The sequence below is a fragment of the Juglans microcarpa x Juglans regia genome, chromosome 3D, assembly GCF_004785595.1.
Source record: "Juglans microcarpa x Juglans regia isolate MS1-56 chromosome 3D, Jm3101_v1.0, whole genome shotgun sequence".
NCBI lineage: Eukaryota > Viridiplantae > Streptophyta > Magnoliopsida > Fagales > Juglandaceae > Juglans > Juglans microcarpa x Juglans regia.
The window spans coordinates 8,737,643-8,808,720 of record NC_054598.1 but is presented as its reverse complement, the minus strand read 5'-3'; the positions used below and the strand labels follow the sequence as shown (position 1 = coordinate 8,808,720).

Below are 71,078 nucleotides of genomic sequence, written 5' to 3'. Positions count from 1 at the left end.
CTTCTCTCTAGAAAACTCAATCACTTCGAGTGCCTTCGTTAGTAGTGTTTTTTTTCTCCTCCCTCCACCGGTTTGGTTTTGGTCAGATCTATTGCATTCTGGCTATCATCAGTCGACACACGCCCCACCACGCCATCCTACAGCCGCCGATCTATTGGGAAGGAGCGGAATCGTGCCAAAAAGCTCGGAGCGTGGCCCTCACGCACGACTTGTTTCTGTGTATGGTCTTCATGCGTCGCCGAACCATGACACTTCTGCCGGTTACACGCGCCGTACCAACAGATTCTCCACGCTGAGATCTTCCAGATTTGCCCTACCTCGCCTCTTTACCACCGGTTGGTGGTTGCCACCCACCACCACAGATGCGCGGTAAGATAGATGACTGGTTGCAGATCAGTCCATCCGATCCGTGCTTTCGACTATGTTATCGCTTTCCTTAACCGATGATCTTGAAAAATGGACTATAAATCTCTCCAAAAAACATCTCAAGACAACAAACTGCAAGACACTCACAACTTTCACCACTTCCAGCAGAGGTTCCACCCCCATCAGCAGTGATTCCATAGTTCACATGACTTTGTGACCGCTAACTACCATCTTTTAAGATGGCGCCCTCTTTGTAGGGCATGGGTGAGGACCAAGAAATTGGTCCCAAAATCCTTTTTATTTTTCTTTTTTTTACCATTTTTGTACTGTAGTTATTGTACTGGGGCGTTTGTTGGGGAGCTACACCCCTTCCTCATATATCATCCTTTCCATTTCTATTTCTAATAGAAATTTTCTTGTTTAGAAAAAAAAAAAAGAAAAGAAAATATAACGGTATAAATGCTAGTCTAATCAATATCATGTTTTAACAGGGTCGTGTCAGGCAGAAAGTATCATCAAGAGGCAAATATGTATCTGTGAACATTGGACCCATTCAAGTCGTTTCTAGTGAGCAGGTATCTCTCTCTCTCTCTCTCTCTCTCTCTCAAACATGCAACCAGATACCAATGAAGTTTCTCAATATTTATTGTTTTTTAAATCCACATTGGCCAGAAAAATTGGTGACCTAATATTGTTTACAACTTGTCATAGTATTTTTTAACATGAAAATTTTTGTGCTTCAGGTCCAAGCTGTATACAACGCCATGAGGAGAGATGAACGGATGAAGTACTTTTTGTAGTGCGATTTTTGTATAGATTGCTGGTCGTATATGCTGTATGATTGGTTCCTTTCTGTCTACCACACTTTCTTTCGCTCTCTTTCTCGTCAACCTGGTATGTTCTAACCCATGATATCTATGTAGGTAAGGAAAATGATGGCGCAAAATTAATCTAGGGTATATGTAAAAGATCTATTTGTAATTGATGGTCTTCCATACGTAGAAAGATCACGGTTCTATTGTTTTATCATTGTATCAGAGCATTCTCATTGGATTATACAAATGCATATGCAAAATTTACATAATATCACATGATTTTGTATTTGGTTATTTCACTTAAAACTTATTCCCACGTTGGATTATCCATCTATTAATTAAAATAATAATAAAATATTATTTATTTAATAATAATATTTATTCTAAATTATTTTTCCTATTAAATTTTTTTCCTAAATTAAAAGCTACAAGGAAATATTGTTTTTCTTTCTTTTTTATTAATAGTAAATATAAACTATTTCTAGGTAAGGCTAGTAGTCAATAAATTACATCAACCCACAATTATATTCCCCCATAAAAACAAAGGATGAAATTAATAACAAACGTAACTTTCTTCGTCAAATGAGTTCGGAAAAATATTTTAGTCTCTAGTTCACTGAGAGAGAGAGAGAGAGAGAGAGAGGCCTGCAGGATTTCATTTCTAAAACATACCACTAGAGTCTAGAGCAGTTCGGTAGAGGATCATAGAGTATGTTCAAAGTCGAGAAAATATTTTTTATCCAAATTGGTCTAGCTACAGTGAAAACTAAATATGATCCACAATACTAATTTACTGTAGTTATAAGTAATCTTTTTTTACATTTGTATAATTCAATGCAGTATATTTTTTTTATCTTTATTAGTCAAACTCATTATTTTTTTTTTCGATTTGCGTAATCCAACGAGGATGCTCTCAAGCTCGCACTCTACTCATTCCAGGTTGCATTGGACCTGGTAGCATGTAGATTAAGATTATAATATTTTAACTCAAAAGGAATTCAATTGGAAAATTTCCCCGACATTCCATTTCAACCAAATTCCATGTAAGTAATATTGTGTGGTCCAAACTTTCACAAGTTCTATGCCTCAACAGTGCAGTAACAGATTCAAAATGATGCAATTGCATGTTGTAACTGATAACTGTGGTTAAATTCGAAAGAGTCATGCAGTGTAATACTCAGCTTGATATTATTGGCGTAGCATGCATTGATGTGTCTGTTACATCAATCAATGAAGAAAACAAACTTAGATGTGTTGCACTTTGAATATATTACAAATAGAATTCTCACCTTATTGGTGTTACACAGGTGTAAATCAGCATGTCATTTTAATCTTCGTTTCCAAGTATTCAGAAGATAGAATAATGTTGTTGTACTTGATTATGAACAAGTATTTTAGTATGGGATCATAACATTGGAGGGAATAGTGGTTGGAAATTGGCAAATTGCTCCCAAGATGCCTTCTCGTACAAAACTCCATATACATAATTATGGGTTCATGTCGATCGTAGTTAGTTGTCACCTGTCGGTATCTCTAATCCACGTTGATGCTACTTAGGACGACCATTTTCAACGGAGTAGAAGCAGTTTCCAAATGTTCTAATGCGGTAGACTGCCACTTTTGAAATTAACAATTATCAAGAACTGTACGAAACGTGAGAAAGTGATTTCTAAAACAAATACTCCAAAATAATGCATTTTATTTATATCTCATAATGGGGTGGATTTACATTGGAATGTATTTTTGTCTTCTCCGAATGATGTAGACTTTAAATTGTCGGTCTATGATTTTTTAAGTTGCTATGTATAATTTCTTTAATTTCATTTTCCTCTTCAAATCATTAATTTTCAGGCCCTTCTCCCCCTCTCAATCTTATTCATAGTTGAGGGGTAGAGCTCTTTGCCAAGACAAATGGGTCTATGGTTGAGAAGGAGAAGAAATATAAATCAATTGTCTACAAGACTTTTTTATTTCTTTTTTATTTTTTTTTAATATTTTTGTAATCATAATGGATGGGTCTCATCACTCATGAGATGTATGCCGGAAGGAAGGTTGAAGGACCATTCGATTCATGAGGAGACATAAATCATCTAGGCCTATTGGTTTGGTCAATCACCAAAGACGAAAAGGAAGTTAAATCATAAAGATGGAGAGTATACCAGCCAAATCAGCCTGAATGGTAGCTCATACACTTGATATTTCGGTCAAAGACCCAACTCCTTGATTCCCATTTCTCTCAGCGAACTATACTTATTTTTGTTCAATTTTTGCCTAAGATTTACGTATATAAAACACAATAATACTCATTTCAATGAGAATATTATTTAGTAAATAAGGTGAAATGGTCAGTAAGAGAGTGTCATCCCCTCCCCTCGGAACCCCATTCACCAAAACCAGTTAAGGCCGATTAACATATGAGTAATGTTATATACAGTCGTGAAATGCGCAAGGACCGTGCAGTTGTTTTGAAAAAAAGTAGGATCTAATATTAAAAAATTATTTTTTTTTTTTATGTGAATCTTGTATTTATTCATTTTTTTCAAAGTGATTACGTAGCGATAGCGCTTACACATTTACGACTGCGATTATAATTTTTCTTAACATATATATATATATTTATATATAGTTATTTCTCTCTTATAATATTTAATATAGTTAGGTTTGGGGTCTAATCAATGATTAATTATATTATATTGAATGAACATTTGTGTTGGCAGTCAAAGCTGACTCTCCATGACCAGCCTTCAGGACAAAATGATTCCCATTCCCACATTTTATTCCTTAACTGATACCACCTAAGCCGAACCTCTTCTTTGGTTTTTTGCAGACCTTTTGTATCTCAAACGTCAAATGTTGTAGCAGTCACCATCTCTTCAATATTTTCTATTCCCCCTGATGACTAACATAGCATCAGAAAACGTAATCGAAAATAGTAATCGTCTTGTTGCCATTCATATAGCTTTTGAATATTTCTGCAACTTGGATTGATCTTGAAGGAGCCTAACCGGAATATATTATAATTATTAATATTGCAGTAAATTATCAGCCAAGTGCTCATTTTAAGCACATAAACAATAGCACCTATATATATATATATATATATATATATATATATATATATTTCCTGGCTCCATCTGGTCTCATTAGGAATAGTACCATTCCAGTCAAATAAGTTATAAAAATGGGATTTTGGGGTCGATATTATCAGTGGAAAGCTATGAGAGGTTCTGCACACCAATCATGGCTCTGTAATCTGTACCAAATATGTTTTTCTAGTAGTAATGCGGCTTCATGTGATTCAAAGTCAATGAATTAGCTCACTTTTAGAAATCTAATTTCTTTATCTTTTCTATCTTTTTTTTTTCTTTTTGTTCATCATTTGTAGGATGCATTGTATATTTCCATCGTTTGGGCCTTTGCTGTCATCAGTTGTTGTTTAAGTTCTTTCATGTTTCAATTATAATCCATTACTTGAGCAACCCCTTCTTCGTGTGACGTTGGTCTTTCTTTACATCAATCTTTGTGGCTTTCTCCCATTTATTTCTTATTTGTCTCCTGGTTTTAAGTGTTCATGCCTGTAGTTTGGCTTGACTTCTAAGAAGCCGTGAGAAGACAACATGGGAGGGAACGTGGAAGAAAAGGTCATTCTTGATGGAGAGTCTAATAAGGTACTTATTTCCCACTTCTGTTCCTACCTTTGTTAGTATTGTTTCAGTTTTTATGAGATAATTTCCCACCTTGTTGATGCTTAGGATATGATACTAGAACATGAACTCGAGGAATCTCTTTTGGCTTCTTTACCCAAATCACAAACTAGCAGGCCAAGCAGCATGGTTTTCAAGGCAAGTTCAATTGCTTCTACTAATGACTTATTTGCTGTGTCCCCCTTCCAAATAAGATATAATTTGATCCAACTTTATTTTGACAACAGAAATCACATAGTGTGATACCTGCTCACTTGGTTGCCGAAGCCATTTCCACTCTGCATGGCCTCGACCTGAGGTGGTCAGGCCCGATAACGCCGAGTGAGATGCAATATGTTCAGCAGTATGTGTTTGCAAAGTACCCTCAATATTGCAATGGTCTTGTGGAAGAGGACACCAACAAAATTGATCACCTCGATAATCTCTCTATTAAGGAGGCATCTTCAGAGACCGGCCTACCCGACGAAAAACGCAAGTCCCCCAAGAGTGTTTGCACTAGTATTCTCTCCGACCTCGACAAAACCCAGTTGCACCCATCTAGACTTCTTGATATCCTCACGAAGAAATCTTCTTTTCAAGGGAGTTTCATTTCAATCCCGGAAATCCAGGCTAGGAACCGAGCCTTGGATCATTGTGGACTATCAGAGAAGGACTACTTGGTTCTTTTCATGCCCAACTACAAGGATGCTATGATGATGATTGGGGAGAGCTATCCCTTCTTAAGGGGCAATTTCTACATGACCATTATCAGCGAGGAGTTGGATCACATAAGGGAATTTGCAGCTCAAAAAGAATCAAAGGTGGTTGCAGCACCAGAAACTTGGTTGGACTTGAGGATCAAAGGGTCACAGTTAAGCCAGTACTTCAGGAGGAAGTGTAAGCACATTCCAAAGGGACTTTTCTCTTACCCAGTCTATTTGAGTGGGACCAGGTACTCTCTGCATTGGATCTCAGAGGCACACCGGAACTCATGGCATGTTCTGCTTGACGCAACAGGCCTGGATTTTGGCGAGGAGCGGCTGGCCCTTGCACTGCACCGGCCTGACTTTGTGTTGTGTTTACTTGATAACAAACACGGTCAGCCTTCCAAGATTACTAGCCTCCTGATCAGGAAAAAGTCATTTGATACTATGGCATCCTTGGCCTAGTTTCCTAACTAATTAGCAGGGCTTGTACTTGATAATTAAGGATATGAGTCTAGAACAGCTTCACCCCTTATACTTTTTATGCACCATGTTTTGTATTCCCTTTTGTTTCTGACAGATCCATAGAATAATAGCTCTTCAAGTTTTCCCACCGCAACCTTGAGAACCCTGGTGCTCTAACTGGATGCTATCAAAGGTTTTCATTGTTTATGCCTCTTTAACAATTTTTATTTAAGAAGCAATAGCCCGTCTGACATTTATTTTGATTCTTGAAGTGAGATATATTCTAAGAAGGAAAGATCGTCTTCGTGTGAAAATTGCAACTCAATGGGGTTGATTTCAGCTGTCAGCATGCTCCTGGTCAGTGATTATCCGGGCCGGGGCACGCCTATGACAAAAGAAACCAAAGCAGAAGTCCTGTGACTATGAGGCAGGTAAAAGGAAATTGATGGAACTAATTATTATATAACAACTTGACTAAATCTGCGTTTTGAAACAAGACTTCTAATGCACCAATTAGCATACATTCGTATGTCATATAGTGGTGTTAACCGTAATTTTCACACTTGGCAGAAAAGTACTGAGCTAACAGACTTCTTGTCAGTCATGATTCAAGAACAGCTTCTTTCGAGGCTTCTACAGTACATAGTTACGAATTTATAACATGAAATCAATACCTAATGTAAATAAATCCATCAATAAAGTGTATACAAACGCGCACAAGCAGGCCCATCTAAAGTTGTCTCAAGTGGGTCATGCAGTTTTATCACTATAACAATAAACAAATAATTGATAGGATCTATCGTTTTTTTAATTTTTTATAAAAAGTTAAACATATTTCAACTTACTTCATATATTCGAACACATCTCAAATATATTTCAATGAAACTCATATTCTTATACAAAATTTACTCAAACATTTTAACTCATTACTATTCACAATTATTCTCAAATAATTAGAAATCATCTCAACATCTAAATGAATTATGTCTTTATAACAATTAAATCATGATCGTTGTATAAATTAAAACACTTGCGATTCCTTACTGATTTACTAACCCCCTAAAAATACACATTCTATAAAGATAAATAGTAATTGCCAATAATAACTGTCAATTTCGCTAAACTGCACCAATTTTTGTATCAGCTCAAACTTTTGGCTAAGTGGTGACTGATGATTGAGTTTTACTGCTTATCATCCTCATACGTTATACTTATTTTTATTTTTTCATATTTTTATTTTGTTTTATTATTTCTAAACTAATTATGTTTTTCTACTCGTTATTCATATGCCACACATTTAGTGGTAAGAGAAAAAAAATTAAAAATTAAAAAATTATATATAGTGTATAATATAAGATGATGCATAGAATTTTTCATCGCCCTAATGGTATTTGCCCCTCCTCTCTGATGAAAAAAAAAAACGCCCATGGAATTAATGATTTTTCTTTTAATTTTAAGAATCAACACTTCTGGTTTAAGATCACTTGATTTGAGTCTTTTGAGAACCCAAGGAAGCAGTACCAAATAGAATACAATAATATATAGGAATGAGAACGCTGGATAAGTAAATGCATATATTAAAAATATAAGAAATGTCACAGATATAAAGAGATTCTATAAAAGTAAATTTATAAACTGACATAATTTCGTATAATACATTAGATATATTTTATAATAAAAATAATTTTATAATCTAACGTACCAATTATATCACTAAATTACATTAATTTATAAATTTACTTTTGTAAATGTGCTATAACATTTCTCTAAAAATATTCGCAACTAAAAGTAGTTTGTACGTTAAAAACTTGAAAAATACAGTCTTTGTATTGCAATGGCCTCAATATCAGAGTTTTAAATACCATGCGTACTGGCCAATACGGCCAATATTTACCGTGCCGAGAGAGTAATCGATACATGGAAGGTATGTGTTTTGTACTAGATCAATTACCGGTCGTACCGGTACGTTTTGATCTATACTGGCCAGTTTTCAATATACGGTTGAAATTAGTAGATTTTTGTATCTTTAGTGTATTTTCGTAATTTTCACTCTAATTCTCAAATTTGAAGATTATTTTCTTAACTTTTTTTAATCATTTTTTCTCGAGGACTGAAAATTAAATCCATACTCCATTTTCATGATGAAGATGAGTAATTATTTTTTTAATAGTTAGATTAAAAACTTAGAAGTATTATTGAATTTTTAAATATGTGTTTTAACTTTTTAAGATTTGTATTGATGTTATTTTGAAATATAATTTATACATATATAATTAATTTATCTATACATAAACTATCTCAAAATAGTATCGACATCAAAATATTTAGTTTCAATAACTTAACTAAAACTGTATTTAAAACTTTACCCAATACTCGAGCCTTCTCCAACGGAAAAAAGCAAATAATCCAAACCCCTAGACTATGAAATTTGGCTGATAGAATATACAGAAGATAATTATCCACCATAAAATAATTTTTTGTCGTCTTTTTGTTGCAGGATAATTCAAGCTTCACTTTGCACTGCAGGGTTGGATCTCACGTCATGGATTAAGGCCCATCCGAGTAGGTTGAGATATATATATATATATATATATATAGGGCTGTACAAAGAATCGAGAAACTGACCTAGATCGACTCAGACCAGCCGCCGGAGTTCAGAACCTGCCGAAACCAGTAGAGAACCAGTCAGCATGCGGCAACAAATAGAGAAAACCGATATCGGCCGGTTCGGCGTCGGTTCGAACCTGATTCAAACTGTTGAACCGGCCGAGTACATAAACTATTTTGTTTTTATATATATTCTGTACTTAAAACGACACCGTTCTACTTAAGTCTAAGTAGAACGGCATCGTTTTAAGCCTAAGTTGTGTTAAACAACAGCGTTTGGTATTAAATCAAACAGCGTCGTTTAATTCATAACGAATAAAAAAAAAGATTAAGTAGAACGACGCTGTTTGGTTTAAACCAAACGACGTCGTTTCAAAATAACTTCGTCTTCCTCCTCTCGTCTTCTTCCTCGCATTCTTCTCTGTTCTCATCCTCTCTCTCACTCTCTTCTCTGCAACACTCTCTCTCTCTACTCTCTCAGAGGAAGCTCGGTCTGGGAACCGACCGTGAACCGCCAGAGAAATGAAGCAACGGTTTCGGTCGGTGTTTCTCCCTCCCGTCGATCGGTTTCGGCTAGTGTTTCTTCTCCACAAATTAACTTTCGGTCGGCGTCGGTTTAGCCCAAAAACCGAACCGAAGGGGTCAGTTTTCACCCCTAATATATATGTAGTTTTGTGGTTTGGTTTGACAAACATTTTCAATCATCTCATCTAATTTTATTTTAGTATTCGAATATTATTTAAATATAAATATTTTTCAATTTTAAACTTTTAACTTTTTCATCTAATCATTACTTAATCATTATTATTTTTTCCAAACATCTAAAAAAAACAATTGAACTTTTTTAAATTCTAAAACAAAAATTATATTAAGAAATTATATTTTAACTCTCTTTTAATTTTATAATTTATTTATTTATTTTTTCCTCTACTTTTTCAAAACTCTACAAAAATTTTAACTCAAATTATTTTATTACTATTTATGAATTATTTTATTATTATTTATAAAATTTTCATCTCATCTGTATAACTAAACGAGACATCAGGCCCAACGAATGAATCTCTCATAATGTCCATGGACAAGTCAGACCGACTTTATATAAGGAAAAATATGTAATATATTCCATATCAATCTCTGATACCTTTTTTACCTATCAATTATAGAATTTATTATTTTAAAAAAATAAAAATTGATTTAATAATTGATGGACAATATATAAAAATTGTCATTATCGTGCAGCACAACTGCCCAAAAAATCTTGTAAATTTATTGGTAAGTAGCCTAACTCGGATAGAAAAGTCCAACCTCCGCCGTCCAAACTGGAGAGAGATCAGAAATTAGTTTGGCATCAACACTCGACAAAGAGACCCAAGAAATTTAAAGAAATAATATTTGAAAGCTTTCACTTTCATCGAAATTAAACCAACGAACAGCTGTCCAAGTATTGACAAAAGCTAATAGCGAGAGAGATGGAATGCACCAGTGCGCCTGATTAGGGTTTAAATATTGAGGGAAACCAAACAGCCAAGCAATAATTTGAGACTTTTGTGGAGTGGAGACCATTCAATCTTTAATTGCATAAACTACAAGACTATATATTATATATATATTAACTTATCCCCAGCCTCACCCACCAACACTACGACAATATCCATAGAAAATGATGCACATTTTCTAAGGTATGTGTGGTTTTTTTTCAAAATGTCTTTATCAGAAAAATAAAAAATGTTCAAAATTTCGTAAACAAACCTTCTTACAGAAAGAGTAATGTTACTTATCATCTTAACTTTCATGATCCTTCTATTATTTTATAATGTGATAATAGGTGATTAAAAATGATTTATTATATTTTACTTATAAATTTATTATTTAATATTATATCATAAGATGATGAAAAGATGATATGAATTAAGATGACGAATAAATTTTTTACTATAGAAAACACAATATTTTTCAAGAAAATGAAGAAAACTTGCGTAGGGAAAAGTTAAAACCCATTACCCAACAGTAGATGCTTCATTCGGATTCTCCCTTTCCGTAACATAAAATTATCACTTAATTAATTTCGGTAGTTATTTTTTTGTAAAATAATCATAGCCTCTCAGTTAAACAAAATAGATTGACAACAAGAAGGACCCAGGATCGTAGATCGGCCCACTCTAGCAAAAACGAGAACTGTTACTACCACCATCGCTCACGTTAGCTGCCGACGGTATTTCGAAGTGCCAGAGCCTCCCTACGGCCTTGACCAAGTTTTTCCTACACAGGAACTCCTCAGCGAACATCTTCTCCACCCTCCGATCAACATCGTGTAGGAAAATGTGCGTCACACCGGATCCCTTCCTGTTCCTCGCCATTACAGTCGCCGAGAAGATCGCGCCCATCCGACCCGGCGCCTCCGCAAAGTACCCGCGCGGCGCATCGATCATGATCAAGTCCCACTCCTTCTCGTAGACCTCATCCGGCAGGTTATCCAGCGCTAACCGGCACCGGGTGTTGCCGCGTAGGACAGCATTTCGCGGCGAACACTGCGGTTCGGACCGGTAAGAGGATAGCAGGTTGTCGGCCTGTGAGAGCTGCGTGCGGTACTTGACCGTGTGGGCCCGGAGTTCAGGGGCGTCTTTGAGAACGGTCTGGACCCATTTGGGGTCCTCCTCGAGGAATAGCGTCGTGCCGCGTGGGTTAAGCGAGGTCCACATGAGCGAGTCGTGACCGAGCCCGAAGACGAGGAAGTTGCAAGGCGCGCGTGACTTGAGGACATCAAAGGAGACAGAAATCTCCGCCAGCGACTGTTGTGGGACCACACTCGAGGTGGCGTAGTGGAGGATGGCTCGGAGCTGGGTCTCCGTGGGTGAGTAAGAGGCGACGGCGAGGCTTCTGGGGCCGCCGGTCAGCAAGCAGACTAGGTAGTTATCTCCTGATCCGATGAAGCTGGAGATGAGCACAGCACCGCCCATTAGACCGGCCAGAGCCATGCCGATGAACATTGTCTTTTCGGTAACTGAACGGCTTTTCTTCATTGCTTCTCGTTTCTCTTGTCAGTCCAATTTTCAAGCAGAATCTTATGTCTTAAAATTTTTAATGGGCAAAGTGAAGGTTGGGTCTTGATATCGAGAGAGAGAGAGAAAAAGAGAAAGAGATAGGTATTTTAGGATCTAGAACTACAGGTATGAATACATCAAAGTATGTTGTATAATATTTTATGATTGTTGGAATAAATTTTTTCTATAATATTAACTAGTTAATAAATATTAGTGACTTTTTCCAACAAGATTCAAAATTTAATAAATGCTGTGATACATACTTTACATGTCTATTTCATGGTAAAACTTAGGCTTAGTTTGGATTCATCTTATTACATCTCATATCAATATTAAAACATCACAAATATAAATATAAACACTTTTTAAATTTTGATTTTCATCTTTTTATTCAATCATTATCTAATTATTATAATTTTTCTAAAATTTCAAACAAAACACAAAAAAAAAATTTAATTTTTTTAAATTTCAAAATAAAAATTATATTATAATAATATTTTAACTTTATAATATTTTTATTCAATTTTTTCTCTCATAGTTTTCAAAATCCTATAAAACATTTTAGAGTAATGCAGCATGCTACACATCATCTCAATTCTCATCATCCTATAATGTGACATTAGATGATTGAAGACTATTTATTATATTTCACTTGTGAATCTATCATAATATTTTAGAGTAATGCTACACATCATCTCAATTCTCATCATCCTATAATGTGACATTAGATGACTAAAAACTATTTATTATATTTCACTTGTGAACCTATCATATGATAATGTCATATCATGAGATAATGAGATAATGATGAAAAAATAGATGATAAATAGATTTTTTCAACATCTTAACTCAAATCATTTCAGTATTATTCATAAATTTCTCATCTCATCTCAACATCCAAACGAGGCCGAAAGACAAGTTCCTTTCCAAGTTCAAAAGAATCTAAATTTATCTTTTTGCTTGTAAATTAGTGTCATATGTCTTATTAATTGATCTATAAAATTTGAATTTTTAAATTATTTTATGAATTGAATTATGTCATGATAAAGGGGTAAAAAATTTCTCACATAGTAACTTGCCAATAGAATTTTTCTATGAAATATGATTGTTCTAATTTAGGATTTGGGCTAGGGCTAGAAGTTTAAGCGGCGTACCCGACCTAGCCTGCATTTTTACTCGACCCGAATTAACTGATCCGAAACGAGAACGTGCAAGCGATTTCCGCTTCCACTTTTATTCCGTTAGAAACAATTTGGTACAGATTATTAGCTGATACACCCATATATTCCCTTACTGATGTAGTTATTAGGGGTGAAAACCGACTGATCGGTGTTTGTGGGGAAGAAAAACTAGCCGAAACTCGTTTGAAGGGTTGGAACTGGACGGACCAGGAATCAGTTGATTTCTCAGTACTAGCCGATTTGGGCCAGTCTTTTTGGGCCCTTTTTAGGCCTTCGCTTTTATCCAATTCAACATCTTTTTGCTTTTTTTTTTTTTTTAGCTTAATTCATTATTCAAGATCATTAACATTTTGGACTTTTTTTGCTAAATTCTTCAAATTCATTTTAAATATTCAATTTTATTTTAATTTTGATGTCATTTATACTATTACTAACTAGTAACTACTAAGTATATACTACTTATATACTAATTACTAGATAAGTAAAAAAAAAAACTTCACTAGATGTTTAATACACATTACAAACCAAAACAAATTGCCTTAAGCAAGTAAGCAATAATTGTTCTTAAATAAAATTGTGCTGAATTTTCAACACCCAAATAGATTCCCAAGCAATCTTTGGTCTTTAATAGTTGTGGCGCCTGATTACGCTCCCAATTTTATATAGAAACATTAATAAGATTAAAACATCAAATATTAATAAATTTGGATAATGAAAAATAAATTGAATTAATTTATAAAAGTAAATGAATATTGAGTGAGAAAAACATTACTAGATTCTACTACAAAACTCTCCACATTATTTATGGACTCTCGAATATCAATTGGTATTGACGGATGTCGCAATCAATTATTAGTACAAATAAGTGCCTCAACGGTTCTTGGAGCTAACGAACTCCAAAAAGGATCAAATATATGACCTCTCGTACTAAATGCTGACTCTGATGCAACTGTGGAAACAAGCATAGCTAATAAGTCTCGTGCAATCCTCGCAAGTATATGATAATTAAGCACATTAATTCTCCACCATATCAACAAGTCAAAGGATGGGCTGAGCATCTCACAACCATCTGATAAATCTCGGTCCACTGCTGTTTTGGCAATTGTAGATTTAGTGGCGGAAGATGCTATTAACCACTCATAAAACAATTGTGATTCATGATTGTTTTCATCATCTTTTGTGGATGTAGATGTTGGAGGGGGCCCATGTTCTCGGCTAATCGAAATAGAACCAAACGTAGCATTATGCTCCGCGTACAAGTTTGCTAATAACTATCTCACACTCGACACTTAACTCTTCAACCCAAGTCTCATCATGAATTTTTTTCAAAATGGAAAGCAAGAAACCCTAACTTACTACATGGATTAAGCACAACTGCAATCAACAACAACAAGTCCATCCTATCTAATGAACCTCAATACTTATCATATTTCATTCTCATGCTTATGGTCATGTTTATCAAACAACTATTGTCACTTTCACCTAGTCTAACCAACTCTTTTTGAAGCATACAAATCTCTAAAAAATTAGTGTTTGCCGTGACATATAAAGACCAAAAAAATCGACAAGTGGCATCATAAAATATCTTCAAAAATTTCACAAAAGCCCACAGTCTCCCACTCCTCAGTTCTATGAGGTCCCATGTGTCCATTATTAAAGTAAAAGAGAAAATTGTAGTCCCCACTCTCTATCCGCTGAAAGCTTTCTCAAATTTCTCAAGCACCTCCAATATCGTATAAGTTGAATTTCATTGGGTTTGCATATCAAGAGAAAACATATTTTTACAATCAATTTTTATTTCTCTGCACATTTCTTAAACTTTTCTAATCTTACAGGGGAGAAGTGTACATATCTAACCGCATTTTAACCATTGTGATGGTGTCATTACACTCCTTCAGATCCTCATTCACGATAATGTTCAAAATATGAGCACAACTAGGGTTGTACAAGAAACTGAGAAATCGACCTAGACCGACTCAGACAGGCAGCCGAAGCTCAGAACCGGCCGAAACTGGTGAAGAACCGGTTGGCATGCGGTTGAAAATAGAGAAAACTAATATCGGTTGGTTCGAACCTGGTTCAAACGATGTCATTCAACTAAATTTTAGATGGAACAACATCGTTTTAAACTTGTAGTTGTGTTTTAAACACATCTGAAATGGCGCCGTCATAATGTATTAAAAAAAAGTAAGTCGAACGATGCCAAACGGCATCATTTCGAAATTAGGTTGTCTTCTTCCTCAAGCTTTTTCTTCCCAGTTCCCCAATCTCATTTCTCATTCTCTCTCTCTCTCTCTCTCTCTCTCTCTCTCTCTCTCTCTCTCTCCTCTGCAACACACTCTCTCTCTACTCTCTCAGAAGAACCTCGCCGATGAACCTACCGTGAACCACCAGAGAACTATTGGTGTTGAGACGGCCGGTGTTTCTCCTCCCCCATCGACCGGTTTTGGCCAGTTTCCTCTCCCAAAAATGAAACATCAGTCGACGTCGATTTTGCCCCAAAACTGTGTCGATGGGGTCAGTTTTCACCCCTAAGCACAACATCTCATGTGCTTATACTTTCCCCCAACACATTCCTTGTAAAAAAAGCTTCAAATATGAAATTACAGTATCATTTGAGTTAGCATTATCAACAGTAACAACAGATATTTTATCAATGTCCCAATCAAGAAGGCACGATTCAATATATCTCCCAATAGTATTCCCTTGATGATTAGGGATTAAACAAAAATTAATAATTTTTTTTGCAATTTCTAATCACTATCAATGAAATGCGCAGTTAGGCACAAATCATTAAGATTTTGTACCGATGTCCATGTATTGGTAGTCAATAAAATTCTCATTCTCCCCAATTTAAACAATTTTTTAAGTTTGACATTTTTTTATGCAAACAGTTTCATACAATCTCTTACAACCGTGACACGACATGACACTTTAAATCGAGGTTCAAGCAACCAAACTATCTTCTTAAATCATTGCCCTTCAGCAATTCTAAATGGCAATTCATCGATGATTACCATCTCTACAATCGCCAACCTCACAACCTTTTTATTATATTTGTCGGTTACAATATTTCTTACCACATTACTATCACTCTCTCAAACCCCCTCCTTAGGTTTTGCCTCACCCTCCAATATTTTTTGTATCTATCTAAAGACTCACGTTTATGAGGATTTTTGGGATATGAAGGCAGATGGTTTTGCATGGTTGACATTTCGTTCCTCTTTGAGTAGCAAATGTGCATCTTATCAAAATTATTATACTTGACCTTAGGATCATCTACAGGACAACCCTCAACCTTTGTAAAATGGTTCAAAACCATTGATGCTTCCCCTTTCGTTTCTTAGGAAGTGGAAAACAATTACTATCAGGGGCACTAGGGGATCTTGGTGTTTGGGTCTCTCTCAAGTTAATTGTTTGTTCATTCAAATCAAGATCAATTGGGGTTGACAAAGAATTTATCTAACATGTGAAAAATTAAATACATAATTAATTACAAAACACAACAAATTAAAACAAATAAAGAACAAATATCAATACAATTACACAATAGCCAGTTTGCAACATGGCAAATATCACAAGTCTAAGATCTAACCTATATTTTAGTTCGCTCACAACCTCACAATTTATTTCAAGAATCAAAACAATTTTACAACACAATATTAAATCAACGCACAAGTTAATAATTTGATCTAACAAGAACACTCATAGTGGGAATTAGGTCTCAGATTATTATTATAGTCTAATAATTTGATCCAAAAATTTTCAATCCCTGTACATACACAAAAAACAATTTAAACAATAAATAATATGTAACATAAATTGATAATTGATATGATAATAAATTAAACACATCAAAACTGAATATATTAAAGTTTTTTTTTAACAAAATGACTTTGCCTCAACTCTCAAGACCGGCGTGAAAATATTGAAGTGAGTCAAGTGAGAACAAAATCCCACCTCAAAACCGGTGTGTGGTGGTGACAGTGGGCGTGGGGAGGTTTTCTTAACACACGGTGGGTTTTTTAAGAGGCGAGGAACGGAGGCAGGGGAACGACGGAAGGGCTCAGGGGACGAGCTCGACAGAGTCACAAAGGGGGTGAAATTCTAACCTCAACGTCACTACCGCTACATGCGTTGCGCCATAGCTGGAAGCTTGGAATGGGAGATTGGAGAGGGATCGCCGATGGAGTTTTAGGGATAGGGAACTGGGAAATCGAAGTCGAGAAGAAGAAGGAGGGAGGGGGTGTTTAAAGTTTAAATCCTAGGTCAAAACAACATTGTTTGGATTAAGCCAAATGGTGTCGTTTTATTTAGATTTTTTTTTTACAAACTGCAAACCTAAAACAACTTTGTTTCACTCATTTAAGTGAAATGATGTCTTTTTATATAGGTATAATTTAAATATATATATATATATAATCGGTCAGTTCAGCATTTTGAACCAAGTTCAAACTGGAACCGAACCTGCCAACGTCGATTTTGATAAATTTTTACCACCGACCGACCGCTTCCCTGCTGGTTTCGACCGATCCCGTACTCCGGCGGCTGGTTTGACTCAATTATGGTTGGTTTTGGCGGTTTAAGTACACCCCTCGTAATTATATTCCCTTCACGGGATATGACAACTTTCCCTTCATGGGGTCCACACATTACCTTCAAATTCAAAGCCAAACGGTTACTACTTGTTTCATGTTTAAGCATTATTTTTATTATTTGTCTTTTTTATTCTTGATATATATTTTTTTTTTTTTTGTTTATGATGGCTGGGAAAATGATAGTATGTTTAATGAGATTTTCTCTTCATTTTGATCGCCTATATATTTAATTTTTTATTTTTTATTTTTTTTTTTTTGCTTAATACTTAAAGAAGTGACATTTAGTATATTGATGCATTATTTTTCTTTTTTAAAAATATTTAAAGATATTAAAAAAATGTGAAAAAAGAAAAAAATTAAAATGTGCAATTTGTAGTGGGCACGACTAGCAGTCAAAGTTGGGCAACACACTAGCAGCACCCATGATCGCTGTAGGTGAAACAAAATTGTCATTTTCTGTTGTCTGGTCAATATGTGTATTAAGATTACCACTTCGCTCTATTGGACATAATGGAAATTCAACTATCATGTATGTTTATGTCCCTGAATTTGCTCTAGATGCATGCAGCAAAGTGATTTGTCTCCTGTAATGATTTTTTTCAGACAAAATGTTTTTTAATTTTCTGCCGATATTTACCAAAGTCAGTATTTGAGATATGAATGAATGGCTTTTGGCTAATGGATTATGGTCTTTTGGTACATTACATATGTTAGGCCATGTATTTAACCTGATCTCCAAGAAAGACTATCATCTGTTGCATAGGATAAAAGTCCTCCCATCCCACACCCAAAAAACAAATGGGGTCGAGATACCCGACTCTTCTGAAAGGATTTTTCTTATTAGCAAATCGATTAAACGGAATATCACTGAATCGGGTCGGGTCGAAACATGGATTTTCGGTCCTGGTCAAAACATGGGTTTTTCAGGTCGAGTCATGAACAATCTTAATTTGGGATATAAAATTAGCCAATTGATTAAGAATATGGTCTTTTATTAAATTTTTAATGATCGAAATAATATCAAAACATCCCCTCTTCAAAATTCCACAAGTAAACTTGTTGTGATCGTGTTTCGCAACTCGAGCAGTGCCAGAGTTGCCAATCCTACGCCACCTGCAAAAAGGAAGGAGAATGGGCTCCGGTGACTTCCGGGATTACTCCGATGCCAAAGTTAGTGAAGATTATGAGTTTTACAGGAAAATCTTAAGGAACTAGAGAGAATGGTAAAAAGTCTAGAGAGCCTTCTTGTGTGAGGGATGATTGTTATTTATACTTGATTCGGACTCTTTTGCTGAGGGAGGTCGGGGGGTGTCAGGTCGTACCTGACCTGCCACCACTCCTCCTTACTGTGACAATGTGTCAGTCTGTGGCTCAGACTGCCGCGGAAGGTCATGGCGTGTCAGGTTGTGCTCAGTCAGACTTGCTACCACCATCCTGCCAAGCCAAGGTGTCAGGTCGTAGCCGAGCCGTGCTGTGTACTTTGGCAGTGCATCATTGCATGCCGAGTCTTTTTACACGCGCATTAACTGCGATATGCCTTGGGTTTGACATGCCCACGATCGAGCATGTCTTGCTATTTGTATATCGTAGGGTAGTTTGCATGGTACCTCGAAGGAAGGTTCGGTAGGTCATCAAGCCCCGAGACGAGACTCTTGGCGTATCCGAGCCCCATGCCAAAGCTATCCAGATATGTTTATGGTTATGGGCCTGGTGCAAGGTCTCCCAGCCTGGGCTTTGAGCCCACGTCAAGGTCTCGTTCGAGGGCCTAGGATTCTTGTAACTCTTTGGGCCTGGGCTCTACTAAGATGGGCCCTTCCTCACAAAACTATTAGAAATGTTATATTAAAAATAATATGTACAGTTGACAAATAAGACGTGTGCCACTGCATGTGTGTGTGCATACAATGTCAATTATTAAAAATGGCAAAAAAATAAATAAAAGATTAAAAATTAAAATAAAATAAATTTAAAAGCAAAAAATAAAATAAAATATCAAACTAAACACCCTAAATTTTTTAAAACTAACAAGCACTTAAAAATAAAACATAAATATCATAATAAAAGTTCTGGTAAGAACATCCCACGGTGGCTTGACAACCATTAGTTTATGTATTTATTTATTTATTTAAACTTTCTTGTAACCTAATTTCTAACAATTTATGGCTTTGCTATTCTATTTTGAAGTTTTTTTTTTTCTTAAGTTTGTATCAAATATCACATGCCGAGCCATTATTAATGTTCAAGTGGCGTTTCCAAATGTTCACCGACGAAGTGACCAAATTTGGTTTTAAACAAGTTATATTAACTAATTATATGTAAACCATCATATTATTATTATTTTTTACATAGAAGATCATAATTGATATTAATCACAAATCTGGCCTTCAACTATTACAATAGTTTTGATACAATCAGCAACACAGTCAATGACTCAATATCGATCAATTCATGCTCCATAATCACAATTTTCCTTACCAATTGGTGAGCAACACCATTTAGTTTCCTCTTCACATGCTGAATTTTTCAAGTAGCATTGATCAATAAGTTTTTTATATCTGAAACAAGACAGTGAAACTTTCTTGTATTAGGCTCCTTCAATAGAATTGCTTTAATCATATGACTTGAATCACCCTCAAAGAGTATGTAATCCAATCCAAGATCTTTACAAAACACAACAGTCGTAAGTAGGCACCTAGCTTCTGCGATTGTTAGATCAACACAATAGGACATGGGCTGCATCAAGCTTGCAATAACAGAACCAGAGTCATCTCTAATAATTACTCCAATGCCAATCTTGTTATGTTCAGTTCTGATTGGCACATCTCAATTAACTTTAACCTAGTTGGGTGGAAGAGCTTCCCAATGAAATGTAACAGGTTGAGTAATAATTCTTGTCACTAATTATTATTGCAATGCATTTCTAAAATCCTCCAAAGCTTTGACAACTTGCACATAAATAAAAAAAGGTGATAGGAAATAGCCATCATGGATGAAAGTATTTCTTCTAAACCTTATAAATCGAGTCAATATAGCAAAGAACTCCAAATCTTGGTTGAGCAGCCTATCTAACATCTGTTCAAATACATTGAAAAAATCAGTTGCTATAATGGTAGCCTTTCAAATTGCTCGTGAGCCTACACATCCCTTGCTCATGGACATGTTCATAAGATATGACCTGGTGTCTCATCTTCAGTCAAACAAATAAGGCATATAGGTTCAGAAATCACATGCCTTTTGTACAAATTGACTCTAGTAGGCAAGGCATCATTGTATGCACGCCACATGAACATCTTGCTAGTATTTGTTGTTTGCAATGACCATAACCTCTTCCATAAATTATTATGTGCCCCTTGATTAGAAGATTCTCTAGTAGACCATGTTAAGAGTTGTCTATGCAAGTGGTAACCACTCCTAACATAAAAGAATCCAGTAGTAGTTCCCCTCCATATCAGATTGTCTACAGCAGGCATTGTACATGTAGGTATCTTTAGCATATCTTTGATGTCTACCTCATTAAAGATAGCATTAATTAATTCCAAGTTCCACCACCCTATATGAGAGTCAATTAATTCAGCGACTACAACATTTTCATTAAGCATAAACACTGAAGATTGGATTTTGCAAGAGGAATCCCTATTCAACCACCTATCCTTCCAAATTTTGATTTGAGTGCCATCACCCACACTCCATATAAGACCCTCATTTAATAAGGGAATGGATTGAAATATACTCCTCCATATGTAAGATGGCCTGGAGCCTAACTCAGCCTGCAAAAAGGTTTTGTTTGGAAAATATGTTGCCTTAAATATCCTACTTTGAAGTGAATTAGGATACATAAGAAATCTCCAAGCTTGCCAAAAGCGCAAGATTAAAGCTATTCGAATATTGAAAACCCAGTCCCCCACCTTCTTTACTAGCACTTATTGACTCCCAACTCCTATAAAGGATTTTGGACTGGTTTTCCTGATGACCCCCCCCCCCCCCCCCAAAATTTTGCAAAAAGTGAGTGAAGCTGTCTACAGAGAGACTTTAGCAGCAAGAGTATTGTTCCAATTTCCAAGCCTTTTGCCCACCCTCTCCATTATACCTCTTAAAGCACTTAGTCTGGATTTACCAATAAGTGATGGAAGGCTAGGTACTTATCCAAATCAGAATAAGCTTGTAATCCTGCCACCTCCACGATGTACTTTTTAGTTGTTGCCTTGGTGTTTCGACTGAAATACAATGAAGTCTTTTCTCTGTTGAGTTGTTGTCCAGATGCAGCTTCATAGACACTAAGAATCTGGTTTAAAGTGACCCATTAGATTGACAAAATAGGAGACTATCATCTGCAAAAAAACAGATAGTTCATTTTGATCCCGCCCCTAGCAATTGGTACTAGTATAAAAAGGTAAGGTGACAAAGGACAACCTTGCATCTAACCCATTTGTGGTTTAAAGCTTTGTTAAGGAATTTCATTCACCAAGACACTCATTCCACCCTATCATATGCATTACTTATATCCAATTTCAGTCATATACCCCTCGTTACCATAGAGCTGTGTATGTATAGTGTGAAGAGGTTCGTAGGCAACTAATATGTGATCTGTAATTAGTCTATTAGGGACAAAAGTACTTTGGTTTGGTGAAATAAGTGAAGGCAAAATCAATTTCAATCTGTTAGTGATCATCTTTGTAATGATTTTGTATAAAACATTACATAGACTTATCAGTCTGTATTCAGATACACATCTTGGATTTTTAGATTTTGGAATCAAAACCAAATATGTGAAGTTGATGGTTTCAATGTTAGCATTGGAGTTTAAGAAAGATAGAACAGCATGACAAACCTCACTGCCAACCACTAACCAATGATCTTAATAAAAGCAATCCTCATATCCATCTGGACCAGGTGTTTTGTAGGGTCCCATTTGGAAAACAACAACTCTGACTTCTTCCTCAATGAACTCTTGAAGTAAAGCTTCATTAATGTCTACAGTTACCTTTGGAGTCAGATCTTTTAACAATCATCAATCTGAGAAGGTTGAGTAGAGGTAAATAAAGACTGATATAACCATCATATTATTATTAGAGCAATGCTAATCTACAAATGGATATTACAAAAAAAAAAAAAAAAAAAGTTAACGTGGTTCATGTGAGAAACTTTATCTACTTTATAATAAATAAACTTTACAATCTTATGTACCTTATTATTTTGTAAGTCTTCATTTATATAATTTATTCGTTAAATAAGCATTTCTCTTATTACTAATAAGATATTACATAAACATATGACACTGTCACGTATGGCAATATGCTCCCGTCAAATTTTAAAATATTTAAAGCAAAGTATAGACAATTAATAAAAAATACGGGTGGCCAACAACTGGCCGTAATCGTATATGGTGGCTCGTAGTGGATCTTGTGCAAAACAAATTAATCAAGCCAACGTGCACATATGGCTCGATGGTTGAATTGTGAAATGAGCAAATTCATCGCATAACAATCATAGAAATATTTTAGTCACAAAAAAATTATATAAAATTAAATCTATAAATTGATGTGATTTAGTACAGTATGTCATATTATAAAGTAGATCTAACAAATCATATAAAACTACGTTTAATTTATAAATTTACTTTTATGTAATTTATTTGTGTTAATAGCACTTCTCATAAATATAACATTCATGACCACCCACTTTCTTATTATAAATTCAAAGTTGATCTATAATTATTTATTAATTGTTTTTTAGTTTTAAATATGAAATTCGTATGCCCTCGGGGGAGACCAATGTCACTTTACATATCTTAAAGTGTTTGTAATAGAGTTTGTAATATATCTAACAAAACTACTCATGCATGCAAATGAGAACACGGTGAAAGAAATGTATGTAACTTGTACTAATATTATATAGGACAATGCTATTATGTGCTCTGTTTTGACCGCAACGCGTGTTTCCTGATGCAAATTACTTTTTTTTTTCTTTTTTTTTTTTCAAACATTACATCAATACATTAATAGTTACTTCTTAAATTATTAAATAAAAATAAAATAAAAAATATATAAACAATCAAAATGAGAATACAATGGCATACTCTTATTTTCTTATTATATATGCGTTCGCTAGTTCCATACATAGAAGTTTCTACCAACTTTTTAAACGTTGGGATAATAGAAAATTGCCATCGCATCTTCGAAAACAATTTATTCTTGTATTTTGGATTTCAGTTTGTTTTAAATTTTAGATATTCTTGGTTTGCTTATTTCTATTTCATTTCTTTTTATGTAAAGGCTCGACTCGATCTGAGCCCTGAGGTTGCAGTAGAGATCCATGGGTGTAAGGTAAAATAGCTCCACATAATATTAAATAAAATAGAAGTTATACGCATGCATGATCCTCTTAATTATTATCTTTTTAATTGACATCTAATGATTGGATGATAAATAATAATTAATTTTGTAATCATTTAATATAACATTAGAGAATAATGAAATGACGATGACAAAAATGATGAAAAAAGTGTATCATGGATCCATATATACATTATAATAGGAAAGGCAAGGTGCATTGTTCGCCCAGCTGCTTCCTCTCGACTCGGAGCCCTACGAGCCCCCTTCATGCCGATTCCAGTTCCCCCTCTCGCCTCTCCAGGTCTCGTTTGAGTTTAGCACGCTCGTCCCTGAGACGCTTGCACTCCACGTTGACCTGGGCAAGCGCTTTCGTCGCCTTGCCCATCTCGCCCTCTACAAGTGTCTTCTCTTCCCGAAGCTGCCTCTCCCTTTCTTGCAAAAGGCTATTGTGCTCCCCCAATGCGTCCAAGTCTCCTGCCAGGGTGTCACGTTTGCGGGTCACGTCCTCCACCTCCTGGTTCGCCTTGCGAACCTCCAAGCGGACAAGCAATACCAAGGAGCAAAGCGCTCGGTTCTCCTCCTCAAGTTCACCTCGCTCCCCTATGATCATGGCAACCTGTTGATTCGCAGCCTACACTATGAATAATATTAAAAGAAAGGAAAGTTGGGAGAGTCGAACGGAATGCGAACAAAAGATATCTGGGCATAGAAAGGCCTTAACTTCTGGGTTTTCGGCTCAATCGCCTATGCCCAAGCCCTCTCAAAGTCGGGAATCATTGCCTCGGGCTCCTTGGCACTAGCATATGAGGACGGCCCGATGCCCCCTATTGCAATGAAGGCCCAGATGAGCCTGGAAGGAACTCAACAAAGGGGCCTGGGTCAGTGGCCTCCCGTCGCTTGCCTCTAGCGTCGACTTCCATTGGCTCGACTGTCGCCCCCTCAAAGACAGTGACCCTCGAGAGCGGCATGGAGGGTTCCTCGACTATCATGGGAACTTCAACCTGCATCGGTGCCCCCTCGGTCTTGATGGCGGCCTCCATTCTTGAGGGGGCAAGCTCTCCCGCAAAGGAGGACTGCGGCGCGGCACGGCGCTTACACACTTCATATAGTATTTCTCCTCCAAAATATAATTTAGATTTTAGAGAAGTGGTCCTTTCCACCCTCACATCTAGCTAAACAAATTAGTGTTTAGTTATGGTGATATTACGGGGATGCTACAATTAGGGGTGTCAAATCGTATTAACGGGTCGTGTTCGTGTCGTGTCAAAACATATATATTATACTATATAGGTCAATCCTAACCCGACCCGTTAAGCTTATCCTGTCAAGATCTCAAACCCTAACACGACCCATTAACACAACAGGTCGTGTCGTGTCAATCCGTTTTGACCCGTTTATGTAAATAGATTGAACAGATCCAAAATAAACCCCTTTGATCTAGTTAAGTTTAGCATAATTTTATATAAATGTTAAAATCACTATATCTATAAAAAATATAAAACTAACTACAAGTCCAAAATTACAATCCAAACAATAAAAATATCGAAATTAAAATCCCAAAAGTTTTATTTTTTAAGTATAAGGGTATAATTATAACTTCAACTTTCTTAACGGGTCATAACGGGTTGACTCGTTATCAACCCGTTAAGTTATCGTGTCTTAACGGGTCAACCCGTTTTGACCCAAACCCGTTAAGGTTAACCCTAACCTGCTTTTATTGTGTCGTGTTCGTGTTGGGCTAACGGGTCGTGTCACGTATTACCACTCCTAGCTACAATAAATCTCTCTATTTAAGGGGATCTAATTATTAGTTTATTATTATAATTTTTTCAAATTTTAAAATAAGAATAATATTAAAAAATTTTATTCAAACAAAATTTTAAATTTATAATATATTTATTTAAATTTTTCTCTCTCTTTTCCTAATATCTATAAACAATTTAATTTAAACTATTTCACTATTATTTATAAACCATTTTATTATTATACACAAATATTTTAAAATATTCTAAGTATACATGCGAATAGGTTAGGTCTGTATTGAGAAACACTCTCAATTCAATTCATCTCATCTCATCATTATAACTTTCACAAATTTCTACATAAAATATAATAAACAATTCAACTTTTTTAAATTTTAAAATAATAATAATATTGAAAACTAATATTCTTATAATATTTTATTTAATTTTTAACTTTTATCTCAACTCATCTCATCATAACTCACTATATAAATCTAACTTAAAAGTCTCTCATTTAAAAAAACAAAAACAAAAAATTGGAAAACACATTATAAATTACAGTTGCCACGTGTACGTAGCTTGACACGTGTTCGGCTAAAGCTGAACTTCATTTATGGCGAAGCTCTTCTCTCTACAGCCGGCAACAATTTAGTTGGCTAGTTGATATTAACAATGGGCATTTAATGGCAGCCCAACTACCCATATGGGCCTCCATTTAAACCTTGACTCAGGAATCAGCCACCCTGTTTCATTTACTGGACGAGTCCGTCTTTATCTGAACCGTCCAATAGGAATAGGAGATGACGTGTTCGGTCCAGATGCAATTATGATCCCTGCTTTACTCTGCTGTCATTGAATAGCCAGCCCATTAATACCCCGAGACCGAGTTCTCCTCCCTCAGTTTTCACTTTTCATATCCATCACCCATGCCCATTGTTATATAGCAAAGCTTTCTTTTAAAAAAAAAAATCATCTCATTTTCTACCGTGTGTTCAAACCTAACGCAAAGCAACCCCGAGAGGATTAGGGAAAAAAAAAAAAAAATGAAAGCTCAATCTCATATCGTCACCCTCTTCTCGTTTTTGTTTTTCTTGTTGTTCTGCGGTTTAGTTTGTAAGGTTGGAGCGGCGGATTTTGCCAACAAGTGTAGCCAGGATTTCGAGAAGGTGGTGCAGTGCCTGAACTACGTGACGGGAAAAGCACAGACGCCGACGAAGGAGTGCTGCTCTTCGGTGACGGAAATAAGGGACAGTAACCCGGTGTGCTTGTGTTACTTTATCCAGCAGACTCACAATGGTAGCGAGCAGATCAAGAATTTGGGCGTCCAAGAGACTAAGCTGCTTCAGCTTCCTACTGCATGCAACTTGAAAAACGCAAGCATTAGTAATTGCCCCAGTGAGTTCTCTCTCTCTCTCTCTCTCTCTCTCTCTCTGTGGTTCTGCAGTACATGAGATATATACTGTTATGGATAGTGTTATGTATAGCTTCTATGCATAGTCTCGTTTGCCTTTTCAACATCACGATCAGACTTGTTAATTACTGCCTCTTGCAGGCGGTTTTGTTAAGTTATTATCTTTTTGTTCTACTATAGATGCAACATATATTTGTCTGCAATTTAAAAATATGGAAGTAATCTTGTTGTAAAACCAATCTTAATTTCTCACTAAAATAGATGGGCTAGCTGATGTCAGATCGAGTTTTTTCCGCCGCCATGGCGGCAGCTAATCCTCTGTTCAAAACTAAAATGCCTAAGAACAGACTCGTGGAAATCTTTGGAGGAAAAAAAAAAAAAAAGATCTTTGGAGAAAATAGTAATGAATGGTAAGTTTGATCTTTGATCAGCCCATTCACTACTTGACTAGGCTATTTACCCCTTCAACTGCATGGCTGTGGTTATGCAGAGAGGTTCTTCTACTCTTGTTACTAGCAAATTTGAGGAAGTGGGAGCGGTTGATCTTCTACGATCATAATGTTCTCTACACATTTCGCTTCCCATTCTTGTGGGTCAAGATTAATCACTCTTGACAGCGGGGAGACGGCATTACTCGATCTAATTTATGAGCTGGGCCGTAATTCTTAAATGCCCACCAGCCCACCCTCTATGGAATACGGAAATGTCAGTAGAAAATTAGATACTAAAGTGAGGAAAATAATAGGGTCTTATTGAATGAGAATAAATGGTGACCCCACCATAAATCTAATGCATTTTTTTTTTTTTTTTTTCAAGAGAAGTTATATTTAGGTTTCGTTTGGAATATAAATTCATCTTAATTCATCATTATAATTTTTTCAAATCTCAACATAAAATATAATAAACAATTCAACTTTTTCAAATTCTAAAATAATAATAATATTAAAAAATAATATTTTAACAATATTTTTTTATTTCAACTCAACTTATTTTAACATCCAAACAACCTTACAGATGTGCAGGCGCAATAATTACACAATCAATCGCTTTGAAAAAGTGAGTAAATATGGTACCACATGACAAAATAAATAAATAAATAATAGACTCTATTTTGTTACAAAATAATTACGCGACGCTGGTATACTTTACGATTATACGTAACATTACTCTTTTTTAAAGAATGCATGGCCACCATATATAGAGAGAGACCCGTAACTTCATCTATTTAATTAGTTACCCATTACTTTATTTGAGCAAGAAAAAAAACATTGCTTGCTTGGTGTTTTTGGACTTCAGTGGCAGTTGCAATAACTTAATGCCTAAGTTAGAAGCAATTCCTTTACTTTCATTCACTTTTTAGGCCTTACATAAAACCACAAGTATTGGATCACAAAGTTCCAATGCCAACTTTGAGCTTTTGTTGTTGTTCATGCTTTTATCTTTATTAAAGCAATTAGAAAGAAGAAAGATGCTTTTTTGAGTTGCAATCCAGTCAATCGTCCACACTCGGCATTTAAGAGATCTGGAGACTTTCATGATAATTTCTCTCTTCCAAGTTTTAAACATGATGAAATAACTGTTGCTAATTATTTACAACTTTGCATGCTACCTTAATTGATTTGTACAGAGCTGCTTGGACTATCACCTACCTCCCCAGACGCTGCAATCTTTTCACCAAATGCTTCAACAGCGACGCCCATTACTAATCCATCGACAGGCACACCATCGTCGGCTGATGAGGCGAATGTTGGAGACAGGCTTGAACCCCACTTGGTTGGCTTGATGGCTATGGCTTTTATAACCATCTTTCTCTTTGCATTAATCCCAGTTGGGTCTGCCTCCTCCACTTATATTCACTCACAAGGATGAAAGGTTATGCTATCTAGCTAACACGAGCGACACTGAGCTTGCAATAAGCCCCATTGTCTCTGTTGTTTTGCTCCACGCTTTTAGAAATTGGGACCTTGACTTGTCTTTTGCATCTTCTTCTTGTGTTCTGCCTCGTAATCACCTTTATCTTAACTTTGCTGTGTGTACCGTTCCGTAATTATCAAACCTTTTTTTGTTGTCACTAGTAGCAACTGTTTGTGTCCTGTTGCAGTGTCGCTTATGTCTCTATTTTTATCTTCACTGCTTAATGGTGTTAGGCTTGCAAAAATCTATGTTGGAGATGAGTTCTGGCGCTCTGGCCCACAAATTTATACCAAGAATCGGGCCCTATCGCCCACGATCTTCCAATAAATTCAAGATCTTCAACATTGGTGGATGTTAAAGAATTACTTCTATGTCACAAATTTAATACTCGTGAAAATATTTCACTTTATTTTATCATTATAAATTTTTTAAATTTTTATATAAATATAATAAATAATTTAATTTTTTAAAATTAAAAAAAAATATATTTTATTCAACTATCATTTCATCTCAATGTATTGTCCAAACGACACTTAAATTAATCAAAAAAGAGAGTAATATTGTAATTCAATTTAGGTGGACCGGTTACTTTCGAAACACAGTTAATTAACACTAAGGACAATGTTATTATATCCTCTAATTTATATTATTCATTTTATAGTATCATGTAACTTTTTGTATTTTTTAGTGATATAAATTAGGAGGCATAACAACATTTTTCCTTAACACACTGTAAATAGATGCCAACCGGTTATGGGTGCTACCATTTCAGACACCCACCGCAGGGCATAGAAACTGAGGACGGGATGCTTGTCCAAATACTTTGTTCTGTTTGTGGCTATTGATGAAAACATGCAACTGGAGAAAGTTATTTCAGCTTTTCAACCTTTGTGAAATTGTAAGTTTTAGGTTACGTTTAGATGTTAAAGTGATTTCAATTGATCTGTAGATAATAATGAAAGAGTAATAAATAATAAATTAATTTAAGACTATTTCATTTACTAAACACAACCTAAGGCTAGTGATGTCTGGCTAGAGTCCTGCTTGATTCCAACAACGGCCAGCTAAAGTCGCCAGATTTCAATGGACTCCATTATGAACGACAATTATATTGATGGTGATTATTTTAGGTAATGCCAGGGTTATTGCTATAGATGGTGTTGATGCTGAAAAAATCGCACAACAGATCGAAAGGAGAAAAAGAGTCATTCTCGGCCCAATAGTCGACTTGGGCCCTTGATTGGTGTTGTTTGAAGCTCTCAGCAGTATTCCGATGTAGTTGTACGATATCAATGTGTACGTCTATGACAGTGAATGAAAAACAAGTGCAGAGAAAATAAGAGAAATAGTTACTAATTTACGTGGTTCGTCACGTTGTTTATGTCTACGAGCATTTAGGAATGAGAAATCCACTATAATATACTTGTTTACAGTATCTCATGATTTCTAATTTCTCACTGTATTAAGAAAGTTGGAGCTCTTCCTCGAGAGGTTGAATAAGAAGAAGATTTGATCCCCCTTTCGTCATTTGGTCCTTTGCTTTTATCTCATTCTATATTTCGCTTGCCTGCCTGCCTTGATGTGACTGGTCGCTTTGAGTGCTTGTCAGCGAAGGTGTGGTCTGACCCTTGACGTGTCTGGGCATCCATTCTTTTCCCCACTCTTTCCTGACACCATTCTCTTACTCTCCTGACATACTTCTCTTACTCTCCAGACCTATGATCTTCTCTTGTCTCCCACTCCCCTCCTTTTTATTTTGTCTTCTAGTGTGGCTTGTTGGGTTTGGCCTATCTTTCAACAGGCGGGTGTTTTATCCTCCACATGTGGTTTAGGGATTTTAGAGTTTATGTTTTTATATTCCAGTACTTTAATTTAGATTTAAATAATTACATACGATGTTTACGTTTTAAGAAATTGTGGATGTTTATAAGATTTGGAGATAACTTTTAAACGATGTAATGTTCAAAAGATGCACTATTTATTGTTACGCATTGGGCTTATTGGCTCTGCATTCTACGTTTTGACACTCTTAACACAGTTGATTAAGGAAAAATAAGGGGGAATGAAATTGGAGTTTTTGGACGAAAAATGTTGTATACAACCGCCCTTGGGAAACCTTTGGGGAACTGTTCTCACATGGAGATGAAACGCCCCGTTTCATTTGATGTCTCGAAACGCCCCGTTGCCCAACTTCTTCTTCATGAAGCCAACTCATTCCCTTCATCTTCTCCACTCCCAATTGTCTCTACCAACCTAGAAAGCCAGCAGAGTGCTCACAGAGACGGAAAATCGGCGAAAGGCTCGGTTGGTATTTTGGAGATGGGCTGGTTTTCATTCTATTGTAGTTTGTGAAGTTTGGCCTTGTGTAACTCGGAGTCAAGTGCCCAGGGCCGCCATATCTATCTTCCTATGCCTTTTTTTTTTTTTTTGGGCCGAAGATTCGTTTTATAATTAGTAGCATTGTCATAAAACAAGTTTCACAAGAGTGAAATAAGAGTAGAGTTCCCCATGTCCAAATGATTGTTATATTTATCCATTACAAAAATTCAAATTTTGTTTTCTGAAAAATTGAAGACAGAATAAGAGATACAACAGAACAAGGAAGTTAATTGGCTTTATGCTTTAAGAAAGAAAGTGAAGTAATGGCACTCGCAGCAGACATGGTCCCTTTTCTTTTTTTCTTTTTCTTTTAGTTTTCTGACTATTTTGGAGGCTGCAAGACAAGAAAGGAGAAAACTAGCTTTGAAGTAGACGACGGCAGATTCGTTCTTACCCGCAACGCGTGACGGCACCAAACACAGATGCAGATTCTGTCCTACCCATGATGCAGATTTGGCTACAAACGGAGATTTATCCGGAAAGAACAACAAGAAACAACATAAATGTGTTGTAAATGAGTTTTGAGAAAAATCTAAGAAATGATTTTGGCAAAAATCTGAAATGGGTTTGAAAGAAATATGTTAACGATGAAATCTAAAAGATGATTTTTTTTTTTTTCTTGATGGTACCAGCTCTGGTTTGCTACCGGCTTGGAGAAGAATAAAATCTCAAGATTTTGCTTTCCCGCATTCTTCTTTTCTGTTTTCTTTCTATACTTTTTCCGTTTGTATTTTTGCATTTTTTTTTTCTCTCTTCCACGCGGGTCAGCCGGTTACCCACGTTTACGGACTGTTGTACCTAGCAGTTTTGGACGGTATAAACTTTTTCATTTGTGTTGGAATTTACAAGTTGATCAGCGCAAGAAAGGGCATTCGCAGTGTGTTTTTAAGTATAAATATAATTTCACATACCCCTGTGGAGGCTGAGGTATGCATTTTTGTATCCGTTTTATTAGTATAGATATTGGCCCATTGGGTGTAAAATATACCAATTCACGTATTATTAGTCCCATTTATTAATGTATTAAAAGCCTGCAACAATATAAAAAGAGGATAGGAAGGGAGAAAAGGCAATCAACTGACAAGACATAAATATTTTTAAATATTTAAAAAATACATAAATTTATTAGTAGTTATATTAAAAAAATTTACAAATAAGATAAAATACACAAGCCATCAAAATAAAGAGACAAAATCATGAAAATAAATAGTATTATGCCAACAAAAAATGGCTTCTAAAAGACTACCAAGTTATCGTCATTTTCTCCATCATTGCCATCACGGTAATAGAGATCATAAAATGTTATTACAGTTTTTATAATCTCCATGAATCGTAGATTTCATCCTAAAAAAACACACACACTGCGTCACGGTCAAATCGCGTCATTCTCGCTGCCTTCCTATCTTTTTATATTGGGCAGTGATACTTTCCGAGTATCACTCAATAATTCAGATTTTATTTCATATACTTAATTTTATTTTATAATCTTACAATCAATTAATCACTCAATACTTCGAATCTTCAATATGTTTCATATAAAGTTGTGAAACATATGTGAAAAAAAAGTGTAAATGCTACAAAGAAATTTTATTAATTAAAGCCTTTAGAATTTCTCTAATTTCCCAATCGCTAAGTTCCTCCGGACGACACGGAAACGCACTAAACGGTGCGCCTCGTGTATCGGACTCGGACCCAAGTAATCACTTTTGCCCCCACCGTCTTGGCCTTGGCTTCCTAGGGCGAATTCTGTCGCGGTCGAATCCTGAGCAAGTTCTCGCCGTTCTTGAGCAAGATCTCACGTCTTCCTCACTATGTCTCAGGTTATTCTTGCCTAAATTCGTTCATTTCCTTTTCGTTCCTTCGTTTTATTTATATAATTCGAAGGATGAACAACTTGATACTTGATAGAATAATGAAAATTAGTATATTGTAATGAGATCGTATTTTTAAACCATTTGAACGCTTTGTGAGTAAAATTAAGATTGACATTTTCTTGGATGTCATAAAAATCTTAGGCTGGCGAATTCACTAGCAAACCATTTGCTCATCTCTTAGAATCGAATGGTATAAATAGTAATAAAATAGTTTATGAATAAGAATAAAATAATAGTGAATAGTTTGTGAATAGTAATTAAGTAGAAAACAATTGTGTTGACAAATAAACCCTAGAAGTTCCTAAGAAAATTGGAAAAAAAAAGGTACAAAGTCAAGCCAACCGATGGCCAAGCAGCTGTCGTCAAAAAAGGCTTTATAACGAGGTGACTTCTGTGGGAGAATGAACCTGTTATACTTTGGACGTGTAACCAAAGTCTCAGGGTTTGAGTACTGAACCGAGCTACCCTCTGCATTCTGCTGCATGTAAATAATTGATTTTTTGGGTGCTTCAGGTAGATAGCAGAAACTCTTCAGCAGCCAAGCGTGCCAGAACTGATGGTAGGCTTTGTTTTTATGTGGTTGTTCAACAGGTCAATTTTGGTGTTAAAATATGATGTTACCATTGAATTAGGCTAATGAGTTTTTGTTCATTGCATGCAATGTACTGCCTTTTCTATTTATATTATGGTATTCAATACTAATTAGAGTATAGGATTTGTAAGTAATGCATGGAATTTGCTGGATACATCTACCAAATGTGATTTGATGGGTCTACTATAGATCTTTGTCAAGTACAGTCCAAAAGCTCAAGTTGAAAGGCATGGCTTGTCACTAGGACGAAGACCACCACTCACAGTTATGGTTAAAATTATTGGAATTTGGATCGGGTCATATATCTAATTTCACATCTTAGATTGTAATTAAATCAGAGGAATGGTATATATCCTCAAAGAAATTATATATATATATATATATTTTATAAGTCCTCAAAGAAATTATATACTGCAACATAAGCATGTTCAGTATAGATGGGTTCACTGACCAGATCAATTGAATGAATGAAAAACACAAAACCTGGATGTATATGAGAATTGACTTTGACGTATGGGAATCGGCAAAAAAAAACCATTGGATTTTTTATATGGTACATATAGTATCATAAATGAATTATATTCATGCTTGGTAGCAATAAGCTGTACTGTTCTGTCAAACCGTAATTGAATATTTCTTTTCTTTTTTAATTTTGCTGTGCTAGGTATGCATCTTTGTTCACACACACCAATAGCAGCCACTATAAATCTGGTTTTGATGATATTTATTGTTTAGATGGATTTATAAAAAAAAAAAAAAATTCTCGGTTAAGCGGTTACTGATAAAATGTTACTCATGCTATTGTGAGAGCCATAACATTAACTTGCTTAGGTGATGATATTTCTTGCCTTTTGGTACTGATAATGGGATGCGTCCATTAATGTGTGTTTTTCAGGTAGTCGTAGGGAAGATGATTGGACCTGCCCTAGCTGTGGCAATGTCAATTTTTCATTCAGGACAACTTGCAATATGCGTAATTGCACTCAACCAAGGCCTGCTGATCATAACTCAGTAAGATATAAACTAAAGCTGCAAGATTTTATCTAGAGTGAATGGTTGCTTGATTTTGTCATTGCACTGATGATTTGCTGAGAGTCTGGCTTATTAGGTTAGAGCCACATAGTATTTCTTGTGTTAGTATGCATATTTTTCATACAGGATATGTTATTGTGTTTCTTAATTGTCTCCTTCAAGCTACATAGGTGCTGATTTTATTAAAATCATCACAAGCGTGCTATATACCATATATGTTTGATTGTGTGTGTATTTACTGTGCATTATACCTCATCAGATCATAAATTCAAATTAGTGGATTGTTTTTTGGTTCCTAGGTATCGTGATTTGGCTTTGGATTCAGGTTGTTTCTTTTAACAGTATTTGAGTTATAATTGATAGAGTTAATGCGAAATTTTGGTTTCAGATCATGTCGAAACACTTTATTTTTTGTCAAGATTTCGGAGATTGAAAGTAGCTGTGGCCGTTTCAGAAAGTGAAAATTTGAGAAAGTGACAAGTTAGATTCTTGGAAGTGCTCGTTTTTGTTCTTTTGAAGTGTTCATTTATGTATGACTTTTTATATGGATTTTAAGTATAGTGCTTGTAAAATTTTCTTTTCTTGTACTGCTTATGGCCTTCATTGTAATGTATGATATTTAAGGCACCTTATGATTTTGTTGATTAGGTTGCCATGAAGTGTTTCATGGTTGACTCTCTACGTGTCTCTTTTGTTTCACTTTTCCCACCTTGCTGTTTCCTGAATTGTGTTTAACCCAGTTCAATTGTCTTATATCCTAAAAGTTGCTTATAAAAAAATCTTATATATATTTTTGTAATAAATGCTCTCTCTTTCCAGAAATCTGCTGCCAAGCCTGTGCAAACCCTGCTGGGTTACTCTTCCTCAGCTCCTTACTTAGCTTCTGGTGCGCCCTCTTCAATGTATCTAGAGGTGCCTCCCTACGGTTCTTCTATTTTCAATGGATCGTCTATGCATCCGTATGATGTACCCTATTCTGGGGCTACAGCATATCACTACAACTACGGAAGCCGCCTTTCTGCTGGCAGCCCTTACAGACCGCTACATTTGTCTGGACCAACACCTTACTCAAGTGGATCTATGATGGGAAATGGTATCTTCTGCTACATATGTTCTGCCATGATTGTTCACAGTCACCCTTTCCCAAAAGAATAAATAAATTGAAGTTCTCTCTATATTATTGTTTATGACTCCTATTTTGCCCATGTTGCTATTGATTTACGTGCATTAATTTCTAATTATATCTGAGATACTGCCATTGCTCTTTTCTATAGTTAGTGATGTCTGTGTATGTGTAATTGTGGGAAGCTCTTGTATAAGCTATATTGAAACTGGTCTCAGAATTCCTGCACTCACTTTCAGGCAGACTACCATTAACAGAGAAGACTATAAGAAGGCATGTGTGCTATCCGTAGGACATCATCCATAAGAAGTTCCCTTTCCAGTTTGAGTCCGAGTGGACTTTAGAACTTCCTATCCAATTACACACTCTAGTCAGAATCACTCAGCGTAAAGTCCCATAAAATTATTTTCATATATATAAAATATATGACAAAATAATCATAGTTAAACTCAGAATAAAGCAAATATGAATGTTGTAAGCATAAATAAAAAGGAAAGCATGGTTTCCTCACATTGAACTCCAAGTATGTAGCTGTAACACCCCTTCCCGTAGGTTAGGTGTGTCACGTGTTTTTCATAAAATAAACCCGGCAATAGATCCCATAATTTCATAATTGAAAAACTGAAATTTATTAAGCGGAAAAACGTCTAATAAAACTGTCTTCCAAAACATTAATGAAATAAACTGAATAAATTCATGTCATAAAAACATGTTTTATTTTAGAAAGTCTGAACTTAAAAATAAATGCTCATTCTACTCCTGGCCTGCCTGCTCGTAATCATCATCTTCACCTGGGTGGTTAAAAACATGAAAACAAACTAAAATGAGTCGATGACTCAGTAAGAAATCTATCACAACGTAAACGTAATAAACATAAGATTTTCATAACAACTTTCATGCTGAGCTTAAAATTCATGACTGTTCATACTGATGCTTATGCTATGTATGACTGTTTTAACTGAATTAACTGACTGATCTGACTGATTTAACTGATTTATCTGACTGGCCAACACACTTAACCCTGTGTGCAAGGTTGTGCACCAGCCCCACATCCCGCTGCAGCAAGGGGAACTGCTGATAGTATTCTAGCATACTATGGTGGACCACGACTGAGTTCGTGGCTTGCACACCACCCTGAAACTGAACTGCATTGGTACCATGCATCTGAATGGCCATCTTATTAACTGATCTGATATTATCTTACACTTGAAATTAAGATGGCTTACGTGTCTTATACACATGAGATGCATGACATATTACATACATAAATCATAAATTCTGAATTTAAACATGATGCGGAATGACATGGTCGTATGCTATGCTAGATGACATGCTTGCATATGACATGAGCGGTTCATAAATAGTGGCTATCAATGAACTGGCTTGGTTGATACATACATATAAGCTAACTGTGATGATCCTAATTTATGATCAAATTTACTTACCTCGCTGTGCTTCTTCCTGAATATCACTTCGTAACTCGACACCTATACGCAATAATAACTATCACTAAATCTGTTTGGAAACAATATGTACTAATATCCTACTAAAACAAATTCACAATCTAATAGGCAGTCAAACAAATCTTTTGTTTAACCCTTTAATCAATAAATCATAATATTTAAAATACTAAAATACTAATCTATAATATAGTGGAATACTTGAGCTATTTTAAAATAATTCATAAAACTTAAATTCTTAACTAAGTTTTACTTAATTAAAAATTCACATCGTAGAACATAATCAAATAAATATTTTGTTTATCACTAAAACAATGAATACTGATATCTTAAATTATTTACAATACTAATAGCATATTCTTACTTTCAAAATATAACTTAGTATAATACTTGAGATATAATCAATTCTATTAAAGATAAGTCATAAAAACTTAAATTCTTAAAATAGGTTTCCTTTCTTATAATTAACATAATTAAACAAGAAATCGAATAAATAATAATATCATTTAAATATTCTTAGCATATTTCTTTATTCTTAAATTTACAACTCTAATAGCATAAAAATATCAAAATCTATTATAATAACATTAAAGATTTATTTCACACCATAGATTTAAAGTATTTAAAATAAAAGATTTAAACACTTACTATTTACTACTGAAATTTAATTGTAAAATTAATAATAACTAATATAGTTTAAAATTCCTTAATTTATTTTTAAAGTATAACATATAATAGGCTCCATAATATACTTTAAAACACATTTTAAATTCTTTAAACACTTTCTTATAAACAAAGAGCTTATGACTAATATCTTTATTTAATAAAATTAAACTCAATTTGAAATATTAAACTCAACTTCAAATAAAAATGACGTAATAGTCTCCGTACTTAACATATACTTAATTGTAAGTCTATAAATGTAATCGTACTTAAAAACACTGAAGATACTATGGGAAGGGGTTACAAAGGGTATAAAAGTAATCTCCTTTAAACACTTGCACTGAGTGAAAATAAACCTAAAAAGCAACTAATACATTATGTAGAGAAACAGAGGCAACGGGAGACGCGTGCGAGGCAGAGGACTCACCAAGAGAGAGGCTGACGTGCGGCGGTTCTGGGTTGCTGGCGGGGGTCACGGCGGCGCGACTGGGGGCTCGTCTGAGGTGGTGCGACGCCGAAGGAAGTGAACCATGCGGCAGTGCAACCGAGAGAGAGAGAGGGAGAGTGAGAGATGTTTACCGAGAGGAAAAGAGTGAGGCGAGGGTGGCGGACGGCGGTAGGCTACCCGGAAGGGAGTGGGTGCGACGGGACTAGTACGGCCGGCAGTTTCTGTCACCGTGGGTGGTGCTCCGATGTCCCTTGAAGTGGTTGGTGACGGCAGTAGAAGTATACGGCCAAAGAGCCACTGCCGATGTCTTCTGTGGTGGCTGGCGGCGTGCCCTGGTGGTTCTCGCGATCATGCATGGTCTGCGTAGTGGAGTCGCTGCGGTGGCTCCGTCGTCGAGTCGTGGCCTTTCATGGTTGTTGCTGACGATGCTCTGTTCGATGGGTGCAAAACAGGGCTGCTTTCGTGCATGAGGGGCATGTGCATGGCAGCGTGATGCATGGCAGTTTTCTGTGGGGTCTCGACGTGGAGGAACTGTCGGTGAGGGTGCTGTGTAGTGGCTGGGTGCGTGGATCTGGTTTGTGGTGTAGTTAATAAGAGGCTTCGTGAGCTTTTATAGAGGAAAAACTATGGTAGGGTTTTCTCATACGAGTTCGTCTCCTAATAGGATTCGAATTTATCAATTTAAGGGATAAGGATGAGTGTGAGGTTGTTGCTAACGGGTTGGGATAGGAAGAAATGATATTTAAAATTCAAACAAAACTCTAAAATATTATAAAATAACAATAATATCTATAACTATAAGAAAAAAATACATAAAATTTATCTCATATCCTACTTTTTGGGTCGGGTTGTTACAAACTTCCCTCCTTATAAAAATTCCGTCCTCGGAATTTGCTAGTACCTCAAGCAACCTATATACTTGCCCATCGCATTATTTCCATGTTTCTAATTTAGATCTTCGATCATTTAGTCGAACCTATCATTTCTAGACCTTTAGTCATTCAATACTTATTCTTAATCTTCACATATTCTCCTAAAAATGTAAACCTTAATAATGGGTTGGATTATAAGCCTAATAATAATAATTTCACTAGACGATTACCTTAACTTCTCATAAATATAATTAAAATTCTCAACATGCAATAGTAACCTCAAATAAATCATAACCTAAGATTCTCCAAAGTTCGGGTCTCTAAAATGTTTCGATTCTAAAATTCTAAAAAAAATGAAATACCACAATGATCATGTGCCTATATCTCCAATTATAAGCATAACAACATCAATTAAACTTCCAGATCAAACCTCGACATTTGGTGCTATTCTCTAATAATGCCGACCTAATCATTAAAACTTTAATGTGCATGTCTAAGTCATACGTATACTTAAATCATTTTCTACTCGTAAACCTTAAATTCTTGTACCTCAAAAAATATATATTGACTTCACAATTTCTTTCAATAGTTCTATTGTTATCTAACTCAGCGACACATGAGATTATCTTTTGTCCACTATTCATGCTAGGCAAAAGAATCATATCACCTATAATGTACCTTCCATCAGACATTGCAAAGTACCAAACACCATATATAAATCTACGTCATAACTCCAAAATCTACTAACAACATTCCCTAATTTCATTAAATAAGACTCCATCAAAAATAAGTCATCAACATCCATTCTTATGAACAAAATATACTATCAATCATAAAATAAAAGTTTCCCAACTTCACACTCCTTCAATCAATTACACTGTCATAACCAAATTGACATGTAACTCTAGTACACATAATTCTCATAAAATTTTAGATATCCATGCTACATGAAATTCCTCGAATAAGGTGCCATAATCTAATGTAACCAAGAATTAATATTTCGATATTCACATAAATAATAATAATGACTGTCATTACTACAATACTGCTAACTAGTAAGAGAAATATCTCAATAACTCTCGAGCAGGCCAGGAGCATCCTAGGTAACTTAACATTTTCTTCAGAAAAAAATTTATAAAAGTTATTTTCTTTAGAAAAATAACATTTTCTTTTTTTTTCAAAACAAAGTCTACAGAATCAACCTGTCTCTGATACCAAATTGTAACACCCCCTTCCCGTAGGTTAGGTGTGTCACGTGTTTTTCATAAAATAAACCCGGCAATAGATCCCATAATTTCATAATTGAAAAACTGAAATTTATTAAGCGGAAAAACGTCTAATAAAACTGTCTTCCAAAACATTAATGAAATAAACTGAATAAATTCATGTCATAAAAACATGTTTTATTTTAGAAAGTCTGAACTTAAAAATAAATGCTCATTCTACTCCTGGCCTGCCTGCTCGTAATCATCATCTTCACCTGGGTGGTTAAAAACATGAAAACAAACTAAAATGAGTCGATGACTCAGTAAGAAATCTATCACAACGTAAACGTAATAAACATAAGATTTTCATAACAACTTTCATGCTGAGCTTAAAATTCATGACTGTTCATACTGATGCTTATGCTATGTATGACTGTTTTAACTGAATTAACTGACTGATCTGACTGATTTAACTGATTTATCTGACTGGCCAACACACTTAACCCTGTGTGCAAGGTTGTGCACCAGCCCCACATCCCGCTGCAGCAAGGGGAACTGCTGATAGTATTCTAGCATACTATGGTGGACCACGACTGAGTTCGTGGCTTGCACACCACCCTGAAACTGAACTGCATTGGTACCATGCATCTGAATGGCCATCTTATTAACTGATCTGATATTATCTTACACTTGAAATTAAGATGGCTTACGTGTCTTATACACATGAGATGCATGACATATTACATACATAAATCATAAATTCTGAATTTAAACATGATGCGGAATGACATGGTCGTATGCTATGCTAGATGACATGCTTGCATATGACATGAGCGGTTCATAAATAGTGGCTATCAATGAACTGGCTTGGTTGATACATACATATAAGCTAACTGTGATGATCCTAATTTATGATCAAATTTACTTACCTCGCTGTGCTTCTTCCTGAATATCACTTCGTAACTCGACACCTATACGCAATAATAACTATCACTAAATCTGTTTGGAAACAATATGTACTAATATCCTACTAAAACAAATTCACAATCTAATAGGCAGTCAAACAAATCTTTTGTTTAACCCTTTAATCAATAAATCATAATATTTAAAATACTAAAATACTAATCTATAATATAGTGGAATACTTGAGCTATTTTAAAATAATTCATAAAACTTAAATTCTTAACTAAGTTTTACTTAATTAAAAATTCACATCGTAGAACATAATCAAATAAATATTTTGTTTATCACTAAAACAATGAATACTGATATCTTAAATTATTTACAATACTAATAGCATATTCTTACTTTCAAAATATAACTTAGTATAATACTTGAGATATAATCAATTCTATTAAAGATAAGTCATAAAAACTTAAATTCTTAAAATAGGTTTCCTTTCTTATAATTAACATAATTAAACAAGAAATCGAATAAATAATAATATCATTTAAATATTCTTAGCATATTTCTTTATTCTTAAATTTACAACTCTAATAGCATAAAAATATCAAAATCTATTATAATAACATTAAAGATTTATTTCACACCATAGATTTAAAGTATTTAAAATAAAAGATTTAAACACTTACTATTTACTACTGAAATTTAATTGTAAAATTAATAATAACTAATATAGTTTAAAATTCCTTAATTTATTTTTAAAGTATAACATATAATAGGCTCCATAATATACTTTAAAACACATTTTAAATTCTTTAAACACTTTCTTATAAACAAAGAGCTTATGACTAATATCTTTATTTAATAAAATTAAACTCAATTTGAAATATTAAACTCAACTTCAAATAAAAATGACGTAATAGTCTCCGTACTTAACATATACTTAATTGTAAGTCTATAAATGTAATCGTACTTAAAAACACTGAAGATACTATGGGAAGGGGTTACAAAGGGTATAAAAGTAATCTCCTTTAAACACTTGCACTGAGTGAAAATAAACCTAAAAAGCAACTAATACATTATGTAGAGAAACAGAGGCAACGGGAGACGCGTGCGAGGCAGAGGACTCACCAAGAGAGAGGCTGACGTGCGGCGGTTCTGGGTTGCTGGCGGGGGTCACGGCGGCGCGACTGGGGGCTCGTCTGAGGTGGTGCGACGCCGAAGGAAGTGAACCATGCGGCAGTGCAACCGAGAGAGAGAGAGGGAGAGTGAGAGATGTTTACCGAGAGGAAAAGAGTGAGGCGAGGGTGGCGGACGGCGGTAGGCTACCCGGAAGGGAGTGGGTGCGACGGGACTAGTACGGCCGGCAGTTTCTGTCACCGTGGGTGGTGCTCCGATGTCCCTTGAAGTGGTTGGTGACGGCAGTAGAAGTATACGGCCAAAGAGCCACTGCCGATGTCTTCTGTGGTGGCTGGCGGCGTGCCCTGGTGGTTCTCGCGATCATGCATGGTCTGCGTAGTGGAGTCGCTGCGGTGGCTCCGTCGTCGAGTCGTGGCCTTTCATGGTTGTTGCTGACGATGCTCTGTTCGATGGGTGCAAAACAGGGCTGCTTTCGTGCATGAGGGGCATGTGCATGGCAGCGTGATGCATGGCAGTTTTCTGTGGGGTCTCGACGTGGAGGAACTGTCGGTGAGGGTGCTGTGTAGTGGCTGGGTGCGTGGATCTGGTTTGTGGTGTATTTAATAAGAGGCTTCGTGAGCTTTTATAGAGGAAAAACTATGGTAGGGTTTTCTCATACGAGTTCGTCTCCTAATAGGATTCGAATTTATCAATTTAAGGGATAAGGATGAGTGTGAGGTTGTTGCTAACGGGTTGGGATAGGAAGAAATGATATTTAAAATTCAAACAAAACTCTAAAATATTATAAAATAACAATAATATCTATAACTATAAGAAAAAAATACATAAAATTTATCTCATATCCTAATTTTTGGGTCGGGTTGTTACAGTAGCATTTCTATCGAGCCATTGGTTGTCCATTAGTGTTTTAATCAACGTTTCTGTTCCTTTTAAATCCTGACTTCCCTTTCTTTCCATGTATTGACACAGGCAATGTATTTCATTTGTATGTTGGATGGTTTCATCTTTCAAAATTTGGAGGGCATGAAGTGAATATCATTTAGTTATTATTATGCACCGGTTTTTACTTAAAAAAAAAAAATGAAGAAGACCTCTAATATTTGATGATCTCTTTGCGTTTATGCCTTGTGTCTGTCCATAATCATGTCTATTTTATTTCTTTTCTTCATGACCTTTTTCAGGTGGGATGTATGGTATGCCCCCTCTGATGGATCGTTATGGCTTGGGTATGCCCATGGGCCTTGGTACTATGGTATGTTGCAAAGATTACTCAATTGTTAGGACTGGGAACTGAGGATACATATGCTACAGTTTTTCCCTATCTGATAAGTTCATTAGAATCTCATATCTTCTGCCATAATTTGTTTGCTTGTGCAATCAGTTAAATTTATGCTTGCTATGATAAATACTGCAATGCACTTTTGTGGTGCTTCTGATTAAGTGGCTTTCAAATCCATCTCCCTTTCTGTGTTTTGCTCACACTCTTTTGCTACAATAAGGCAACAAATCTCGTTCTATTTGCTTCTTTGATGGAGCATATTTGATTTGGCTGAAATTTGTGTGATTTTTTTTTTTTTTTTTTTTTTGAATATGACATTTGTGTGAATTGAATGTTATGGAGGTGTGGTTTAGAACTAATGAGCATCTTTGTTTGCCCAGGGGCCAAGGCCAGGATTTTTTCCAGTGGATAAATCTCCAAAGAAGGGTGCAGGTTAGTCAGCTTTAGACTGTTGATAATTAGTGTACCTTGGCGCTTCCCTGTGGACTAACTTTGTCTTTCTCCCCCACTTTAAATGCACCTCTAGATGCAACACGTGATAATGACTGGACATGCCCAAAATGTGGAAATGTTAACTTTTCATTCAGAACAGTTTGTAACATGAGAAAGTGCAACACACCAAAGCCTGGATCCCAGGTATATGCCAACATTACCATACCACGTCTTGGTTCTTATTTTAAGCCTTCATTGTCAATTGGCACCATAGTTCACATTTTTTGTGAGCATACATCTCTTTTTTAAAAATCTATTTTCTTCTCTATATATTTATAATTTATTTGATGTATAAATATGTTCTCTTGCATTTGCAGGCTGCAAAATCTGACAAGAATTCTAGTAAGTTGACAGGATGCATCTCGGCACCTCAAATATTATTACCTTCTTTTAGACCGACTAATGTTGGTGGTATCATGCTGTAAATTTGCTACTAATTTATGTTTTGTCTTTCAGAACAAAAAATGCCTGATGGAAGCTGGAAGTGTGAGAAATGTAATAACGTAAACTATCCATTCAGAACCAAGTGCAACAGACAGAATTGTGGGGCTGACAAACCAGTTGAGTCAAATAAGTCCCCTTCACCAACCCCAGATGAAAATAACCAGGTTTGTTTGACATTTTCTTTGCGTCTCACTCTTTTGACACTGTCACCAAGTTTGATAATATTTGTGTACACAACAAATGTGTTGAACTTACAATTCTACATTTTATTGGATCCCTTACATGGGCTACCTCTCTCTCTCTCTCTCTCTCTCGCTCTGAAAATTTTCAACTCATCTTCCATTTTTATTGCATTGGTTAATTTGCAATTGTCTAATGTTCCAGTGAGTACTAGTACATGTTTGGGTTGAGAAGGTCCACAGTTGTCGTCCAGCATTGCTCAATATGGGTGTCTGAAAGTCAGTCTTGTCGTCCTCGTGTTGCTGCGGTTGTTGAGTTACTCTACCTTCTCACGACCTGTGTCAAGTTGTATTAGCTGGAATGGTATCTATGGTCTCTATGAATGGTTCTGATTCATTATGTGTCAGCCAGCTTGATCTGGCAAGGATTTACAGGATGGTTCTGGTTTCTGTAGTTAGGATTTTATTCATGTGGATTCAGCTCATCTATCCCAGTGGGTATGACTAGATAGTTATTAGCGGTATAAGGTTACTGCAGGCTGTGATTTCTAGCTTTTATTTCGTTCTACATACTCTGTGTCGTTGAAGTAACTTTGGTTTTACAGATGCTTCTGTTTAGAAGCTTATGACATTCCCAAGTTCTAAAGATCATGTTGAAAATGGGAGACTAGAAAATGTGTCTTCTAACTTGTCTGTCGCTTTCTGATATTTACAAATTACGTATAGGCTGTTTCTTTCCCAGAGGTGGCACTGGCACCATGATGGTGCCTCCACGTGTTTTAGTCTCCAAAAGTCCTGGTGTCACGGCTTGGCTACCAAAGATTTGGTCTGTTTCCTTGGTATTTGCCATCAGACTCATATATGGAGTGGTTCAGAGTGACACTATCCTGTTATGACAGGATGGTCGGTAGAGTTTATTGCAAGTTACATTTTTCAGCTTTGTTGCCTCGCTGGGCCCTTGTGTTTTCCCATTGCCCGTCTCTTTCCTTCCATAACGTTAGGACTTCGTACCTGCATTTGCTTTTGGGTTTTTGTGGGTGAAAGTTGAAACCCCAGTACCCTACCTCCTTGACTCAAAAAGTTGACAGTTTGAAGTGTGAAATGCCTGCGTATTGATGTGCACCAGATTCTTGTTAAAGCCTTAGGTTTCCGGCTTGAAGTTGATCTTATCAGAAGGCAAATTACTGTTTCCTGACTTTTCGGTAGGATTATAATCAATGCATCATATATATATATATATATATATATATATATATATTTATAATGATACCCACACAATACATTTTACAACATATTTCACAACACATTGTAAAATAAGGGTATTTTGATAAAACGATAGTTACTTTTACACGTTAGTTTACAAAAATAACTTTCATTTTAAAATATTATTGTGTAAAATGTTGTGAAAAATGATGTGTATTTATCATATATATATATATATTTGGCTATTCCTCGAGTCCGCCTTTTCTAGAACATATCGGTTCGGGCGAGCAATTTTAACTTCTTGCGAGGAGTGGAACGATTGGATCTAAAGGCAACAAGATCTCCAGTTCATGTCACTGGTGGAGGTAAGCTGAATCCGAAAGGACGGTTTCCCCTGCCTGGACTGGCGCGGTTTCAGCAATTTAAATATGGTTTTAAAGTGACTTTTAAGATAGATGTCCTTGACATTTGCTGTCGGGTGGTTGTCTTGCCCCTGTATATAAATTAATTGACGAATAGAGTGGTGGATATAAAGCTGTAACCGGAGCCGACCTCAAAAAACAAGAAAAATAAATAAAAGATTAAAAAAAAATGTAGTACCGTTCGTAGCCACTCGTGTTATAGAGTTGGGGAGTGCGGGGCAAGAAGTTGACTTGTGGCTAGTTCAATAATTTATTCATTTCCGAGGACGAGTTTCACTATTACTGCAAGTATAACCCGAGAATGCTACCGAACCGAAGTCTTTCAACTTTCAAGTAACCAACCCTTTTCAAAAGAGAAATCCTAATTGTGGCTCTTTTTCCTTTTTTTTTTTTTTTTTTTATATATATATATTTATATATTTTTAAATGTAAGTGATGTACATGTGAAAAAATCACGTGGATATATAAATTTTTTGTACGTTTTTTGTGCATACAGTTAGCATTACTCTTTAAAAAATAAAATAAAAGGATTAACGTCTTATTTTGAAATAACGATTGTAGGAATTTGGTTGCACTTTGGGATAACGTCTTATCGTGTAACTCATTTGATTGAAATCATACCATTTTATTAGAAACAATTTTAGTTTTACATAATATCTTTCTCCAATAAAATCGTAAAAGAATCATAGAAAGGTTACAAGTTTATCATTTTTGGGTACTTTATTTTAAAGAGTTAATCTTGTAGTCGGTCTATCCATTATTCTCCAAATAACAACCTTCTAATGGAAGAGTGCCAAGTAGGCTTCTCAACTTGGCTCCCATGTGACCGTGGAGCTGAAGCTGCTGCTGTTGTCGAGGCGGAGCAAAGCAAAGTGGTTAGCCTCCAACGAGTCATGCAAATCATGATCGATATGAGGGATATGTAGCAAAGAGGGTGGTGGTTCTTGATGAATTAAAAGGTTACTGTCATTGGGATCACTCATTGTGGGGCAGGTGGGTGGTGATCTTTGTATCTTGGGATTTTGATCTCTCCTCTCAAAGCTTTCTTTCTTTGCCTATTGTTTCTGTAGAAATCTTTCTATTCTATCCAGTGTGATGCGCTTCTTATGTTTTATGTGGAATCACTGATGTGGCAAAATTCTATTGGAGGATGTTAAAGCCTCAACGATAGATGGACCGGTGCAAATTGGAATTGTAATTCAAAAGCACACTCGGAAACTTGTGTTCTGAGAACTCCCATCTTTCGGTGTTGCGATCGCTTATTTAAAGCTAAAAAAACTCGTAGGTAGTTAGAAACCCTCGCCACAACCGTGTTTTGCCCTGGCGGTCAAGCAGTAGCAGCATAAAACCATATAGTCAGCATTGTTATTTTTGCTACCTGGAAAATCCTTGCAGTTTAAGGGTTTTCTATAAATAACAATCCTTGCTACCTGGAATTCTGTTGTAAATATTCCCTGTTGTCGGAAGGTATGACATTCCATATATGCACTATTCGCTCTTTCTTGCAATGCTAATAGTCATGAGCAAATTTATTTGAGAAGATATGGAAATGTCATGTTGCAATATGTTTCCATACATATTCGTAATACCTGACAAAACTTTGGGTTTGAGAGAGTGAGAGAGAGAGAGAGAGAGTTGTTTTAGCTTTGGGAATCAAACTCCCAGTTGAATCGCATTAGCCTGTCTGCATATATGCATTTACAGGTCCGTTAGCCCGCTAGGTTTTCGAGTGGTTAATCCAACCGGTTGGGATAAAAGCTGAACTCGTCTGGTGATCTGAACAGCTGGAAGTCTTGAAAATGGATGCTGCCGTTATTAGGTGGAGTTAAGATATGTCCCCGTGAGTCAGTCGATGCTTGTTGGGTCTGCCAGTGGTCCGAAGAAACATGCAGCATACCTTGGGTCACCTGCATTGCAGGCTGCAGCATACCAGAATGAGTTGCATGGATGGCGTGTGGGTGTGGAGCTGGTTTTGACTCACGGGAACCCCAGGAATTGGTTGACAGAAGAGAGAGAGCACGTCGGAAATCTGGCTCAGCATCCTGCTGCGCAGAGATCATGGGTTCTTCTAAACCTGCAAAACGTAGTCACCGACTATGTTATATGGACATCTTCCAACAACAGGGAATGTTTACAACAGAATTCCTTTTCTATAAATTCGAATATGCAGCATTCGAATCTGTTCCAGAAACTTAAGAATTTGGGAAACTTAATTTCACTGACTTATTTGCCTCCAAAATCTTTTCTAAATTGCAGTCTATGGTTTCTCAATAGTTTATAGCCCTTCTTGGATGTGCCGGTAGAGTGTAGAGTCGGATTGACCTGTTTAAATTATTTTAATCAACTTCCTTAACACCAGAAGCTCTGTGTTTGCCACCAGACATTTTACAATGGTCGCCACTTTCCCATACATCTTATTTTCATAAATACTCCCATCAGTTTATTGTATGGCTTTCTTAACATGACTAGCATTTTCTTAAATTAAACCTTTGCCTTTAGCCGCAAATCCCTAGACTTTTAGAAACGCTATTACTATCAGGAATCTATCCATTAATGATCTTCAAAATTACTTCATCCAGCTTACAGTCTCACTTTTCTCAATTTCTGATCACCGGTCACTGTAAGAACTCTCTCAATCTATAGTGTATGCTACATTTGATCAATCAAACTTTTAGCTTTACTAGTGCCTAGATTTGGATGTGTTTCCAACAAAATTCAATTATGCTGAAAGCTGGTACATGTAGTAAGACTTTTTTGCAAAGTACATGAATGGGTTTCACAAGATCATCTATTTATCTAACAGATAATATTAATCCGCATCAATATTCTTACCTGGAGCAGCTCCCAAGGCAAGCTATAGTTAGTGTTTTGATTGTTCCTTCTATTGTGGCATATAAGATACTCAAGGCTATCTATCATATGGTAAAAGCATTTATTTTTCATTTTTCTAATTGCCATTCAAGCATGCATGATGGTTATCGCATAAACAAACGGGCAAATTTTGGCATGGCCAGATTTTAAGACCTCTATGACTGTGTAAGCAAAGTCTGCCAATCGAAAACCGCTTCTTACATTAATCTAAAATCAATTGAAATTTTCATAAAGGTAAAAGCCAAAAGAAAAAAAAACTTGGTTGAGAACCTCACCTACGGTGCCCTTGGATGGCAAGAGCCTACTAGAATCATTATGAAGCATAGTGATGGCACATGGCATGTCATTGCCGGGCAAATGCAGCTGTATATCAGTGTCTCTTGCTTTTGCAGGCTTCAGAGGATAGTCTTTCGTTTGGGTAAACTTGGAGCTGCACATGTCCTCCCACGTTAAACTATCAGCAGCGCTTGAGTAAACAGGTGGGACTCTGTCAAAGACAAGATTCATCTGCTGCTTCCCATCTGTGGAGGTAATCACAAATTATAACACACCCATTCTACTTAATTAATGATTAAGATTGCATTACCAAAGTGTTCTGATGTTAAACCTTGTATTAACTAACCATAATGTCTGGGCATGCATCACAAAGTGACACATTCGGCAGAATAACAATTGTGCTAGTAATTGGTAGTTAAAAATGGCATAACGTAGAGCAGCTCACTTACAGTTACACTACACAATACGACAAAGATGATGAATACAGATTAAAGACGACATAATAGCAACAAAAATGATTGGTCGTATCTAATCCCGAGGAACAAACCATATAACACTACTAAAATGTCGAAACAGATTACAGGGTAAGTGCAGCAGACATCAGACGTCCTAAACAATGCCTACCTTCAACTTTTGTCTGCATCATTATAAAACGTAGACCTACATGTTTTCATCTTTAGTCTACCCCCTTTAAATTCAGATTGCATGTGTATTCTAACAACTACTAAAACATCACAAAGCACGTCTTTCAAACAATGCCCCTACAAAGTAGAACCCCCCCCCCCCCCCCCCCCCCCCCCCCCCCCCCTCCCCTTCTTCTTTCTTCTCTCCTAGTAAAAAGAAAAAAAGAATACATTCAAGCGCGTGTTGCTAAAGTAAGTATAATTTTTGTTTTTGCAAGTATCATTCACAATCATTCTAGAAAACAGGCATGTTAAAATGTAAGAGCAGCAGATACTGTCCTGCCCACCCAATTCTGCATTCCGTATTAAAGTGTGGAGGATGCCAAAATTTCATTGTGGATAAAATTGCACTATCCAAGTAAATTGTAACACACTTGCCATGTCCTGCTTAAATTAGATGTAAATGAAAGCACTACATACCCAAAAACTCATCAATAGTTACAGTTGAACAACATATCACATAAAAGATGTTTGAGTTGAAATCATTTTATCACAAAGTGTTTAAGAAATCACCTTAATATACAACGTATGAACTCAAGAAAGTGGACAAGGAATCAATACTAATCCTAATTCATTTCGTAGTATGCTCATATGAGAACTTAGTCCAAAATAGAAAAGGAAAAAAAAAAAAAGGAAAAGTTTTCTTTTGCGTTTGAAACAAGTACCATAAAGTGATGAAGATAGCCTTGCTGGATTTAACCGGACTGCTTCGGGCTGTGGCTTGCGTCGCCTAGCATTATGATCAGAAAGACGCCTGCGACAGCTTCGCTTCTTTTCATCAAACTCGGAAAGACCATGGAATCTTCGGCAATAAAAACAATGTGGTCACTGAATCAAATTTGAAAAGTAGGACTTGAAGCTGATCTTGATTGATCAAATCTAAAATATTTTATGAATCAGTATAGGACTGGAATTATTATTATCCAAGGGACATTTGGATAAAAGAGGGACTACAGGTAGAAGATAAATTAATTAGTAACAAACTGTTGGTGGATTTCATTACCTTCTTACATATAACTACCACTTTATATTTATTCATTAAAAAAAAAAAAAAAAAAAAAAAAAAAAAAAAAAAAACCTACCACTTTTTAAGAAGCATTTACCTGCTACATTGCTGACAAAACCGACGTTCCAGACTACCTACAATGACCTTTGGGGATTTGGAATGACTTTCACAAACTCTATGTTTGCGATGGTAATCTTTAGCCAACGAGAGGTCAAGATTACAGCCTTCAACTTGGCAGTGTGGTACCTGTGTGCTCTGACAACTGGACTTGCATTTCTTTGCTGTGGTGGCTGACGTCATGGGAATCGTAGAAAATTTTGAGGTCTCTGTATTGCTGCCTACACAAGCATCTTCAAAGTACATTTGCTTACCAAGCTTTAGACTGAGCAATGGCTCACCAGAGCCAGATGAAGGCTCAAGTGTTGGAGAAACTCCATTTGTATCCACCCTGGCCAATTCTTTCTTACTGATGTAATCATCTGGAAAATCTCCAAAGGCCTCAAAAGTGAGCTTTGATGTCTTACTTTCACCAATTGAATAAGAATCTGCCGACGCTGATTTCGAGCTATTTGACAGAGAAGCATGTCTCAACACAGGGCCTGACCCACCACTACCCCCACCACCCCAAGATGAATAAAAAGAGCCAGAGTTTATCCCTTGATCTCCTTGCATAGCCCATTCTGTTGGTTGCAACTTAGAATTTTCAGCTGCTTTTGCACTGCACAAGAATAGGTTATCCCACTCCCACTGTGATGGGGATTTCTCATTCCACTCCATCAGCAACAAGGAGCTCATAAATTGGTATCACACACCCTTCCCTTATGACACATAAGCATTACTCAGGAACTAAATTTGATTTTGTTCAGATTCTACAGAACAAAATTAAAGAAGTCAATAATCAGAAAAGCAGTGCCAAGATACTCCTATAGTAATTGAAAAACTCACACCAAACTGAAAAAAAAAAGGAGACGGCACCAAGAAACAAGCGTCCAGATAAACCAAATCAAAAGCTCATATCTATCAAGAACAGGCATTAACTTCATAACTCAAACGATGAAAGAGATAACCATCTTTTCTACTCCAGACGATTGATATATCACAGAAAGCAACAATGGCCTGTTGAGAGAACAATTTCAAACTGCCTGTCTTGTTCCCTCCCTAAGTACACAGCTTAAAATATGCAGAGAGAAAATTCAAACTAGAAAAGGCGAGGAAACATCCCACTAGTAGGAAATTTAACTCTCTGGCTCATAAAACTACAGCAGAAAAAAAAAAAAAAAATCATCCCTACAGGCTAAACAATCCCGCCCGGATTTTTTAAGCAACCACAGAAGCAAGTTACAACCACAAGATAACCTGAAAATATTTGCTTTCTATTTTATACAAAATTTAACTCTTTGGCTCATGAGACTACCGCAGAAATTAAAATATTCATTCCTGTAGGCTAATAAATCCCACCGGATTTTAAGCCACCACAGAAGCAAGTTACAGCCTCGAGATAACCCCAAAAAAAAAAATTGACGTCTACTTTCTACTTTATCATGACAGAGAAAGAAGCAAACCACATAAGATCACACGTTATCTGCTACCTTTTGTGCTCTAGAGATCCCAGCCATGACTTCTGAGTCCGGTACTTAAAAGATGAGTTCGTCACCATTCAGAAAATACAGACACCTTTTAATTCCCAGTAAAGACGGTAAGAGTTCCCCAATTCCCTGAAACACATACGGTCCCTCTACTTCCAACAATTATTTTACAGTTACTGACCTTTACCACCCTTCATGCAACACAGCTCACTCTCTCACTCTCTCAAATAATTCATATAAAATACAACACGTTTATAAGCAATGAGAAACGGCACTGCCGACTTTCGCTGTCAACAATTCACATTCATACAAACACGGAACCTACCCTTCCAATAATTCACATTCAATATTATCACGGTATAATCACAAGTCGTTCGTTGAAGGAGACCCACAACATTTAGGAAAAAATAAAAAGGAATAACAACCACAACAAACCCATCAACAAAAAGCTACAAACCTGGATAGATCAGACAAACCCCACAGTGCATTGCCTTTCTTATGCGATACATTGGAGCCCTTCTCCCACCTAATCAAACATGCCAAATACTAATCAACAACTCGATTATGAAATAACCAAATACAAAATTAAATACTGCATCAATCATTGAGTTTTAGGTCCCAAAAATAACAATTTAATATATTTTTTTTCATATTCCTATATTTGCATAATGAAATGTCAGTGTTAGGTATAGGACCTGGTCCCAGTCCCGTGTTTTTGTAGCTTTGGGAAAAGTTTTGGTCCCCCTTCCTACAGCACCGTAGGTCCGTAGACTCTAACGAGTAAAGGAAACAGAAACAAAACGATTTTCCAATTGAGAATTTTTTAGATAGGAAAACGGCGTCGTACCGCTTTTCTCCGCAGCCCCCACTTTCCCGAGAAAATGGAGATCAAGAAGAAACGAAAGGAACCGCATCTTTTCCATTTCCAAGGCCCAAACTAACAGCCCGAAAGTTTCCAGGATATAACTAACAGATTACAGATGTTTGTCCAAATTTTGGGGAAAGAAAAAATATCGCCAACTCCACTCCTCCATTTATCATTATTACTATCACTCCTATTTCTAGTTATTTTCTCACCAGAAATAAAAAGGAAAAAGATCTCCAACGGATATTTCCGAACAGATCACTGCTTCTTTTTTCTTTTCTCTCGTCAGTCCCGAGAATAACAATGAAAAACGCGAAACGAAAATCGGAATCATAGGAAAACGGATTTCTTTTTTCTTTTCCTTTTTTTTTTTTGGTTTCAGATTGAAAGAAAAAACAACAAAAAAATAAACTTCTGAGAAGGAAAAAATAAATTAGAGGGAGAGAGAGAGCGCGCGCAGAGCTTACAAAGGTGCCAGAGATAGTGACTGATTCGGGATGGGGGATTGGGGAGGATTTCGGATTTATGCCATTCCGTTCCGAAGCGACATGTGGAGGAAACAGGAAACGTACCTCTATCGCTCACGCGAATCTTATGCAGCTGAGCTCTCTTTGCCTCTTCCCTGTTGTTTGTTTGTTTGTAAGTACTCTTTGTTGGAATCGAAGGCTTTAAAGAGAGTCAGAGAGACTGAGAGAGAGGTTTGGCGGGTCACCGCGAGTCGACTCAGCTCCGAAGTTGACCGCACAACCTCAACCTCTCGGTCAACCGAGGCTGTAAAAAGGAATAGTGATACGTGAACTTATAATTTTATTATATTTTTATTTACAAGATTTATTTTATACTTTTCTTTTCAAATTCAAAATTTAAATTTAATAATTTTTAGTATATCAATAATTGACATATAAAAAATTAAATTTTTTTAAATATATTTAACATTTTTTTTAAAATAATAATCTTTATGTGATGCGAAGAATTGTGAAAAAAAATAAATAATAATAATAATAATAATAATAGTAGGTTACTACTTTCTAACACTCATTTATTACTCTCTTTATCTTTTTTAATTTTTTTAATTATTTTCTTTTACTTAATGATTAAGAAATTGACTATTAGTGAAATTATATATATATTTTTAATTTTTTCTTAATAATTAAGGATATTAAAAAATTACTTTAAAAAATGATAAAAAAAAATAAAAATTTCAAATGAGCTTTGCTATTCATAAGTCTCATACACCACACACTACAATTTTTTAAAAAAGAAAAATTTAAATTTTTTTTGTTTTATTCTTTTTAAAATAATTGAATTCTTCTACTCATCATCTATATATCACACATTTGATAAGAGAAAAAAATTAAAAAAAAAATGGTAGTGTGTGGTGTATGAGACTTATGAATAGAATTTTTCATTTCAAATACATTATGAAATAATAAAGAGGTAGTAGGACGTATTAAGACTATCATTATAAAAAAAAAAAAAAAAAAAACTACCATGTTGTCTAAAAAAAATGACCATTCCATTTTTTTAAAAATTAAAGTCTTTATTAATTTTTCAAAATTATTAAAATTAAGGATTCGTATTCATAATTATTAAATTCTGATAAATTATACCAGCATAAATGTCAGTAATAATTCAATAATACGAAGTGTATATATTTTTCAAATGAAAAAAAGAGTGAAAAAGTGACAATTAGGCCTTGGAACTCTTGAACTTGACTACTGACTGGAATAATATTCACGTCCACGTTAAGAATAAAACCTTTTTGTAACATCTCTGTCCACTTATAATATAGATCTAAATTGTAAGCTCGTTATAATGGTCTATATTATAATCACCTGTTGAAGTTATTTAATGTCGCAAATGTTTCTGCACGACTACAACTTTAACAAGTTGGCATTATGATACTAAAAACGAAGAAGAAAAGACATCCAATTGGTGGGATAAATAACTCCAAGTGATCAACTTATAAGGAGATCAAAGGAAAGGCATGGATTATTTTAGTCATAAGGGGTGTGAGACTGAGGTGGTAGGGTTATGGGGATCATTTGAGTCACCATAGCTATAAATGTTTAAAATATAAGATGGATTCTGTTATAATAAAATTGTTTCAGTCGTGTCAAAAGTATATGACCTGATTGCATAATATCCAAACTTCTAAAATGGAGGTCTTGGATTTGACTCCCCTCCCCGAATAAAAAAAAAAAAAATTGTTTTAGTTATAGTAAAGAGATATCACAAAATAAATCTACAGATTGATATATTTTTCTATGATGTGTTAGATCTATTTTACAATTTAGCATATCATATAAAATCATATTAATTTATGAGTTTATTTTTATAAGATTTCTTTGTGACTAAATCATTTATCTTATTACAATTTTATTAATTTTTCAGAAACCCATTTATTTATGATTTTTTTTTTTTTTTTTTTTTTGGTACCAGGTCGATTCAGTCAGGTGAGAAAGATTGTTAATTAATTTGAGATTGCCAAGTTCTCTTTGTTTGAGGATCGAAGCAGGAGGAGGTCCACATGAGCACATTTTAATATTATTATAAGTTTGCTGCCTCTTAACATGTTTGAGATTTACCTGGGCTGATGCCGTACAACTGTCTGATAACCGACGGGAAATCGGAAGTTTTTTTTTTTCTTTTTTTTTTTCCCTTCAAAAATAAAAATTGTTTCACTGAATGATGGACCACATGTTAAGATCATGAGGAAATATTGAATATTTGATGAAAAGAAGCATATTTAATCTTTTAACTGATATTTTAAAATTGATATGGTGAAGGGTTTAGACTCTCTTTCATTTTAATAAATAAATAATGTCAAATACAAGTTTAAAATGCGTAAATTTCATATAATTCATTTAAAAAAGTGATATCCATTATAAAAAGTAAAATCAGTTTTTGCAAATGAGTTTCACTTTGCAAAGATTTGTATACACTTAATATAATAATTTTACGAGTGAAATTTAATAAAAAATTTCTAATCATTTACTGTCACATTGTGAAATGATAAGAAGATGATAACAAAATAAAAAATAAATAGCATTATTCATTTAATATTTAAAATCTATTACTTCAACTCAACCAGGTGATTAAGCTTTTTGAAAAATCAAAGGCATATTTTCCTAACCTTTGAACTTTATTTATTAAAGTTGAAATGCCAAACAATATCTTAGCCTGAACGTAAGATGTGGAAAGAATCCTTCCCATCCAGACCTGAGATCTTATAAGGAACACGGTTCTTTAGGATTAACCATTTATTTTCGATGAATGATTTTTGTTTTTTTCTTGACCTTTTCAATAAATGCTTTGAAGGAGCCTTTGGACAGCAACCGAGGATGGGTGGCTTTCTTGTTTTCGTCGTCTTCTTCTTTCCTGCTTATTATTCAGTTTATTTGGGCCTAGTTTTGTGTCTTGAGGTGCCTTATAAATTCATACGTCAGAACAACGCCACCATTCCAGAAATCTTACTGGATCTGGACGTCTGGACGTCTCGATCTCTCATTGATTCTTTTGTGGGCCCTTATTGATCAATGCTACGGGCTTTGCTCTTCCCAATGAGCATTTGACTTTTATTTTTTCTTTTTTAATTATTTGAAGCAAATAATAGTACTAACATCAAAAGTTACGAATCATTGGAATGCATCTTACCATCACAAGTGCGCCTGTAATCACACAAAAGTTTTATAAAATTAAATTTATAAATTGATATGATTTTATATGATATATTAGATATATTTTATAATAAAAATAATTTTATAATTTAATATTACACATTAAATCAAGTTAATTTATAAATTTATTTCTATAAAATCTCTTCTACAATCATCTTAACTTATTGTACGACTAATGGACGTGGATTTGCACGGATCTACTTTCCTACATCCCTACAAAACCAAGATAAATCATGAAATTTCATCAACCTTAGAAAATAATAGGAGAGATCGGATCTAGAAGAACTGGTCTCCCATGTGCCAGCAAGAGGGTGGAATTCCAATCCAAAGCTAGGCGTGAGCACAAAGTTGATAAAATTGTTTCATGTTGGATGATGTGCCCACAATCAATTAATTAGGAATATGAGTTAGAATTTTTTATATGTTATCCTAAAAATTCATGATACTTTTCACGACATATTTTACAATTATATTTTATAATTATATAAAATATTGTGAAAAGTATTGTGCGTTTATCTTTTTTCCAAAACTTTATAGGTGAACTGAGGAGAAATTTCATTGAACTTTAAAAACAAAGAAACAAAGATTATTTAGTAGAGCTCAACATAGCAATATATACCCAATTTGTCATAGCTAGACAAAAGTTATCTAGGATGGGTACATTTTATCAGTTAATCACGAACTCTTGGTTGAGTAGAAAACTCAAGCAAAATATGTTATTTCAATATTGGATTGAGTTTGGAGTTGGAGAGCTTTGCCCGCATCTCTTCTATCATCTTATCTTTAATAAGCCTTCTCATTATTTTTCCAGAAGGTGATTTTGGGATTGTGTCCACAAATTGCACCACTCTCACTTTCTTGTAATGTGCAACATTCGAGGCAACGTAATTCATGATATCTTCTTCACTCTCCTTTGCACTTTGGACCATCACAACGCTTGCACCTGGGATCTCCCCTGCCTCCTCATCAGGCAATCTTAAAAAATCCAAAATATGAGAAAGTATTGTGAATTTTCAATCTTCAAATTCTCAAAAAATATATAATTAGCTAGAAAGAAAGGACAAAAAAAGATGATGATGACTATGCTCACGGCACTACGGCTGCATCTTCAATTGAGGGATGAGTGAGAAGGATGGCCTCAAGCTCAGCAGGAGCCACCTGCAGATGGAAGAAGATGGCACATTAATTATGTCCACCAAATGTGAATTAGTCCAACTCTTCATTTAGACTTCTAATATTCTTGAGCTTGAATGTTATGATTCTGAATTAGCTACGTGAACCATCAATCAAGTATAACATGAACACGCAAACATGTCAAGGGGCAACTTACTTGGAAACCTTTGTACTTGATTAACTCCTTAATGCGATCCACAATGAAAACATCACCCTCATCATCTATGAATCCAATGTCACCTGTGTGAAGCCACCCTTTCTCGTCGATAGTCCGGGCAGTCTCCTCCTCATTATTGTAATAACCTAAAAAGTTTATAACTAGAGTAATGATACACCCATAAATATTTTACAACTCAAGATAGTTATTTGTCATTTTTCTTATAATTAACATGGAACTATACTTAAATATCAATATGACGTGCTACATGCAACTATATCTTCCTTACCTTGCATTACACATTGACTTCTAACACAAATTTCGCCTGGTGTATTCATGGGTAGGGATTGGCCAGTTTCTGGATTAATAAATTTTACTTCTAAATTTGGGAGAATGTAACCAACTGAGTTCTTCTTTGAGGGAGAGCTAACAGTTTCAAGGTCCACAAGAGTGAGAGTGATGCAGCTATGCTCGGTCAATCCATATGCCTGTTAGCAAAGAGGCAATTTAGCACAAACACTTATCAACTTATTTGAGCAACATGGTAAAAGGAGTTTATGCTAATCACCTCTTGGACCTGTACTCCAGGGAACTTGTTTTCAAAGGCATTAAGAAGCTCGGGTGCTAGTGGAGCGGCTGCAGACATAATGGCTCGGAGTTTAAGCATACTAAGATCAAATTCCTCCACTATTGGATTCTTGACCAACTGCAAGATAATTGGCGGCACAATTGGTGCAAATGTGACCTCCTGAGTGATCAAAGCATTCATAAATGTTCGAAGTTCGAACCTTTCCATCACCACCACTTTTCCCTTGTTTCTAAGGGTGGCACAACATATTCCAGTGATCCCATAAATATGAAAGAAAGGAATTAGACCTAGTGTAGTGACCTGACCCACCATTTCTGGTCTTACACTAAAGAGTGTGGAACACAGATTAGCTACCAGATTTCGATGAGTTAGCATGACACCTTTCGATAACCCTGTAGTGCCTGATGAGAAGGGAAGGGCACATAGATCATTTTGGTGAACATCCTTATTATGAGGACTAGTGCCAGCTCGGTCTGCTGCTTCGAGCAATTTGTTCCAATTCATAGCACCTTCAATGACTTCTTCTCCCTGTATGATTACCGGTATCCCTAAACCTTTAACCTGTGATTTTCAACATAATATATATCTTAGATTCACTATTCTCATTATACCTAAATTGCCATCTCTTAAGACTCAAAATGATTAATATTTAGTACCATTACCTTCTCGTAGTTTGGCCCATTTGTGACAATTAACTTGGCCTTAGCAGCTTGCACTTGCTTCTTGATTTCTGATACATGTGAAGAGGGGTTTGCACCAGAAAACACACCCCCAGCAGTCATGATTCCCAAAGCAACAATGGCATACTCTGCAACATTTGGAAGTACAACAATCACCACTTGCCCCTTTGAAAGGCCGAGAGACCGCAAGGCTTTACCAAACCTCATTGTCCCTCTAACCACATCACTGTAGGTGATTTGTTTTCCAGTCACAGCCTCCACAAATGCAACCTTGTCAGCATATAATTCAGCATTTTGAAGCACGAATTGTGGTAATGTCATGTCATCAGGCACCGTAACAGCTGGAAATCGGCTTTTGAAAACATGTTCTTCATCTTGTTTCAAATTTTGTGCATAAGTTCCCATAATGAGTATGTGGATATGCAAACAAAGGGAGGATTGAACGGTGCTTTATAAGGAGGATGAAAGAGTTGTAAATTTGTAGTCATGTTTTGTACATGGGAGTATTTGGTTATTAAGAGGTAAGTGGAGATGAGTTTATCGATGGCCCTGGTTGGTGAGACTTTGTTGAATCATGCCACTGTCACGAGGTAACAACATTCTTTCTATATTTTGCTTTGCAACAACTTGTAGTGTATAGATGATAAATAAAGCAGAGATATATTCTTCTATCTTTAAACTAGAGAACAAAGAGGCATAATGGTTCCATGTCTTTACACGTGAACTAAATTTGTTTCACAAATGTTTGGTCTAGACATAAATATTACGTAATAAAGTTTACACAAACGTAATTTAATGCGATCCATTATATTGTAACAATATTTTTATTATAAAGTAAATTTGACATGTAACATTAAATCATATCAGTATGTAAACTTCTACTCATAAATATTACATAATAAAATTTATATAGTTACGTGATTTAATATGATCCATCATATTGTAAAAATGTTTATATTGTAATATAAATCTAAAATATTACATCAAACTCTCGTTATATATAATTTATGTGGAGATCTAACACTTCTTCAAAACTTGAAAAAAAAAAAAATTCACACACCTTACCCGTTAAAAAATTCGGAAGTTGGGTAACGAAAAAGACTTTCTATTTTTCTTTTTCGAGGAACAAGAAAGTTAGTTAAATGTCGAAAAAAAAGGGGGTTCAAATTACTGGCTCGTACAAGTCCCAATATTGCCTAGCTGTCGATACACTGCCGAATCAACCAAAACTGTAAAATGCATTCCAAATGAAGTCAAGAGGCCACATCCTTTTTTAATGGAAAATGCTAAATTAATTGATAAAAATGACGGTTTGAATTTTTAATTTTTTTTATTTAATGATTAAGGAAATGGATATTAGTGAATTGATATTTTTATATTTTTTTAAAAATATTTAAAACTGTGTAAAAAATAAAAAATAAAAAAATGCATATACACTTATCAGTACATTTCCTTTGGTTAAATATCCATCCCAATAGCACTATTCTTTTTTGATACTCTTTTTTATTTTATTTCTAATACTCTTTTTTTATTAATTCCAGAACAATAGCAAATAATTCAACGGCACACGAGCTCATATGGATTAAAATAATAAATAAACTCGTGAAATCTGACAAACATAAGCACTTTGGTACAGTAGTAAAAACAAACACAAAATTAATTAACTAATTCAGCTCCCTCGCTAAACATATTCCTGGCATATGCAGGCGTGGAACTTTGGAACTACACCCATGGTTCCCAAAAATTTTAATTCTTTTAAGGCTTTTTCTAAGATGAATAGTGTAATAGTAAATTTCTAATTGTTTTTTTTTTTTTTTTTTTTTCAATTTGCCTCCGAGCTCTAGTTTCTGGTTGCGCTACTGAGCATGCGTAGGACCCGTTGATGTGTTACACCAACACGTGATATACTACTTTGCACTTCCTCCTGTGCACGGTCTTGGTGATCATGTGGACGTAGCCCCACATCTTTGACACGTGGGGCCAATGAGCCTTTTTGGGCTTTTGAAGAACAAAACTATATGTTCGGTCCATTTTGCGGACCCCTTTAGGCACGAACAGATCTGTCATGCCTCGGAGAAAATAAAACAAAATTACTACCCATATGTTTATTCAAGTGCATTTTAAGTTTTTTTTATTTTATTTTATTTTCTTTTAAATATTTTTTAACATCTTTTTTTTTTTTTTAATGGAAATCCATAACTATATTCATCATCTTAACTGGAAAAAACAAAATTACATAGCTACACATCCAACGCCTATGTAACAGAAAATAGAAGAATAGACTACATCATTTCAGACTCAACAATTAGAGCAATAGGATCAGGAATATGATCCCCCCAAACTGCTAAAGTTTCCTGAAACCGTGCATATTTAGCCAAGCCATCTGCAGCTCCATTTGACACTCTATTAGCATGCTGTACTGAGACCTTAGGAAGAAGTTTCATTAGATCATTGATCGCATATATCAGGTTGCCCTGCATTAACATAGGTTCCTCCATACTTTGAATTACTTGAACACTTAGCAAAGAATCAGATTCCACAATTAACTCTGGAATTCCCATTGGAATGCATAGCTGCAGACCCCTCAATATGGCAAGTAGTTCGACTTGTACAGCACACTCTCTACCACTTGCTGACAGTAAAACTTTTCCTTGATAATCTCGTAGGATCACACCAATACCTAAAGAAGATAGGTCTGCAAAAATAGCACCATCAATATTTAATTTAAAAGTTACAACTGGAGGAGGGTGCCATCTATAGTTCATATCCAGAGCTTGAGCAAAGATTTTATAGGATTCTTCATATTCTTTGTATTGGAGTAAAGCATATTCCATAGAAATAGCAGGATTTTGAACAGTTTCTTCATATAAGAGTAGATTCCTTCTGTGCCAAAATGCCCAAGCCATGAGAAAAAACTTTTCTAAACCACCAGCAAAACCATTTTGTAAAATCTTCTGAGAGATCGGCAAAACATCCTCTTGGTCACCATCAAGATCCAGGAAACTAAATTGCTTCTTCCAATAAGGCTTCTACTGTGCACAGAACACAAGTGCATAACTTGTATCCTCAATTTTATTCTGACAGAACTTGCATACATCTTTTGATATCACCTTCCTTTTTTTTAGATTGTATAAAGTGGGCAGCCCATTTTTAAGAGCCCTCCAAGAAAATACTCTCACTTTATTTGGAACCTGTAATTTCCACAACTTCTTCAAGAGGGAATAATGAACTTGAGCATTGGAACTTTCACCCTCATTGCTGCTATGATTTAGAGAGTAAATAAATTTATATGCACTTTTCACAGTAAACATTCCATTTTTCTCATGATTCCATTTCAGTCTATCCTCTTGAGGATAAGACCCTAAATTTATTTGAAAAACCTCAGATGCTTCTTTGGGAGGCAGCAACCATCTAACAAAATCAATATTCCACCCATGAGTAGTATCATCAATTAGAGAATCCACTATTTCAACTTCCAAATTACTCAGAGAAAATAAAGGCCTGGGAATCGAATCCTGATTGGGCAACCATGGATCAGACCAGATATTAATGGACTTCCTATCACCTACTCTCCACTTGCAACCTCTCAACAGATAAGCTCTTGCTTCCCAAATACCTCTCCAAGCAAAAGAAGGGTTAGAACCAAGACTGGCCTCCTTAAAATCACATGAGGGAAAGTATTTAGACTTATACATCCGATGCAACAGAGAATCTGGTTCATTCATAATGCGCCAACCTTGTTTAGCAAGTAAAGCAAGGTTAAAAGTTTGTAGATCTTTAAAACCAAGCCCCCCTTTTGTTTTAGCAATTTTCATTTTTTTCCAACTCACCCACCTGATTTTATTTTCTTCATTTTTCTGACTCCACCAAAATTTAGCCATCATATTCTCAAGTTCCATACACAAACTAGCAGGTAGTTTAAAACAACTCATAGAGAAAGAGGGGATAGCTAAAGCAACAGCTTTTATAAGAATTTCTTTACCTTATTGAGATAGAAGCCTTCTTTCCACCCTTTAAGTTTCTACCAAACTTTGGTTTTAATATCAACAAATGATTGTTTCTTTGTTTTTGCCAAACATTGGTGGCAAACCAAGATATTTCTCATAATGTTGAAACTGATGAATCCCCAAAAACGATAAGATCTCAGCTTGCTGTGTAGGCTCCACATTTTTTCTAAAAACCATGGCAGTTTTAGCTTTATTCACTTTTTGTCCAGATGCTTGTTCATAAACCTCTAGAATATGCTGAATATTGAGATCAGCTTGCAAAGTAGCCCTACAAAATAATAAACTATCATCTACAAAGAGCAAATGATTCAGCCTTGGAGAATCTTTACAAATCTGAATTCCTTCCACCCCTCTGACAGCTTCTGCTTGCTTCAATAGAGAAATAAGACCCTTAGTGAAAAGAAGAAAAAGATAAGGGGAAAGATGATCCCCTTGCCTTAATCCCCTAGTTGAAAAAATAGGGCCTTTTGGGACCCCATTTACTAAGACTGAAAAAGAGACTAACTTCACACACACATAATCAACCTCCTCCATTTATCAGCAAAGCCCATCTTAGTCATTATACAGTCCAAAAACCTCCACTTTACTCGATCATAAGCTTTACTCATATCAAACTTTAGAGACATGTACCCCTTCTTACCTTGTCTTTTCTGCTTAAGGAAATGAACCACTTCATGAGCCACTAAAATATTATCAATAATCAGCCTTTTTGGCACAAAAGCTGACTGAGTCATGGAGATAAACCTTGGTAACACAACTTTAAGTCGATTTGTCAGGACTTTCGAAATCAATTTGTAAACTACATTACACAGACTGATGGGTCTATAATCAGATACCATTTCAGGTTTATTCTTATTAGGAATTAGAGAAATAAAAGTATGATTAAGATTACTAACCATTTCCCCACTGCTAAGAACATGTAGAACAGCCTGAGTAACATCTCCTCTTACCACCTCCCAATATTTCTAATAAAAAAGGGAAAGCATGCCATCTGGTCCAGGGGCAGTAGCAGGATTCATTTGTAGCAGTGCTTCTCTAACATCTGTAGCTGTAAATTCTCTTAGAAGTTAAGAATTCATATCATCTGAAACTCTTCATTGTAAATCGTCTAAAAAATCCATATGGCCATATAGGGATGATGCAGTAAAGAGAGATTGAAAATAGTTGGCAATTTCTGAATCTCTAGCAACACCTGTTAGCCAAACTTCGTTATCATTTTTGATCCCTGAGATAAAATTTCTTCTTCCTCTTTGCGAAACTTTTTGATGAAAAAACTTGGTATTTTTATCTCCTTCCTTCAGCCATAAGGCTTTGGCTCTTTGCCTCCACATGATTTCATCTCTTTCCAGCCATTTATTCATTTATGTTCTTGCTTCTTTATGCAAAAAAGCATGAACATATTCAGGATCTGAGGCTAGAAGTGTGTGCATTTTGCTCCACGCAGCCTCAATTTTTCTTTTGACATTCCCAAAGCTTCTCTTGTTCCAACTCTTCAACCTTTCCCCACATGACTTGATTTTCCTCATTAATAATGGCAAACCTGAAGATCCAGATTCACTCTGCCATGCTTCCTCAATCACTTGTTTACATTCATCAGTTCTAGTCCACATTGCTTCAAAACGAAAAAATTTCTAAGTAAATTGAGCTGAGCAGTCCACTAGTTGTTTCATAGAAATTGCTAAGTGATCAGAGTATGCAACAGGTACATGTTCCACCCCCGCCACCAAGGAAAGGCTTCCCTCCATTCCATATTTGATAAAAAACGATCCAATCTTTCTGATATGCTATATTGGTTTTCCCTCCCATTCCACCATGTGAATTGAGGCCCTTTAAAACCCAAATCAGTGAGTTCACAATCCTGGATTACTGCTCTGAAACCTTCAATTTGCCTTCCTTCTCTATATCTCCCACCTCTCTTTTCTCCATCATGAAGAATCTCATTGAAATCTCCTGCAATAAGCCAAGATTGACTTGTATCCACTCTAAGGGATCTTAGCAAATCTCAAGTTTCAACTCTTCTAGCAGCAACAGGCTGTCCATATATCCAGTAAAAAACCAACAAATATTTCTATTGTCATCAGAGTTGCTCCTTATTTCTACATGAATATGAGACTTTGAATACTGCAAGATCGTGAGATCAATATGAGACTTCCATAATAAGGCCAAACCACCCCCTCTACCTTTATTACTAACAGCCAAACAATTTGCAAAATTCAAAATAAACTTTATTCTTTCCATTCTACTAACATTTAAATGGGTCTCTTGTAAAAATAAGAGATCACGATCTTCTCTTCGTACTAAATCACGAAGGGTACGAATTTCCTGTGGCTGTGGGTTCCCAAGCCCATGGGAATTCCAGTTCCCAAGCCCATGGGAATTCCAGCTTACAATATTCATGGTGCCCGGCAGGGCTGTGAGCTAGCCTCTGCCGATCCCAATGTATTAGCATGGAGATTCAAACTTGTCTCAACAGGTAAGGGATCACCCACCTTTTTAGCAACCTCATGTAATTTAATTCTTTTTCCTCCATTAAGTAACATTTCTTCTAAATCGAGCATGACAACCGCACGCTTTCTGCTTTTAATGGAAGGTCCTATAACATGCAAAGTAGCAGAAGAGCGAGCTATCACCTTCCATCGTTTTACTTGCTTAGTACTCATTTGAGACATGTCCTGCAAAGACTCTGTAGAGACATGCGTAGCATGAGACTGGGCCAACACCACATCACCCTTAAGCCCAGACTGACTTTGGCCCATAAGTTCTACTATTGGGTTAATACCCATATTACCCTCAATGATTTTAACTACCATGGGATCACTCTCAATAACAACATCATCACCACCTGAAAAGCTAGGGTGGCTATTATCCACCACATCTTCACATTTCTGGTAAGAGGAGGCCTCTGAAAGAGGCTTTTTTGAATTTTGAAATCGTCCATGATTGCCTCCTGAAAATTCTCCGCAGTTTTTTCCATATAACGGTTTGGAACTACTTGGCTGAAACTGCTCCGAAGGACCCTCTCCACCTTCTGCCGTCGCTTGTTGGTACTTATCTCGGCGGCGCTGAGAGTCTCCTGAGAACTGACTACCACCCAGGCTTTCCCCTCGACGTCGACTAAGGATGTTTGCGCGTAGCCACGATCCATATTGCTCCCCATGCGAGTTCTGAGTAGCAGATGCAGTGCAACCTTGACTTCCATGCAAGATACGTCCACATTGAAAGCAAACCTTCGGAAGACGCTCATATTTGATTGGGATCCAATACTTCTTCTCAAAAATCTTCACTGTATGTCCTCTCGCAAGTGGCTTATACAAATCCAGCAAAATTTTCACTCGTAAAAAAGGACCCCAAGCCACTTCATCCTCATCAACGACATCTTCCTCCACCACCCCTAGCTTATTCCCAATTTGAAGTCCACCTCCCTTGACATACTTGTTGGTGGTAAATTGTGCAGTTGCACCCATAACAGAGCCTTATCGAACTATAGATTACTGGGTTGTATAAGCGCATCAAATTGGTTAATAACAAACAAAGAGTTATCAAAGAACCATGGGCGACCCTCCTCAATTCTCTTTTTATCTGCGTGAGTCGCAAAGGAAAACACAAAAGTGTCGTCACCCATTTCTTTAAACATTGCTGGCTTGCTCAATCTCCAAACCCTCGACATAGTTGATTCTAGGACAACTTTTGTAATCGTACGATCATATCATATATTTCCAACCAGACAAAGATCAGCCTTTTGTTGCACTACCCTTGTGGCTGTTTCCTCTATAGCAATTGCAACTCCTTCCTCTTCAGTTAACTTCAACCTCCCCCATAACTCCTCAAGACGATCCATGATGAGAGACTGGAACAAACAGCACCATACCAGAGTGATCAGACTGGGAAAGAAGAAAACTTTGACTCTCACTCGACTGTTTACACCACTCTTTTCCTAGAGAGAAGAGGAGACTCCGAAAATGTTCACTAAGAAAAAATTAAAAAAATATATAACTTTACTAATATTCACTTCTTTAATTATTAAATAAAATAAAAAATTAAATAAAAAAAAGTAATAAATAGATAGTAGGAGGATAGTAACCCTAACATTATTCTAAAATAAAACGTGACGTTGAAGTGAAATGAAGAAGAAGTGAAATGAAGAAAAAGAGAAAAGTATTATTTGCAGTTCTCATTTAGAGACTGTATGTGTAAACCTTTCATTAAATGGAAAAATATATCATTTTGATAAGATTATTATTATAATTTTAAAAAAATTTAAAAAAATTGACTATATTTACAATGATTTAGAGACTGTAGTAGCATCGCTCATGAAGAGAAATGGGCTGAACACAAGCGGAAATTTTGGTACTACCTCCCTCTGCAACCGCAACAGTAGGAAAAGTTGTTAGTGGGCCTGTGAAAGTAGACCTTTGAAATTCGAAGATGAGCAAGCTTCAGAGTGATCCCGTACGAGAGGCCATCTCTACTCTCTTTATTGGACTAAAAAATTATGATCCCCACAAGGATCAGCGATTCAATGGTTCTGTAAAGTTGCTACATATTCCTCGTCCAAAGATGAAAGTTGCACGCTTGGAGATGCTCAACATGTTGAAGAGGCGGAGAAGATTGGTTTAGATTATATGGATGTTGAAGCATTGAAAAAGCTTCAACAAAAACAAGAAATTGGTTAAGAAGCATGCCAAGAAAAACGATATGCCAGGGTGATGTCTGAATTTGTTTTCCTCTTTTCCTAAAGTGTTTTTCTTTACACATTTTCTGTGTTTGCAGTGTTTTTATTTTCCTCCTTTATTCTCTGTTTGTTTTATTTTTTTAATCTAATGTCTTTTCAATCTTTCCGCCCTGGAACACAGGGGCTTAGCATTCTGAGTGTTGTTAGGTACAGGCGAGTTCGCGCATTAAATCACATACCGATGTTTGCATAACTTTTTTATTGAAAAAATAAATATAAAAAAAAAATTTAAGAAAAAAGAAGATTTTTTATCTCATAAAAATATTTTTTATCTTCGATTCTCACCGTTCTGTTGAACATATACCTTATATATTAACATCAGTACGCGGTTTTGTACGCATTTATAAGAAGACTTTTCCAAAAAAAAGATTGACGTCAGCTATACCAGTTTCGTCCGCAATTTCATGCACAAAGTAGACTGATATTTGCCCCCAATTCTCCATGCACCCTGCACAACCTTCTCAGAGCCCTAAACAATGAAGTGCTCGCACCCACTGTTAACAGCCCAGCTATTTATCGTTTGGATCAAAGAATATGGAAAGAAATTTTCTAAAGAATTGAACAATTTTGAGGATGGTTTACCTTACCTCCAAAAGAGAGGAGTAAAGAAGTGACTATTTCTCCAGTGCGTTGACGTGTAATGGGCCTAATATCAAGATGCAAATGGGCCAAATGATCCAATGATAATAAGTGGCCACTTGGACTGTTGAGTAGATAGTTGAGCTCTAGAAATGGCCGAAATATACATATATATATATATATATATATATATATAGAATAAATAATATGTCCAACAAGTTAAGATATTTACAAATATCGTTTAGTGTAAGATTAATAAACTTTTTGTAAGAGCATTCTCAATAGATGTTGTGAAATATATTTTTCTTTAAAACGTGAAGAATGCTGATAAAAAAAAAAGATCCAATAGATGTCATAAATGATCTTTATTTTTCAGGTAGATACAATTACCGGCTTCATCTAAAGACTATTGTTCATATATATATAAAATATTTTTAATTATTTCTCTTTCTTCTGAATTCTTTTTTATCCTTTATCTTAATTTCGTTTCAGCCCCCGTGTGGCATTGGTCATGGTCATATTTGCTTATCTATTTGCATTTTTCTGCTAGAGAATTCTCAAAAGTGTATTGAAAAATAGAACTGGGTTTCTCAAAATTTTCTTTATTTTTTTATAAGTAATTTAAATAGGACAATATTTTTTTTTTATATTTTGAATCAATGTCAATTTTAGTTTGATTTATAAATTTGAATTAATCTAAAATAAGATATAATTATATGGCATTAATATATGTAGAAATATTGTAAATATCTAAAGATATAAGGATATTATTGATAATTAGAAAAAATATTTGAAATTTAAAAAAATAATATTTAAATAATATATATATATATAAACAGATGCATAGTATATTTTAAAAGTATAAAATGAAAAAAAAAAAAGAATTTTAATGATATATTTTTAAAAAATAGGATAAAGAATCCCATGTGAATACTCATAGCCGAAGTACATGAGATGAATGGGAAGAAGGAAAGTGAAACCCAGATTCAAAAAAGTGAGCAAAAGAGTAAACAAATGCACACGTAAAAGAAGGGAATCCATGATGATGATCATCATCATGAGCTATCATACCCACCAAGGACCGAAACCTCTCTTCCCTAGACACAAGAAATCATTACCCACCGCTTCCCTCCCTCTCCCCTCTCTTGGTTTGACAAACCTAATCATTCAATTCAAAACCTTCCTTCCCCCAATTACCTTCCCTTTTGGCCTCTCTCCATCATCATTACTCTCTCTGTCCACTTTTCTCCCTCCAAATTACTCTCCCATACCATTTCTTCCCTTTAATTTTTCTCTCACCCATGCTTCTTCATGATTTTGTGCATCCCTTAGATTCAACTTCCCCCGAATAGTTACGGGAGAGGAATTTCATAGTCAACAAAACGAGCCTACCTTCTTTTACTTTGGTTCCTTGAGCGCCCTTTACCATCATCGTCGGCATAATAAGCTTAAATTTCGTTTCAATCCACCAACTTCATTGCGCCAAACCCATCCATCCAAACAATTACAATTGAGAAATAGGGAAAAGAAAGAAAACCCAGTTCATAACAATTTCTTGTATTGTGTTTAACCTAACATTAAAGGCATGTAGACAATGCCCCAAGTGCTACGTTGAAGCAACATTC

The 71,078-nt window shown here is 35.6% G+C and overlaps 7 protein-coding genes and 1 long non-coding RNA gene across 13 annotated transcripts in view; 4 read left to right on the top strand and 4 right to left on the bottom strand.

Annotated features, from left to right (window-relative positions):
- LOC121254374 overlaps nucleotides 1-1,392 on the top strand; it is a 3,825-nt gene extending 2,433 nt beyond the window's left edge. Inside the window, exons 4-5 of the mRNA XM_041154382.1 lie at nucleotides 858-941; nucleotides 1,110-1,392. Of these exons, the coding sequence (XP_041010316.1) occupies nucleotides 858-941; nucleotides 1,110-1,166 (141 nt within the window). The 3' untranslated portion in view covers nucleotides 1,167-1,392. The remainder of the gene's footprint in view (nucleotides 1-857; nucleotides 942-1,109) is intronic.
- A 2,438-nt stretch (nucleotides 1,393-3,830) lies between these two features.
- LOC121254371 (molybdenum cofactor sulfurase-like) lies at nucleotides 3,831-6,290 on the top strand. Its single transcript, XM_041154377.1, has 3 exons — nucleotides 3,831-4,849; nucleotides 4,934-5,023; nucleotides 5,113-6,290. The coding sequence occupies exons 1-3, from the start codon at nucleotides 4,799-4,801 to the stop codon at nucleotides 6,031-6,033; spliced, it is 1,062 nt and encodes a 353-aa protein (XP_041010311.1). The 5' UTR covers nucleotides 3,831-4,798; the 3' UTR covers nucleotides 6,034-6,290.
- Nucleotides 6,291-10,678: 4,388 nt separating this feature from the next.
- LOC121254372 (probable methyltransferase At1g27930) lies at nucleotides 10,679-11,896 on the bottom strand. The gene has a single exon (XM_041154378.1). It carries the CDS (start codon nucleotides 11,658-11,660, stop codon nucleotides 10,800-10,802), a length of 861 nt encoding a protein of 286 aa, XP_041010312.1. The 5' UTR covers nucleotides 11,661-11,896; the 3' UTR covers nucleotides 10,679-10,799.
- Nucleotides 11,897-26,397: 14,501 nt separating this feature from the next.
- LOC121256235 (non-specific lipid transfer protein GPI-anchored 1-like) lies at nucleotides 26,398-29,016 on the top strand. The gene is made up of 2 exons (XM_041156930.1): nucleotides 26,398-26,929; nucleotides 28,573-29,016. The coding sequence occupies exons 1-2, from the start codon at nucleotides 26,578-26,580 to the stop codon at nucleotides 28,812-28,814; spliced, it is 594 nt and encodes a 197-aa protein (XP_041012864.1). The 5' UTR covers nucleotides 26,398-26,577; the 3' UTR covers nucleotides 28,815-29,016.
- On the bottom strand, nucleotides 26,816-45,087 carry LOC121256236. Its single transcript, XR_005938946.1, has 2 exons — nucleotides 45,057-45,087; nucleotides 26,816-26,964 (listed from the first exon to the last, which is right to left on the bottom strand). It is a non-coding gene; the product is annotated as an uncharacterized LOC121256236 (long non-coding RNA).
- On the top strand, nucleotides 32,939-45,590 carry LOC121256234 (ranBP2-type zinc finger protein At1g67325-like). The gene is made up of 10 exons (XM_041156929.1): nucleotides 32,939-33,058; nucleotides 33,626-33,671; nucleotides 34,600-34,715; nucleotides 35,556-35,829; nucleotides 43,732-43,802; nucleotides 44,210-44,261; nucleotides 44,356-44,465; nucleotides 44,639-44,663; nucleotides 44,778-44,929; nucleotides 45,150-45,590. The coding sequence occupies exons 1-10, from the start codon at nucleotides 33,050-33,052 to the stop codon at nucleotides 45,150-45,152; spliced, it is 858 nt and encodes a 285-aa protein (XP_041012863.1). The 5' UTR covers nucleotides 32,939-33,049; the 3' UTR covers nucleotides 45,153-45,590.
- Nucleotides 45,591-48,067: 2,477 nt separating this feature from the next.
- On the bottom strand, nucleotides 48,068-54,581 carry LOC121256232 (squamosa promoter-binding-like protein 2). 6 transcript variants are annotated; one of them, XM_041156928.1, is made up of 6 exons: nucleotides 54,429-54,581; nucleotides 53,449-53,517; nucleotides 51,503-52,223; nucleotides 51,065-51,201; nucleotides 49,716-49,961; nucleotides 48,068-48,643 (listed from the first exon to the last, which is right to left on the bottom strand). In XM_041156928.1, the coding sequence occupies exons 3-6, from the start codon at nucleotides 52,198-52,200 to the stop codon at nucleotides 48,303-48,305; spliced, it is 1,422 nt and encodes a 473-aa protein (XP_041012862.1). In that variant the 5' UTR covers nucleotides 52,201-52,223; nucleotides 53,449-53,517; nucleotides 54,429-54,581; the 3' UTR covers nucleotides 48,068-48,302. The 6 variants fall into 6 exon arrangements, with proteins under 6 accessions (XP_041012862.1, XP_041012857.1, XP_041012858.1 ...); XM_041156923.1 differs by having other exon boundaries at nucleotides 54,324-54,500; XM_041156924.1 differs by lacking the exons at nucleotides 53,449-53,517; nucleotides 54,429-54,581 and adding an exon at nucleotides 52,995-53,404.
- Nucleotides 54,582-58,146: 3,565 nt separating this feature from the next.
- LOC121254009 (4-coumarate--CoA ligase-like 1) lies at nucleotides 58,147-60,671 on the bottom strand. Its single transcript, XM_041153968.1, has 6 exons — nucleotides 60,118-60,671; nucleotides 59,435-60,016; nucleotides 59,156-59,354; nucleotides 58,867-59,012; nucleotides 58,627-58,694; nucleotides 58,147-58,511 (listed from the first exon to the last, which is right to left on the bottom strand). Exons 1-6 carry the CDS (start codon nucleotides 60,538-60,540, stop codon nucleotides 58,253-58,255), a joined length of 1,677 nt encoding a protein of 558 aa, XP_041009902.1. The 5' UTR covers nucleotides 60,541-60,671; the 3' UTR covers nucleotides 58,147-58,252.
- Between the last annotated feature and the right edge of the window lie 10,407 nt (nucleotides 60,672-71,078).

What these genes read in the sequence shown, in the direction of transcription:
- LOC121254372 (XM_041154378.1), bottom strand. Translation starts at nt 11,660, where the DNA reads ATGAAGAAAAGCCGTTCAGTTACCGAAAAGACAATGTTCATCGGCATG.
- LOC121256234 (XM_041156929.1), top strand. An exon ending in GGCCTGCTGATCATAACTCA is followed by an intron (nt 34,716 to 35,555) that starts GTAAGATATAAA and finishes CTCTCTTTCCAG; the next exon opens with AAATCTGCTGCCAAGCCTGT. An exon ending in CCATGGGCCTTGGTACTATG is followed by an intron (nt 43,803 to 44,209) that starts GTATGTTGCAAA and finishes TTGTTTGCCCAG; the next exon opens with GGGCCAAGGCCAGGATTTTT.
- LOC121256232 (XM_041156928.1), bottom strand. Translation starts at nt 52,200, where the DNA reads ATGAGCTCCTTGTTGCTGATGGAGTGGAATGAGAAATCCCCATCACAG. An exon ending in GCTATCTTCATCACTTTATG is followed by an intron (nt 49,962 to 51,064) that starts GTACTTGTTTCA and finishes TTACCTCCACAG; the next exon opens with ATGGGAAGCAGCAGATGAAT. An exon ending in GCCATCCAAGGGCACCGTAG is followed by an intron (nt 48,644 to 49,715) that starts GTGAGGTTCTCA and finishes TACGTTTTGCAG; the next exon opens with GTTTAGAAGAACCCATGATC.
- LOC121256235 (XM_041156930.1), top strand. Translation starts at nt 26,578, where the DNA reads ATGAAAGCTCAATCTCATATCGTCACCCTCTTCTCGTTTTTGTTTTTC. An exon ending in AAGCATTAGTAATTGCCCCA is followed by an intron (nt 26,930 to 28,572) that starts GTGAGTTCTCTC and finishes TGATTTGTACAG; the next exon opens with AGCTGCTTGGACTATCACCT.
- LOC121254009 (XM_041153968.1), bottom strand. Translation starts at nt 60,540, where the DNA reads ATGGGAACTTATGCACAAAATTTGAAACAAGATGAAGAACATGTTTTC. An exon ending in CTGGAGTACAGGTCCAAGAG is followed by an intron (nt 59,355 to 59,434) that starts GTGATTAGCATA and finishes CTTTGCTAACAG; the next exon opens with GCATATGGATTGACCGAGCA. An exon ending in GAAGATGCAGCCGTAGTGCC is followed by an intron (nt 58,512 to 58,626) that starts GTGAGCATAGTC and finishes GGATTTTTTAAG; the next exon opens with ATTGCCTGATGAGGAGGCAG.
- LOC121254371 (XM_041154377.1), top strand. Translation starts at nt 4,799, where the DNA reads ATGGGAGGGAACGTGGAAGAAAAGGTCATTCTTGATGGAGAGTCTAAT. An exon ending in TTGATGGAGAGTCTAATAAG is followed by an intron (nt 4,850 to 4,933) that starts GTACTTATTTCC and finishes GTTGATGCTTAG; the next exon opens with GATATGATACTAGAACATGA. An exon ending in CAAGCAGCATGGTTTTCAAG is followed by an intron (nt 5,024 to 5,112) that starts GCAAGTTCAATT and finishes TTTTGACAACAG; the next exon opens with AAATCACATAGTGTGATACC.